Source organism: Rhinatrema bivittatum, chromosome 1 (genome assembly GCF_901001135.1).
Source record: "Rhinatrema bivittatum chromosome 1, aRhiBiv1.1, whole genome shotgun sequence".
Classification (NCBI taxonomy): Eukaryota; Metazoa; Chordata; class Amphibia; order Gymnophiona; family Rhinatrematidae; genus Rhinatrema; species Rhinatrema bivittatum.
The window spans coordinates 329,879,062-329,951,150 of record NC_042615.1 but is presented as its reverse complement, the minus strand read 5'-3'; positions in this window follow the sequence as shown (position 1 = coordinate 329,951,150).

The window sequence follows — 72,089 nt, the reverse complement described above, 5'->3', positions numbered from 1 at the left end:
ATGTGCTAAGGCATTTTCGCATGCGACTTGATGGACTCTCCACCTGGGTAACATCAAGCTAGGTAGAGAGAACATTGCACAAATCTCATCTTTGAGTGAGTTTCCTCACTCCGAAGGTCATCAAAACTTCACAAGAGACCACTGTTCTGTTCGTACGTCTCACTTTGAATGTCAGTGGCCCCTAACCCCCTACACCAATACCTAAACCTCACCTTGAGTTACTAAGTGGGCCTCCCATAGGGATATAAATACCTATCTAGGGAGAAGGCATTATGGCTAGTCTCTCTCTCTCTCATGAAAAAGTTATCACAATTTGTGCTAACTTAGCTCTTCACATAGGGCCCGATTTTAAAAAGCATTTACTCGAGTAAAAACCAGGTTTACTGGGGTAAATTCACTTTACTTGAGTAAGTGGGTTTTTGAAAATTGCTACAATATATGCCATTGACTTGTCTATAGGATTTACTCACATAAGTGCACTTTACTTGAGTAAATGGCTTTTGAAAATTGCTACAATAGTAGCTACATTTACGCATGTAACTCCTTTTGAAAATTACCCCCATAGGTATTAGAGAAAATTGTCTATTAGCATAAAACACACCCCTTTTGCTTTCACATGCAATACTTATCGCATTTTAATAAATTCAGGCCTAAGATTGATACATTTGTAATTAGAGTAAACTGCAGTAGCAATAAAATTTCCCATTTTTGACGGGATCATATTGACATGGACAAGGTTTGGGGTCTTGGATTTTAAGGCTGAATATTTATGTATTTACAACATTTATTGATACTTTCTATCAGCGTAACTAGATGGTTTACAATTTAACATTCACAATAATCCATTAATCTGAAACAACAAAAACATAAAATTCAAATTCATATACAATTAATAATAAAACCAAAAATAAACGAACACCTAAAAACATAAGATAAAACAGGAATAACAATAATAAAATGTATAAAAAAAAAAATAAAAGGAACCTGTGTTGTTATAAACTTGGGCCCTAAGCCACATCTTGCATTATACAGGCAATATGACTGATGGTCATGTCTATATTATCTACATGGCATAATTTTCTTCAAGAGACTTTAGATAAACTATCTCCATGTTGAATTAGTACCAATTTTTGAATCGATAAAGCCCCCTAGTTCACTTTAGGAATTAAATTAACCAGCATGTGTGGCCTAAATCTAAATCCACGTTTGACCATGTATGACATATTTCCACTACTGAGATCTATAAAGCCTTAATTGATAATGCTAAGAAGGCTTTTTACACCTTTCAGTTTAACCCATCTATTAACTGTTCTCTTGAATTGTTTCACGTTGTAAAAAAACTTGACATCTGAAGTGCATAAGAGTAGTAGCTCTCGGTTTAGCTATGAATACTTTGCATGAGACAAAGTCTCATGCATCTCCGCTGAGTTTGATAATATAGCCATATCATCCACCATGATGTCGTTTGAAGTACTGCCAAATAGGAAGAATTCCACCCTGTTTCCTCAAAGGAGGTTATTTGTCAGATTGCTGTTAAGAATGTTTCTTACTGTCCCATGGATGCATGTTCCATTGCCTAGTTGAAGGGTCTGTATAATGAGATTGGCAACTTTGTTACAAAGTTTGTCAATTCTTGTTAGACGGTTATGCTCTATCTCGATCGAAACAGGGCTTGGTGCATCCCATTCTTAAAAAAATAAATATAGATCCAGTTGATATTGCAAATTATCAACCCATTTCATTACTCCCTTTTTTGAATAGTTTAGTTGAAGTTCTCATTTCGCAACAATTTCAAGAGTTTTTAGATGCGCAAAATGTACTTGATCATTTCCAAGTTAGTTTTTGCTCATAACACTGAATTGTTGCTATTAATGAGCTTTGATGTATTTTGGAGTGGTGTTGAAGAAGTTTATTCTTGTATTGCTTGACATATCCTTTGCCTTGATATGATAGATTGTGATATTTTGACTAACCAATTTAGAAAGCTTGGAATTTCATCTACAGTACTTTGCATGGTTCTCTTCCTTTCTATCAGATCACAGTCAATAGATCATTTTAGGCTAGGATATGTTGTCACAATTTTCTGTCTCACAGGTTTCAGTGCTTTCCACCACACTATTTAATATCTGTATCTGTCCTATTTATAGACTGTTATCTGAACTTGGTATTAGTTAACACTTCTACACAGGTAAAATTTTACATTCCTGTCCTGGTGACAATTCGGGAATGCAGATATTCAAGTGGTACAGTGTTTAACAGTAATTAGCTATTGGATGGACAAGAATAAACTTGCTTTAAAATGGGAAAAATGGAAGTGATTATCGTGGCAAGGTTTTTACACCCTCTTTGAAATCTTTGTAAATAGTTGCTGTGCTGCTAACCCAGGAATAAAAGTTTCACTGCTTTGGAAGACTACCTGGTGTGGTGCTTAATGTCTGTGCGGGGGGCACTTTGATTGCCAGCAACCACCATAAAAGAGAGGTATTGGACTTCATAGAGAAGGGCAACCAAAATGATAAAGGGGATGGAACAGCTCCCCATTTGAGAAAAGGCTGAAGAGGTTAGGGCTGTTCAGCTTGGAAAAGAGATGGCTGAGGGGGGATATGATAGAGGTGTTTAAAATCATGAGAGGTCAAGAAAGGGTAAATATGAATCGTTATTTACTCTTTCGGATAATAGAAGGACTAGGGGGCACTCCATGAAGTTAGCATGTAGCACATTTAAAACTAATCAGAGAAAATTCTTTTTCACTCAATGCACAATTAAACTCTGGAATTTGTTGCCTGGGGATGTGGTTAGTGTAGTTAGTGTAGCTGGGTTTAATAAAAGGTTTGTTTAAGTTCTTGGAGCAGATGTCCATTTCCTGCTATTAATCAAGCTGACTTAGAAAATAGCCACTGCTATTACTGGCATCAGTAGCATGGGATATACTTCGTTTTTGGGTACTTGCCAGGTACTTGTAGGCTGGATTGACCACTGTTGGAAACAGGATGCTGGGCTTGATGGACCCTTGACTGACCCAGTATGGAAATTTGTTATGTTCTTATGAGTCCTGAATGAGAGGCTTCTCTGTTCAGCTCAAGGAAAAGTATACCATATCTGCCTCTTGCATGGGTCCACTACACCTTCTGCTTGACCCCTATAGCTGAACCCTAAAATCTGAGAGACTTACACTAGGCTCCCACCACTTCAGAGCCTCTCAAAATACATCCATGTCAGAGACACATGTAGAGGAGGAAGTGAAGAAGACAGAAGAGAAAAAATACCCCAGAAAATGGACAGAAGACTCTGGATAATGAGTTAGAAGAATATAGACAAGTGGAAAGCTGAGAACCAGGACCAACATGATTAAAAAAAATAGTGTCCAGACAACAAAAGGAGAAAAGATATTTTCACTTTAGTTGTTGGAATATGTTAGTTTTGGCAATGTGCAACTCTCATATCTTTGTACTTTGCTCAGTACAGGAGGAAATGCATTTCTGTTTGTGTTTCTCCAGTGTTGCGCTGCATGTAGAATCTAACTTCTTGGTGGTTGCATTTCATTTTTTGCCTGCACATTTCAAATTTATGCTCACTTATTCTGTATTTTCTGACGTTTTGTCCGTGTTCTGAATGTGTGACCAAAGTGAGGGATTCTATTAGCATGTAGTTCCTGTGTAGGGATCTATAGCAGTGGTTTGTTCTGTTTTCCCCATATTATTTATTTATTTATTTACGGGTTTTTTATATACCGGGGCACGTAAGTAACATCACCTCGGTTTACATTCAAACATTAATTCAGCATATTGCTTTACATTATAACATTAAAAACTGAAAGAATACAAATCCATGTAAAAAACTTTGCATAACGAAAATAAATATCAGAATATGAGTGACTGTGGGATTAAACTAGAACGCAAAGCAAAGGACCCAGTTCAAGCATAGTAGGCTTTTTTGTATAGCCAGGTTTTTAAGTTTTGTTTAAATTTTTTGTAGCAATCTTCCTGTCGTAATTCTGATGGCATGGTGTTCCATAGTCTGGATCCAGCAATGATGAAAGAACGTTCTTTTGTAGAGGACAGATTAGTCAGGTTGGGCGCAGGGATCTTCAGTTTAGCTAAATGCTGGAATCTGGTTGGGCGGATTGATGTTCTGAATTGAAGGTGATCAGAGAACCAGTTCATATCTCTGTTGTGGGTGGCTTTATGAATCAGCGTTAAGGATTTATATATTATTCTGGATGCCACGGGTAGCCAGTGTAATGATTGAAGCGCTGGAGTGATGATGCGGGCAGCTGCGTTTTGTAAAATTTGTAAGGGTTGAATTGTAGTTTTAGGAAGCCCAAGTAGCAAAGCATTGCAGTAATCAATCTTTGATAATATAGTCGCCTGTAGTACAGTGCGAAAGTCATATTGGTATAAAAGAGGTTTAATACGTTTTAGTGTATGTAGCTTAAAGAAACCACTTTTAACTGTATCAGCGATGAATTTTTTAAATGTGAAATTGCTGTCAAAGATGACGCCAAGGCTGCATACTTGCTGAGTAATAGTAGGCATGTCATTTGAAAGATTATCATAGCTCAGGGATGCATTTTTTGGAGGTGAAATAATGATAAGCTCGGTTTTATTGGTGTTAATAGCCAATTGGATGTCCATGAGAATTGTTTTAATTTCTAATAAGGTTGCATTCCAAGAGATCAAGGCATTTGTGATAGTACTGGTGATTGGTATGAGTATCTGAATATCATCCGCGTAGATGAAGTATTGAATACTCAGTTTTGATAGTAGCCGGCATAGTGGTGTAAGGTAAATATTAAATAATGTAGAGGAAAGAGATGATCCTTGGGGAACTCCTTGGGCGAGATTTCTTGACTTGGATTCACTTAGACCACTTTTGACACTGTATGTTCTGTTGCTCAAGAATGACTGAAACCATTGTAGTGCAGAGCCTGAAATACCTATTTCAGAGAGGCGACTTATGAGGATATTGTGATTAACCGTGTCGAAAGCTGCTGATATATCAAGTAAGGCGATGAGATATGATTTGCCAGTGTCTAGAGCTTTTAGAAGCACTTCAGAAAGTGAAATCAGAAGCGTTTCTGTGCTGTGGTACTTTCTGAACCCAAACTGGGAAGGGAAAAGTAGATGATGTTCATCTAGGTAGTCAGTTAGTTGTTTGTTGATGATTTTTTCCATAATTTTTGAGAGGAAGGGTAGGTTTGAGACTGGGCGATAGTTAGCTGGATCAGATGAATCAAGGTTTGGTTTTTTTAACATAGGAGTTATAATAGCATGTTTGAGTGCAGAAGGAACTATGCCTGTGGTGATTGATTTGTTGAGAATCTTTGCAATGGGTTTTGCAATTGTTGAACGTATTAAAAGAAGAAGAATCTTGGTGGGCATAATGTCTGTAGGGTGGAAAGCTGGTTTCATTTTCTTTAGAATTGACTCAACTTCAATACCAGTAGTAATCTCAAGATTGATAAGTTTAGATTCAGAATTATTATGCATGGTAGAAGTACCTTGGTTGGTGTGAGAATCGTCGGTATAGGTAGAGGAATTGTTGATGTGGTTAGAATTGAGGTTAATGCTTGAATTCGGTGTAAGATGAGATTTGAATCACATTAAAATCGATTGTATTTTGTTATAAAAGAATGAAGCTAGTTCTTCACATTTTGAATCATCGTTGTTGTTTTGGTTAGTGTGAACTGGAATAGTTACAAGGCTTTTGACATATTGGAATAACGCTTGAGGGTTGAATTGATATTGATGAATTCTAGCAGCGTAGAAATCTTTCTTCGTTTTATCAGTGGTTTGGCGATATTTGTGAAGCAATGATTTGAATTTTAATAGAGAAGTAGAATTTTGGTTTCTGCGCCATTCTTTTTCTGCTTTACGAAGCTCCATTTTCATAGATTTTAGTACAGGGGTGTACCAAGGTTTTTTTTATTAACTTATCAGTATTAATTACTTTAGATTGAATAGGACAGAAATTCTCTGCTATATTACTGGTAATTTTAAACCAAGATGATGTAGCTGTTACAGCATCTGTGAGATCTAAATTTTTAAGATCTTCTGACATCACTTTATTAATTTCATCTGTTTGCCCTTGTTTTCAGAAGTTAATAGTTGTTTTGCTGTTGGCAGTAGTTGGTGAGTGTTTTAATGTGCAGCAAGTATCAATACGGAAGTGGTCCGACCAGGGGATAGGGGTGCAGCGGGGTAGTTTAGTTTCAATAAGAAAGTTGGAAAAGATGACATCAAGGGTGTGACCAGCTTTGTGAGTCGGGTTAGTTACAGATTGCTGAAAGCCTAGGGCATTTAAGAAAGTCATTAATGCTTCGCAGGCTGAAGTTAAGGGGAGACGATCAAAATGTAAATTCTGATCCCCAAGAATAATAGTTGGGAGGTGTATATCAATGTTTTTGGTTAAAAATTCTATAAGGAGCGATGGGTTATTTTCAAGTACATTAGGGGGAGAGTAAATCAGGCATATTTGAAGTTCTTTGGATTTGAAAAGGCCAGTCTCCATTTTGTGAGAGGAGGAAGTGGGTTGAACTTTTAGGTTAAATTTCTTTTTGGCTGCCAGGAGAATACCTCCACCTTTCTTTTTGTTCCTTGGAATAGAGAAAACATTGTATATGTCAGTGGGAAGTTGATTAATTATGGCTGTGTCTGTGTCTTTTAGCCATGATTCGGTGATTGCGCATATGTCTGGCTTTTCTTCTACGAGAATATCACTTAGTAGTGTGATCTTTTTTAGTAGGGATTGATTATTTAAAAGAAAAATAGAGAATGTTATTAAACCTAACATTTGAGTGAATGGCATTACCATGATGGGAGTCAATGATCTGATTAATATGAGGTGCATTGATGTTTTAGGGTTGGGGTGACCAACTCCAGTCCCTGAGAGCCACAAACAGGACTGGTTTTCAGGATATCCACAATGAATATGAATGAAATATATTTACATTCAATAGAGGCAGTGCAAGCAAATCTATCTCATGCATATTCATAATGGATATCCTAAAAACTTGGCCAGTTTGTTGCTCTCACCAGTTGGGGTGGCCATCTCTGTTTCAGGGCCTGGTGTAATATTTGCTGTGCTGCTTTTTGTTGTTGTTTAAGTCCTAGAAGTTAATACTGTTGTGGAATGGCAGGACTGTATGTAGGTACTGAGTGATTTTTTTCAGGGTTTTGTATTTCACGGTTTCCCTGGCAGTGGAGGGAGCTGTGTTGCTGTTACTGAGGAATACTTGTGTTGTATGGTGAGTTGTAAGGGAAAATATCCTAGTCTGGTTCTGCACCCATTGTAGGATTAGGGAGGGGCTGAGGATTTGCTGTGGCTATGAGGTATTTGTTTTCAGAACTAGAGGTGCAGGATTTATATTGGGGTTCCCACCCTTGATTTACATTGGGGTTTTGTTCCACCCCAAACTTTACTAGCATTTAGGAGAATTGATTGAATGATGCATTCAAATAATTTTAATGGTAGTTTTACTGAGTGATTGAAACTGACCAGGGGTTTCTTTATTGCACAGAAGGCTCTTAGGACTTTTTCTTATAGTGTCTTTATTGCCAGTTCATGGATGGAAAAATGTTCCTGCCAGAAGCTGTCTGTCTGTTATTTTTCCTTATCTCATACTTTACAGAGAAGATGATGGAAACCCTCAGATTGACAGCTTGTCCTGTGCTCCAAAATCCCTTTTTGTGGCCTTGGCAACATATGAAGAGTACACACCAGTATTGCATGCAGAAAAGGCTGGAGGCCATGTCTTGGGGGTGTGCATAGTATGTTGAAATGTTGCTTTGTCTTGCCTTCTCTATACCTAATTTGCCCCCACCTGTTGCCTTCCCCAAATAATTCTGTCTAGAGACACCATTGATGTAGAACAGCCAAATGACTCCATATCAAAAGGGAGACATTTGGCATGCTTATTCATTATGGTACTGTATATTTTATCTGCGAACACCAGGCTACTACAAATTCCGACAATAAAATCAGCTCATATGATCACTGTACGAGAGAGAACTTTATCTATTGCCGGACCCAACTTATGGAATACTTTACCACCGCAGTTGAGGATGGAAACGGATATCAGAGTTTTTAAAAAAGGAGTCAAAACCTGTCTTTTTAACCAAGCTTTTAACAACAAGGATTGACTCTGTTGTATTTATCTCTTTTATCATAATTTTTAGTCCTTCACTGTGTATATTCTTTAGGATGTGTTTTGATCCATAGTTTTATTTTTATTTTAGCTTTTGGTGAGACAGATATGTTGTAGATTTTATATTTTAAATGAATTTGTTTTAGATGTTATTTCTCTTTTTATGCAGATGTAATAACCTTCATTTGACTTATGATGTAAACCGACGTGATATGTACTGACATGAATGCCAGTATACAAAAATCATTAAATAAATAAATATTTGAAATCAATACTACAGGTACCAAATTGCATAAGGAAATCAAGACTAGTCTGTAGTCTCGCTCTAGAAATTGGTTCACATGGTACCATTTCTCTGGACATGGGTAGCCAAGAGCAGTACGATTACTATCAATTAAATTACCCATACCATGATGTATACTGCCTATTGCTTTGTAGGGCTTAGTAGCGTATTCACTATTTAAGAGTATATGAAGTCAAGTTCAGCACAATTATTTCTCCCAAATACAAAATGCTTGCATCTCCATTAGCAATAATGAAAGCTGAGTTCTGTGTCTTATCACTTCTGTTCACCTCAGAAGATAAAAGCAGCAGGACAAGTAGATGACCTTTAGTGTTCTATAGATTGGTGTGTCCCTTTTAAGAATGGCAGCCCCTTAGGGTTGACTACAAACAGAAATCATTTTTGTGATAAAGTAATCTGCATAATTGTAATTGTTAATTGCTCCCTAACTGATGTTCACTGTAGTAATGATTTGAACAGTCCCTGATTTCCTTTGGCAAGAGTTAGCAAATTCTGAGGCACATTTGCATAATTTTGCATAAAGTTTCACATCTCGCAAAAAGTAACATTTTTTCTTGAAATCCTTTCACATTATTTTTAAACATTTATACTATATACAAATATAAAATTCATCATGTACAAAAATCAACTACAAAGCAATGACAAATAAGTTACAAACTTGTAACTGTGAGATACCACTTTTGTTTTGGATTAAATTACAGTGCAATCATCCGTTTTATATTTTCTTGAGAAAGTACTCATCATCTTTCCGAGTATATGAGTTTATGTATGCTGAAGCTGTACTCGGCATCAGCAGTTTGTCATGCTGTTAATTGAAATTAATACCATCTCTGCCAGCTCTGGGATAGAAGTAGCTGCAGTCTTTCACAATATACCAGACCCCTGCAACCCAGACAGATATATAGGGCAGGGCACAATATGTGTGTATAGGCAGATTCCAGCAGAAGGGGTGAAAAGGGAGAAAGGGAGGGGTGAGGAGTTTAGGGAAGGGAAGGTAGATTAGGAAGGTAGCCAAGTGGGAGAGGGGGGTGCGGCGATGAAAGGGGTAGGCAGGGACAGCAGTAGGGATAGTCCATGCTGCTTAAGAGCAGGGTTGTGGCAAGGTAACCCCCCTTTTCAAGTACATCATCCTACCCGCAAGTTCACTCTTTGCTCCAGGCCTCCAGATCCAATTTGTATGCCTGCTGCGTGGTGCCCCAGCAGCTGGAGCTTCACCCCTGACTCCTCGTTGTGGGCTTTGTGCCATTTTATGGCGGCTGCAGTCATACCATTTGAACCCCCCCCCCCCCCCCCTCTTGTCTGAGAGGTAAATAAAACAAACAAACAAATGGGAATGGAGCAGCAATGATGCAAATGTGCCCAGCTGCTGCAGGATGAATTGTACCCTCGATCACTCGGGCAAAGGGGCAGATACTGCAGAGGAGCCTGAGAGCTGTGGATAGAGGGTGAAGGCTATCTTGCAGGCCTCACATTCATCAGTGAGTGGTGATGTTGGGACACATGGGTGAGCGGTGGCAGGAGATTTGCACAGTGGTGATTCTGGAGTGAGGCAAAGCAGGAGCGATTGCCTGCCAGGATTCGAGTGGCAGTGTGGGTGGAGTTGCCTGGAGCACCGCTATGGTGGGGGGCAGCATACAGATGAGCATAGGTAGTGCCTCGAGATCTTGGATAACAATGTAGGCTGAACGGGATGAGACTCATGTAGCCATACATTTACAGAAATGGGGGTGTGTGGTACGGCATGCCCTGGGACCATGGCTGTTCACCCATTTGGCAACAGCGGTAGGGGAAAGGGACAAGAGAGACAGCAGGGGCAGGATTTCTCCATCTTAGCAATGGGTGAACCATATCAGGGAGGAAGGTCAACAGGTGCCACAACAGCACTAGAGGTGGTTGGTTATTTTGGGCAGGTCCTGAGGCCATGATAGCTTAAGAGTCAGATGACCATCTTGGGAAGGTGAGAGTAGGATATGCTGATTGGAGCCCGACAGCCATATTGGTGAGGCCAGATACAGGATACTATTGGCCATACTGGTTAGGTCATACAGGCAGCCACATTGCTGCATGACATGCAGGGCAGCCATCTTGGGAGATCAGCTTGTATATAGCCATCTTAAGTGGCTGGGTCATGTTGACTAAGATAAAAGTTAGTTCAGCATCCAAAATAGCATGCAGAATTTAGGCAAGCACCTTATTAAAAAAAACCCCAAAAAAACAAAGGTTAATCAGATCAATAGGGTGGTATTCAATCACAAGGCTGCCATGATCAATAGGGAGCATATGCAAAAAAAAAAAGGGAAATTACCCTTGAGAGCAATGGTCTACTGAACAGATTGTGGTGGTGAAGAATATAAAAGCCCATTTCAATATCCTCGCACATGCAATTTTCCCACAAACGCTTAATTCCATCTCTCCCACAGTACTGTCTTATAGATTGGCAGCTGGACTGCTGTCAATGTCCTCAAGAAATCAACACAGGGTGAAAAGCTCTGAGAAGGGCAAGACAAAAAGGGTGGCGAAGTGAGGAACAGCTAACAAAACTGATTCGTCATATGCTTGAAGTGCGTCAAGGAGATCCTCCACCGGCACTCCACTACATCACCTTATGCGAAGTCACATGCAATATGACAAGCAACAGGGAGACCTTGAAGATCTGATGCTCAAGCTGCTCCAGCAGTCACAGGAACATGGAAGTGAATGGCTTTGGCAATGTATGGCAGCAAGCAGGAAAAGATTGCCCAGTACTAGGGATGTAAATTGTGTGCCCGATCGTCTTAATGATCGAATTTGTCTGGCAGGAGAAGAAAATCGTGATTGGCAGTTTTTTTTCAGTAAAAAAAATCGGATTTTACGATTAGTGCGCACTAACGGGAGTTAGTGCGCACTAACAGGAAGTTAGTGCGCACTAACAGAAAATGATACAATTTGACACTTTTCAGGTCAGTTAAGGTCAGTTTAGGAATGAATATGTATTCCTATTGGCTGCCCTCTTATTTTTTGATCTTACCAAGGTTCCCACTGACGTGATGGTTTAATGCGATGGAAAAGGTACAGAGAAGGGCTACCAAAATGATAAGGGGAATGGAACAACTCCCCTATGAGGAAAGACTAAAGAGGTTAGGACTTTTCAGCTTGGAGAAGAGACGACTGAGGGGGGATATGATAGAGGTGTTTAAAATCATGAGAGGTCTAGAATGGGTAGATGTGAATCGGTTATTTACTCTTTCGGATAGTAGAAAGACTAGGGGACACTCCATGAAGTTAGCATGGGGCACATTTAAAACTAATTGGAGAAAGTTCTTTTTTACTCAACGCACAATTAAACTCTGGAATTTGTTGCCAGAGAATGTGGTTCATGCAGTTAGTATAGCTGTGTTTAAAAAAGGATTGGATAAGTTCTTGGAGGAGAAGTCCATTACCTGCTATTAAGTTCACTTAGAGCATATCCACTGCCATTAGCAATGGTTACATGGAATAGACTTAGTTTTTGGGTACTTGCCAGGTTCTTATGGCCTGGATTGGCCACTGTTGGAAACAGGATGCTGGGCTTGATGGACCCTTGGTCTGACCCAGTATGGCATTTTCTTAAGTTTTCTTATGTTCTTAATATGGGGATGGGAAATGGAAACGGTTGGTAGCTTGACAAAAAAAGTAATGTGATCAGTCAATGTGACTAGAACTTGTTTGTTTATTATTTTTGTTACCAGGCACTGGCATGTGAAATGCTAGTGCATGTTTTGAATTTGCCAATCCCTGTGCATTTTAGAAAGGTGGTCCTGGAATTATTATACACACTTCGAATATATGTATATGGTAATTGTTGGTAAGTGTATTTTTGAAGTGGCCAGTACGTTGTGATCTTCCTGCACACAGTGCCCTATCCCTGATACCGGGGGTGTTGTGATCTTCCTGCATGCAGTGCCCTATCCCTGATAACGGGGGTGTTGTGATCTTCCTGCACGCAGTGCCCTATCCCTGATACCGGGAGTGTTGTGATCTTCCTGCATGCAGTGCCGTATCCCTGATACCGGGAGTGTTGTGATCTTCCTGCATGCAGTGCCCTATCCCTGATACCGGGAGTGTTGTGATCTTCCTGCACACAGTGCCCTATCCCTGATACCGGGAGTGTTGTGATCTTCCTCTCTGCACTGCCCTGTGCAGGATCTCGAGAGCTGTGATCTTCTAACTTGCAGTGCCCTAGCCCTGATACCGGGAGTGTTGTGATCCTCCTGCACACAGTGCCCTATCCCTGATACCGGGAGTGTTGTGATCTTCCTGCACACAGTGCCCTATCCCGGTTACCGGGGGTGTTGTGATCTTCCTCTCTGCACTGCCCTGTGCAGGATCTCGAGAGCTGTGATCTTCTAACTTGCAGTGCCCTAGCCCTGATACCGGGAGTGTTGTGATCCTCCTGCACACAGTGCCCTATCCCTGATACCGGGAGTGTTGTGATCTTCCTGCACACAGTGCCCTATCCCGGTTACCGGGGGTGTTGTGATCTTCCTGCACACAGTGCCCTATCCCGGTTACTGGGGGTGTTGTGATCTTCCTGCATGCAGTGCCCTATCCCTGTTCCCGGGTGTGCTGTGATTTTCCTGCACGCAGTGCCCTATCCCTGATACCGGGCGTGTTGTGATCTTCCTGCACGCAGTGCCCTGTCCCTGATACCGGGAGTGTTGTGATCTTCCTCTCTGCACTGCCCTGTGCAGGATCTCGAGAGCTGTGATCTTCTACTTTGCAGTGCCCTATCCCTGATACTTGGAGTGTTTTGATCCTCCTGCACACAGTACCCTATCCCTGATACCGGGCGTGTTGTGATCTTCCTGCACGCATTGCCCTATCCCTGATACCGGGATGTGTGCAGGAAGATCACAACACACCCGGTAACCGGGATAGGGCACTGTGTGCAGGAAGATCACAACACTCCCGGTATTATGGATAGGGCACTGCATGCAGGAAGATCACAACACTCCCGGTATCAGGGATAGGGCACTGTGTGCAGGAGGATCACAACACTCCTGGTATCAGGGATAGGGCACTGCAAGGAAGAAGATCACAGCTCTCGAGATCCTGCACAGGTACTGCAGAGAGGAAGATCACAACACTCCTGGTATCAGGGATAGGGCACTGCATGCAGGAAGATCACAACATGCCTATTATCAGGGATAGGGCACTGCGTGCAGGAAGATCACAACACTCCCGGTATCAGGGATATGGCACTGTGTGCAGGAAGATCACAACACCCCTGGTATCAGGGATAGAGCACTGCATGCAGGAAGATCACCACATGCCCAAGTTAATTCACTGATATAATAAATCAATAAAAAATTGAGTAGGTTGATATAATAGATCTAGTAGATTGAATAAAGAGCTGATGTTTCTCCTCTCACCAAACAAAAGCAACACACAAGCAGAGAAGCCCTTCTTATAAAGCTTAGCTGGTGAGTAAAAGCAGGAGGGAAAGTAAACGTACTGGCCATTTCAAAAATACACTTACCAACAATTACCATATACATATATTCGAAGTGTGTATAATAATTCCAGGACCACCTTTCTAAAATGCACAGGGATTGGCAAATTCAAAACATGCACTAGCATTTCACGTGCCAGTGCCTGGTAACAAGAATAATAAACAAACAAGTTCTAGTCACATTGATCACATTACTTTTTTTGTCAAGCTACCAACCGTTTCCATTTCCCAACCCCATATATTAAACCATCACGTCAGTGGGAACCTTGGTAAGATCAAAAAATAAGAGGGCAGCCAATAGGAATACATATTCATTCCTAAACTGACCTTAACTGACTGAAAAGTGTCAAATTGTATCATTTTCTATTAGTGCGCACTAACAATGGATAGTGCGCACTAACTTCCTGTTAGTGCGCACTAACAAAAAAAATGATTTTTCACAATAAATCGGGGGAATTTCTATTGTATCGCACTCTTTACCAAATAATGATGATTTAAAAAATATCGGGCTATAATTTAAATCGTTAAAAAACGATTCACATCCCTACCCAGTACTTGAATCAGCACATTGAGCATGCTGGCATCGGTAATGAGCTCTAATGCATAGCCCAGTACCAGGACAAACAGAATAATTAATCACGGCTTGAGTTTGCAGCTAGATCTGGGAAAGTCAGCTAATGACACTTCACTCTATCCCTTTCCTCGGAGTTTGGTTCTGACGCCAGCGACAGCAACGAGGAATTAGCTGCAGCTACAGTTATGCAGAATGTATTAAAAGCATTTTAAAAAACGAGGGCTGCTAACAGAGGTACCTCGCTGATTACAGTCTGGGGTCAAAAAACACAGGGCAGCACCTCAGGGCAGGAAGGAGTAGACCCAGCAGTCAATACACTCCTCTCAGCTATTATTCAAAGAGGAATTCTGCATGAGGATCTCAAAGGAGACAGTGACAGGATGGAGGCAATTCAGAGAAGGGTGACCAAAATGGTGGGTGGTCTCCATCAAATGACTTATGAGGATAGGATGAAGAACCTGAATATGTATACCCTGGAGGAGAGGAGGAGCAGGGGTGATATGATAAGACCTTCAGATACTTGAAAGTTTTTAATGATCCATGGTTGTCAACAAACCTTTTCCATTGGAAACAATTTATTAGAACTAGAGGTCATTATTTGAAACTCCAGGGAGGAAGACTTAGAACCAATGTCAGGAAATATTTCTTCACTGAGAGGGTGGTGGATGCCTGGAATGCGCTTCCGGAGGAAGTGGTGAAGACTACTGTGAAAGATTTCAAAGGGGCATGGGCTAAACACTGTGGATCCCTAAAAAGCTAGAGGATGGGAATAAATAAAAAAGCTAAACCGGCACGGAGCGGCAGTTACTACCCTTAAAAGAAACATGGGGTTAACCTGCACGGAGCGGCATTTACTACCCTTAAGAGAAACATGGGGGTAACCTGCACAGAGCGGCAGTTACTACCCTTAAGAGAAACATGGGGGTAATCTGCATGGAGCGACAGTTACTACCTTGGGAAGCTTGCTGTGGCAGACTAGATGGACCATTTTGGTCTTTTTCTGCCGTCATTACTATGTTACCATCTCTGAGGAGTAAGAGCACACTAGCTCAAGGAGTATCCAAAAAAATGAAAAAGAGGATACGGAAGTGAATTTGTTGATATTTTCTTGTTGCTTATTTGTGTTCAAGATGAGGGCAACAATGGAAACAGAAAGACACAATAGGGGATAGAAAGGACAGAAAGCCTAAAATACCAAAAACTACAAATTAACTGGGTTTCAGCCTTCCATATATTTATGAGTGTGATAGTGGTGCAGTAGCTGGAACATTCAACTTATCTGATTCTCTATCTTGACACTATAATGGGAGCACAGCTTGATATCCTGGAGGCATTGAGTTGTAGATTTATAGCTTGTCGAGATGACCATGCAAATGTAATTTAGTCAAGAGTGTACCCCCTTTTCCTTATGGCACTACTAGGAACAGGAGCACAGGATGGGCATCAGGGAGGCATGACACATGCAGACAGCACAATGCTGGTGACTGCATATGGTCACATTGCAGATGTCAACTAACTGTGGATCTACCCACCCAGCAGCACACTGTAGGATCCACATGGACCAGCAGCAGTAGACCCACCAATTGCTATGGGGCAATGATGGACCTGGCCCCCATCCCAGTCAGCAATGAGGTCCTGGTTAGAGTGCTAGCCACATAAATCTCACACAGAAGCAATCGTTCTAGGTTTCACTCAAGTTTGCATTATTCCGTGCTCCCAGAACCCTCTCCCACCATGAAGCCATCCAAAACGCCTTCTCTTAGGTGCCTACGAGGTGGTAGTGTAACAAAAGATTAATCATGAGATGGCTCTTGGCAGGGCTGATGTTAATACCGGATTTTAATCAATAAAGCAAAAAAAGAATACTATGCGAAACAGATTCATAGAGTAATTTTCAACTCCAAACTTCTATTTGATGTCATTAAACACCTAATCAAAGACCCATCTTCCTCAATTTCGAACAACAAGTGATTCTCAAAGAATGCCTGAAATGAATATGCCAGTTATTTGTTAGAAAAAATAGAGGCTAAAAATACAATCCCCTTCCAGTTTATGAAAGATAGATCTAGAAGAAAAACATGAACTAGCTAAAATAGTCCACATTTAACAGAGTATCCAAACTTCAAATCAGTCAAATCATCTCTAAAATAAAACTGCAAGTCACCCATTTGACCCAATTCCAGCTAGCTCCTTAAAATAAATTCCCAACGTTATTGTTACGCCCGTCCGTCGCAGATGGCTGCGAACACTCATGCTCACCTCTTTTTTTCCTGCACCGTCAATCCTAGGAAGAATGGCGGCCTCTGCAATCCACCGCTGAGCTCTCCAGTGTCCCCAGGACGGCATGGGTGCTGCCATCCACCATTTTGTCTCCGGAATCACCTAAGGTGCGCGCACGCGTAAGGGCCTCCTTTGTACACGTCATGGCGAGAACCTCGAGGACGTCCCCTCCGGATGATGTCAACTCGCTGCTGTACTTAAGCCAACTGGCTCTTTGCTCAAACGAGTTAGCAAGGAGTTTCCTCATTGCTGAATCCACTCCATTTCTTCAACTTCCAGTTCCAGATTCCTCTCTTAGCATGTGGACGCTCTGGGTACCCGCTCCTCGGGGGCCCTTCCACATTCCTGGCTATCCGCTCCTCGGAGGGCCTTCCTGCCTTGGACTTCTACCTGACCCGCTTCTTGGGACACTCTCCTGGGACTACCTCTTGTGAGTACTTTACTACAGACTTCAACGATACTAGCTTTACTGAAGGTTCTCTGTGATGTACCCCGTTCCTCAGGCCACTACTATTCCTCTTCAGTAGAAGTTGTTCCAGTATACCCTATGCTGCAGGGTATTGCTGTTCCAGCTACAGGATCCACTTCCATGTTCCTGCACCTCAGACCATCTCTTCATCATCTACAGAAAAGACATCCTCGGCGTACCCCGCTCTGCAGGCCACTACCGGATCTGGATTTCTGAGGTAATCTATACCTGTCTGAAGGGACTTCTTGGCATATCCCGCTCTGCAGGCCACTACTGGATCTGCACTTCTGAGGTAATCTATACCTGTCTGAAGGGACTTCTTGGCATACCCCACTCTGCGGGCCACTACCGGATCTTCACATCAGTGATATCACCCTGGGTATACTCCACTGCTCAGAACTGTACTTATTTGCATCTCCTGCTCTGCAGGCTCTGCTTTTCCTTCCTTCATAATAAAATCTCTATCATTCAGCTGTGTCCTATGCCCCTGAGGCCGTAGGACACAAAACTTAACAGATATCTAACTCCATGGACTCGGCTCAGGTCTCAGCCATTCAGGCCATCCCTGGCCTGGCCCAACATCTTGTCGAGCAACAAAGGACATTAGAGACTTTGGCTAACACCTTCAATCAGCTAAACTCTCGGCTGAATTCTACATCGACGCCTGACAAGGCCACTTCCTCTCCACTTGTGTTGCCTGTATGACTCTCCGTGCCCTTGTCAGCACCCATTTGTTTTACAGGTGATCCCCTGTTATGTAGGGGCTTTCTGAATTAGTGCTGTATGCACTTTTCACTACAACCTATTTCCAGACATAGTGTCCAAAACTACGTACATACTGTCATCATTAAAAATGGCGCGGGCCATCCAGTGCTCCTACCATGTGACAGGGGCCGGCCAATGGCACGGATACCCTGTCACATGGTAAGGGCAAAGGGCCATCGGCGCCATTTTGATTAGTGGCAGCCGACGGCCCTGGAGCAGGAGATCGCTCCCGGGACCCCCACTGGACCACCAGGTACCTATAAAATGTTTTTTGGGGGGGTCGGGAGAGTGGGGGAAGCAAAGGGATTAGTTTTAAAGGGTCGGGGTGGGTTTAAGGGATTATTTTTGTGTGCCATTTTTCCCGCCCTCCCCCAAAATGATAAGAGAACCCCCACGATCAATATCATGGGGTTTTCCTATCGTTTCGGGGGAGCCCCCGATTTCTGACGATTTTGAAAATATCGACAATATTTTCAATCGTCCGAAGCCCGATTCACATCCTTATTAAATGGTCTGTTTTCACAGTGGAAAAAGGTAAACAGTGGAGTGCCTCAGGGATCTGTACTTGGACCAGTGCTTTCTAATATATTTATAAATGATCTGGAAAGGGGTACGATGAGTGAGGTGATCAAATTTGTGGATGACACAAAATTATGGAGAGTAATTAATTCTCAAGCAGATTGTGATACATTGAGGGAGGACTTTGCGGCCTCGGAGGGAACGGGCAGCATGTGCAGGGCTCGGCGCGCGCAATTTCCACAAATGTACACCCCCTTGTGCGCGCCAACCCCAGATTTTATAAGATATGCGTAGCTGCGTGTATCTTATAAAATCCGGCGTACTTTTGTTCGCGCCTGGTGCGCAAACAAAAGTATGCGCGCGCGCTGTTTTTTAAAATGTACCCATATGTGTACAGTGTACACACAGACTTTACCACTATGTGGTGCCCTCTTAGAGGGTAATTTTTATCAGCTCGAGTATGGCTAAAGTCTGTGGATACAAGGTACACACATACTTTAGCTTGAATTTTCAAAGTATGTATGTCTGCTTTGAAATTTCTTGTGTGCTTCCTTCATGCATATAGACATATGTGCATGTATATTTTAGAGATGTGCAATGGGTGCCCGATCGTTTTCACTTTCGGGTTCGTGTGGCTGCAGGAAAATCTCGTTTTCCTGCGGATTGCCATTTTTTTTCATCAAAAATCGTTTTTCAGCTTAGTATGCCCTAACTCCCGTTAGTGTGCGCTAACAAAAAAATGTTAATTTTTGTTACTTTTTCAATTTTTGTTAGTGCTCGCTAACCCCGTTAGTGTGCACTAAGCCGAAAAACGATTTTTGAACAAAAATTCGGGGAAAATGGGATCGTTTTATCGGTTTCCCGATCCATCACCATTTAGGAAATATCGTACGAATTTCCTAATTGTCAAAAAACGATTGCACATCCCTAGAATATTTACACAATATTTTAAAAAAATCAAAATTATGTAAGTAAATGCTTTCACTGCCCCAACTCCACCCCTGAAATGCTTACTGAATGTGCAAGGAAAAGTACACATGTAATCAAGTTATGCATAAAATTTTCCTATTCAATTCCCTGATAATTTTCAAAAACCAATTAAAACAGCCCTCTTAAAAACTGCAAATTGTTTCTGAATATGCCTCATATTAAAAAATGATGGACAAAACTTGGCCTCTGTCCTGCACAGAAAAGCATCTTACTTTGTCTTCATCAACAGTTATCTCCCACGTACAATTTTCATTGTTGCCATAGTTGTTTAGGCATTTTAAACTAGAGAAGCTTCCAGATGGTCCAGTTAGCTGTTGTACATTTTGACAACCTGAGAATAAACAAGAAGACAAACTGTTAAAAAGAATAAAAAAGATCCTTGCGGCGGAACAAGAATTGTGCAAAGATACTTTTTTATGACATATATAACACCAGAGAAAAGCTTTAAAAATTATGCATCAAGCAAGTTTTTGTATAGCCTTGTAAGGTTAGAGATCTTCTGGCTTTTGGCCTGAGTTGCAGAGTTAGGAGCTTTAATACTGTGTGGATTGAAGATTTGGGTAATTCTACCTCATTTTTGCATTAGATAAGAAGGTGTAGCTCTTTGTTGTTGTTGTTGTTTTGTTGTTGTTGTAGTTTTTTAAATTTCATTTTTATGTAAATTTTGTGGTCTATTAGGCAGTGGGGGAAATGGAGGTGGTGGTGGGTAGGGAAAGGAGGTTGGTTGGGAGAGGTTTAAAGTATAATTTGAGGTTGTGAGGATAGGGTGGAGTGGTTGGAGTATATTTTATATTTTTGGGATGGAATTTATAATGCTTTTTTGTACAGGATGTTAACTATTGTGGTTTTATTGTAATTTTCTTTGGGGTTTATGATGTAAAGGAGGGTAATCAAATATAAAATATCTTACTAGATAAATGAAGCTTGACCGACGTGCCGCAAATGCGCAGTAGAGACCAGCTCTACCGCGCATGTGCGGGCGAGCACGTCAGTCTGAGCCAGCGTCAGAAAGAAAAAAAATGACGGCGTCCAGTGGCAGCAGCGGGCAGCGGCGGCGGTACCGGCAGCGGGCGGCGGCGGCGGTACTGGCAGCGGGCGGCGACGGCGGTAGCGAGCGGCGGCGGTACCGGCAGCGGGCGGCGACGGCGGTAGCGGGCGGCGGCGGTAGCGAGCGGCGGCGACGGTGGTAGCGGCCAGTAGCGAGGGAGGGAGAAGAGAGAGAGAGGGAGGGACGGACTGAGTGGGAGGGAGGGACGGAGAGAGAGAGTGGGAGGGAGTGACTGAGTGAGAGGGAGGGACTGAGTGGGAGGGAGGGACGGAGAGAGAGAGTGGGAGGGAGTGACTGAGTGAGAGGGAGGGACTGAGTGGGAGGGAGGGATTGAGTGAGGGGAGGGACTGAGGGGGAGGGACTGAGTGAGAGGGAGGGAGTGGGACTGAGTGAGAGGGAGAGGGGGGACTGAGTGAGAGTGAGTGGGACTGAGGGAGGGAGTGGGACTGGGAGAGAGAGGGAGGGAGTGGGACTGAGGGAGAGTGAGTGGGACTGAGTGAGTGAGAGGGAGGGAGAGAGGGGGGAGGGAGTGACTGAGTGGGAGGGAGGGAGTGACTGAGTGGGAGGGAGGGACTGAGTGGGAGGGACTGAGTGAGAGGGAGTGAGTGGGACTGAGGGAGGGAGTGGGACTGAGGGAGGGAGAGGGAGGGAGTGGGACTGAGGGAGAGGACGGAGGGAGTGGGACTGAGTGAGAGTGAGTGGGACTGAGTGAGTGAGAGGGAGGGAGAGAGGGGGGAGGGAGTGAGTGAGACTGAGTGGGAGGGAGGGACTGAGTGAGAGGAGAGGGAGGGTGGGGAGGAGTGGGTGAGGGAGGGAGGTAGGGGGTGGTGAAGAGTGAGGGGAGAGAGAATGAGGGGGAGGTGAGAGACAGAGGGATGTAGCCCGTTTTAACGGGCTTAACGGCTTGTACATAAATAAATGAATAAATATCAGGAGAATTCTTCCAATATCAGTAGCAAGTGAGGACCTTTTCATGCCTACATTGGGCATACCCTACATTTTGGGTATGCCCAATGCTGCAGAGGTTTTGTTGTCAGACAGGGCCAATGAAGGCATGATTGGGAATTAAGGTGTATATAGAGAAGTATAGTGGAGAAAAGTTAATTAAACATATTTTATTGCACTTGCAATGCTATTAGTCTGTAAAACAATAATTGGCAGCTTGAAGGGGACACAAAAAAGCATGCCCCAATTGTGGAGGTATTTCAACATTATGTATCCCTAGATAAAATATATTATTTTGTTACACTTGAGAAAATTTGGGTGTCTTGTATTTTTTAATTTGTGATTGTGTATTGTTAGATTGTGTGGGTCTAAAGGACAAGTATCCAACAATGTTGTAAATAATGTTAATGGTTGAGTTTGGACAGAAATCTTTTCTAAGTTTAGCAAGCTAAATTTTATTTTGAGGTAGTTTTTCAATTTTTAATTTATTAAAGGGAGGTTTTTACTGAATGTAATAATGAATTTGGCTAGACTTAAATGATATTTAGCTGCCTATGGCGCTCCTGTTCACGGACTTTAGCTAACAGCAGGTCCTTCACCAATATGAGACAATCGTACTGTAGGGCGAGTTTCCCTTTCACACGGGGATCACAGACTGTGGCGAGCATGTATGTGTTCTGTTCTGCTAAAGGCCTTAATCTCTCTTTCACCTGCTGCTGCAAAACGTCCAGACAATGCAGCACCTCAACTGTCATTCCCTCTTCCTGTTTAAAGGCCTCCAAAAGTTCATCCAGGAGATTAACTCTAGGGATGATGTCAGCCAAGGTGGCACTTCTGGAACTCAGCTCCTCCGTGACATCCTTGAAGGGCTGCAGGATTTTTACCAGCTGACTCATGACTAACCAATCATGATGCCCTAGGGTTTTGAAATGGATTTGGAGCTGGAATTCCAGGTTATAGGAATGCTTTTTATTGGATTAAATGTATCTGTGACTAGCTTTTGAGGGCTCTGCCCCTTTCATTAGGGCAGTAAAGAAACAGTGCATTTATACTGGGGTTAAACAATACAGAATCACTCAGGCCTGAGGTGTTTGCATATGCTCAGGAAAGGTGGGGTGGTGCGGGGGGGGGGGAGGGGGGGATGAGGGAGAAGGGTTTGACTGAGGTGATAGTGAAGGTAAAACTTTACAGTTCAAAGGGCCTATATCTGAGCGGGGATAAGAAAGCCACCAATGTTCTTATTCAGTTCTTTAATGTATGTTTCAAAGTATTTATCCACCTTGAGGTCCATATGCAATATACTGGCAAGTAACAAAGTTATCTGGGAAAAGTAATCTGGATAACTTTAGCTGAATATTCAGTGGGGATAGTGTCCTGCTAAATATGCTAAGCTGAAGTTATTTGGGAAACTGTACTCGGATAACATTAAACCTAACTTGCTATATGCTGAAAATAGCTGGTTAAGGGAAAATAAACCTAGCCAAGTACACAGGCCCAATCTTCACCCCCTCCCCTCAATAATGAAAAAATAATGACAGTACGTTAAGGAAAAAAAACCTAGCTGGTAAACAGACCCAATAAAACCCCAGTAGAACCTGAAATGTAGGTCACATTGGTGTAGGAGCCCTCAATAACGCTCTCTGCTTCCATCAAATCATTCTGGTGGGAGCAGGCTAGGGTCTGGTAGTTCCTCTGAATCACAGCCTTGAGCTGATGACGTCTCTGAGACAGAGTTTCTATTGCCTGTACTGGGGCCTGGTAGCTCTCATTCTGCTGTGTCTGCAGGAGCGGATTCCCTTGCACCTGCTGCTGTAGCTCTTCCAGTGTAGGCATTGTAGGGAACTAAGTACACAGGCACACAATACCTCATGAGAACATAAAACATTTCCATGCTGGGTCAGACCAAGGGTCCATCGAGCCCAGCATCCTGTTTCCAACAGAGGCCAAACCAGGCCACAAGGACCTGGCAAGTACCCAAACACCAAGAAGATCCCATGCTACTGATGCAATTAATAGCAGTGGCTATTCCCTAAGTAAACTTGATTAATAGCAGTTAATGGACTTCTCCTCCAAGAACTTATCCAAACCTTTTTTGAACTCAGCTGCACTAACTGCACTAACCACATCCTCTGGCCACAAATTCCAGAGCTTAATTGTGCACTGAGTGAAAAATAATTTTCTCAGATTAGTCTTAAATGTGCTATTTGCTAACTTCATGGATTGCCCCCCTAGTCCTTCTATTATCTGAAAGTGTAAATAACCGATTCATATCTACTCGTTCAAGACCTCTCATGATCTTAAAGACCTCTAATATCCCCCCCTCAGCCGTCTCTTCTCCAAGCTGAACAGCCCTAACCTCTTCAGCCTTTCCTCATAGGGGAGCTGTTCTATCTTCAAGGATAGACTTAACTGTACATGCTGGCTTTGTGCAGTTTACTAGGAAGAAAACATTATCTTCTCCTTCCTAGTAAGGTGCAAAACCAGGATTCAGGACTGGGTTACACAGCAGGTGTATGCGAGTTTGGAGTGAAAACAGATTGCAGGGCCTGGCAACCTGGCAGTGCAGAAAGTTGTAGCCAGGTTGCTGCTTGTTCTCTGCACCTGGTGAACTCCCCTCCTCTTTTTCCAAATAAAATAAAATAAAAACATGCTCCTTTTTTTGGCATGCTGAATAACTTAGGGCAAAGTCTGACTAACAGAGGCAAAAGCAAGACCCTTTAACTCAAAAATCCCCTTCCATATACAAGAGTTTTACTCATCCTCTTTTGTTGCTTCCTGCAGCAATTTTAGCCAGTGTGAGTTTGGAAGCAGATTAGAGGGGCTTTAACAGTCAGATTAGTACTGGACAAATATTTCTCCTCAGTATTTAAATGCAAGAGTTTTATTTAAAAGACACCAGTTTCTTTATCAGTGGTGTTGAACCCAGGCTTCCAACTGGGTGGACCCTGGTTCAAAGCCCATCAAACAACCTTTTGCCCTGATAACTGAGAATTATTTTTAGAAAATTAAAGTAGGTTTTGGGGTCAATTTTCAAATAGCCTGCATGGTTGCAAACTACACAAGACAGAAAGTCTGTCGGCATTGTTGAGCCTCGGAAAAAGCAGTAGGAGCTTTGGCAAGTTCAAAGGGTTTGACCCCCGTACTTAGAAGTGATCATAATGAATCCAGAAGGCAGTATTCTATTCATCTCCTAGCTTAGTCCTAATAAAATTGTACGTACCTTGCAAGTTTAACTTTGTAAAAACATGAGACCAGTTACAGTCTAGTAGTTATAGGAGCAAGGGCAATGGATATGGATTCTGAATCATAATGCCAGTCATCCACATACAATCACAGAATTATATCCTTCATCTTCACAAACAATGCTAGTATCCTGGCTGCAGAGGCTGACCATTGAATCAAGCCTTTTTTTCAATGTCTTCAGGATGTATTCCTTCAGTGCTATGAATTTGGATTCCAAAATTGCATATATCTTCCCATAAGGCGGGGTCACACTGGGTTGTAAATCTATAGGGCAAGTCATATTCCTGATCGGGTGGTAGTGAATCTGCATTCTTTTTTTTTTGAAGACAGCTACATAAATCCAGTATTTCTCAGGTACTTGGTTCTCGAATGGAAGTGGGATTCTGTTGCCTGGCCTTCTCCAGAGGCCATGGCACTCCCCAGTCCTCAGCCCTTCGCTTAACCATATATAACTGGGGTGGCACTGCTTAGTGCAGAACTCACAAACAACCTTGCTGTACCAGGAGATCACGGTTCACCAAGCCCAATAAACTGAGGGTTGTGCTTGGTGAACCACATGATCTCCAATCCAATATTTATTTTGCCATGTAATCATTGTCTCACACCCAGCATGTTTGCATGTACTCACTGCCAAATATCCTTACATTGTCATATTTTCACTCAAACCCAGAATGTTCTATACTAAAGGCTTTCTCCCATTTTGCAGAAAATATACTTTAGTACATAGTGCTCCCAGTGTGCAGCATTCAATTTATTTTGATAATGCCGAATTACCACAGGAAAAAGAGGATGAATCACTGACTTCCACAATGAACAAGAAGACAATTATCTTCTTTTCCCAGGACTGTTTGAAATAAAAAGAAAAGGGAAAAACAAAGCTGTCTTGAAAATCTCTGTAAAATAACAAAGCAACAAGCAATACAAACTGGGCAGAAAAGATCTGACTGATTTCTGTTTTTATCTCCTTATTACATGCTTTGGATCAAAGTGCAAATTGAAGATTTCCTCTGAAATGAGCCAGCACTGCAGGAGGTTTCTCACTGCGCCAGCTCATTTAAATATGGAATTAGCTTAGTGGGTATAAATTTTAGAGATGTGAATCGGAACCAGAATCGGTTCGGTTCCGGTTCCGATTCAAATCTTATAATTTTTATCGTCCGGCCCGATTGGTTTTTTGTTTATCGGCTGCGCCCGATCCAATAAACAAAAAACACACCCTGACCCTTTAAAACTGACCCTTTAGCCTCCCCCACCCACCTGACCCCCCCAAAATGTTTTAAAATTACCTGGTGGTCCAGTGTGGGCACGGGGAGCAATCTCCCGCTCTCGGGCTGTCGGCTGTGCTAATAAAAATGGCACCGATGGCTCTTTGCCCTTACCATGTGACAGGGTATCCGTGCCATTGGCTGGCCCCTGTCACATGGTAGGAGCACTGGATGGCCGGCGCCATCTTTAAAAATGGCACGGGCATGGCCTGAGCAGTCCTCTTTTCTCATTCGGTACATCGATACCATAATAAAAGCCCAGAAGCAGGGCGGTTGGACTTGGCTAAATTATTACATCAGATTTAGAAAACGTATGGCACAGGATCGCTCAGTTTCTTGGAAGCATAGATTATTGGATCTATGGTTAGACGAAATGACACTCCATAAGTCCACTTGGCAGGATAGATCCCTATCGTTCCCAGACAATACTCGATAGGAGTTTTTTTCAAGGCAGTGGGAGTCGTGATTTGTGCAGACAGTTCAATGCTGGCCACTGCACATGGGCAAGCTGCAAATTTAAGCACCTCTGCTCCACCTGTGGTTTAGGATCCCACCCCGCGACACAATGCTGGAATGCAAGAGATCACAGACTGATACAACAGACTCCCAGCGGCCGCCCAAATGAGTTCGCTGGCCCCACCGCCGGGCAGCGTTAGTGCCATGCTCCCTTGACTTCAATGCTATCCTTTCCCCAACAAAGCTGTGGAAATTTCTAATGGATTCACTTACGGCTTTAGAATTCCATGTCAATACGTCCCCCCCTAACCCCCCTCACCCCCCACCACGCAACTCTCATTTCCTATCCTTACATAAAGAGGAGGCAGCAAAGAAAATTCACTCAGAATTGGTTTTAGGGCGGGTAGTGGGCCCTTTCACCTACCCCCCATTTCCAAACATGGTGATTTCCCCTCTGGGCATGGTACCCAAAAAAGAGTCGGGCCGCTACCGCCTGATACACAATCTTTCCTTCCCCCCTGGTAATTCGGTGAATGATCAAATAGACCCTCACCTATGCTTGGTGTCTTATACCTCTTTTGACTCAGCCATTAGTATCATCAAAAATGCAGGATGCCACACACAAATGGCAAAAGTGGACATCGAGTCTGCATTCTGCCTTTTGCCAGTGCACCTGGAGTCCTTCCACTTACTGGGTTTCCATTTTAAAGGGCAATTCTATTACGACCGTTGTATCCCTATGGGCTGCTCAATCTCCTGTGCATACTTTGAACTTTTTAGTTCCTTTTTGCAGTGGGTCATCGAACAACAGTCTGGCTCTCGACAGTTGGTTCACTACCTAGATGATTTCCTACTGGTGGGGCGAGATGGTGCTGATTGCAACAACCTGTTGTTCGCAGCGCAAGCGGTGGCTAGAACATTTGGCGCCCCTTTAGCAGAGGACAAAACCGAAGGCCCAGCTAGAAGAATATCATTCCTAGGGATTGAGTTAGATGCGGAAGCTCAGATCTCTCAAATCCCCTCCGAAAAAGTTAGCAAGCTGCACGAGGCTATTGTTGAGATGCACTGCGTCAAAAAAGCCACCCTGCGGCAATTTCAGTCCCTCATTGGTTTGCTGTGCTTTGCATCCAGAGTTATACCGATGGGAAGGGCTTTCCTGCGCAGGTTTTCCTTAGCTACCGCTGGTGTTTGTAAGAAGTATTACTAGCGCAATCAAGCAGGATTTAATTGTTTGGGAAATATTCTTGAAGGAGTTTAATGGTATCACCTTTTTGCAGTATCCTCCTAGGCAGAATAATGAACTAGAGCTATTCACGGATGCTGCAGGAGGCGTTGGTTTCGGCATATATTTCAGAGGAGCTTGGTGCGCTGACCGCTGGCTGCTCCATTGATTGCAACACAAGATTGCCAAGACCTTACCTTCCTTGAGTTGTTTCCAATCGTAGTAGCCCTCAAGATCTGGGGGGAGTCAATTGTCAGGTCCCATACTGTTTTTAGATCAGACAACATGGCTGCCGTTCAAGTTATTAATGCGCTTTCTGCTCGCACATTTGAATCTAATGCGCTCATAAGGCAGTTAGTGCTAATTTGCTTACAATTTAATATAACTTGCCGTGCTGCGCACATTCCTGGTGTACATAATTACATTGCATGACTCTCTCTCATGATTACAGTTTACAACGTTCCGATGCCTCGCTCCGATGGCAGATCGTCTACCAACCCCCATACCCAAGGAGGTCTGGCAACTTGGCCCCCCAAGTTTTGAGACTTAATTTTGGGATCCCTATCGGAAAACACACGACCAAGTTATAAACAGGCCTTGCTAGACTTCCAGAGCTTCCTGATAACCAAAACACAAGAAATCACAAAGTGGCCAATCTCGATGTACTCCCTATCAAGATACATACTATAGTGCAAGACCCAGGGAAAATCCAGAACCGCAGTGGCAAACCGCCTAGCTGGCCTGTCTTTCTTTTCCAGAATACTAGGGTTCCCCAGCTGCACATCACTATTCCCAATAAAGAGGGCTATGTTATTTATTTCTTTATTTAAATTCTTTTAATATACCGATACTCAAGACCACGTCTTATCATACCAGTTTACATCAAAACCAGGGGAAACCATAAATTATAAGAATGAAAGTTACAATGAACAGAGAGAGTAATTCAGGACAATTGCAAGAAGAAGAAATTAGATTAACATAATGCTTCTGAAGAAATGCGAACAGGCAACTAAAAACAATTGATTTGCAAGGAAGCTAATTTAGCGGGTAACATTAGCTAAGTTGTTCGATATTAACGTTTCCTTAAGGTAGATGGTGGAGTAGGGAGGGCTGGAGGTGGGGTAATGGCAGGCGGAGGTTGTATAGGGAGGCTAGTAAGACACAAGATGCCAGGAGGCCCATAGCTTTGGATATTCTGAGAGAAATCTTTCGATCCCTGGACGTCGTCTGCTCAGATAACTTCGAGTCTCAGTTAAAGTGTGCATTCTCCTTGTCATTTTATGCGGCCCTCCGCACTAGTGAGCTGACTGCACACTCTGGAAATAGGCCTTCCTCTGCATGTTTACTGTGGGAAGATACGGTGCTCAAATGTAAAAAACTTACCCTATGCATCCGCAGGTCAAAGACTGACCAATTGGGTGTTGATTCCAATATCATCCTTCGAGAATGGTCTGGGGAGACCACTTGCCCTGTGTGGTCCACCACTTTATACCTACATCACCGCCCGCCTTGTGGCGGGCAACTGCTGGTACACAAGGGTGATAACGCTCTTACCCGATACCAGTTTAGTTGGGTCCTCCACAAAGCACTACATGCAGTGGGTATTGTAGTAGCAAGTTACTCATTTCACTCTTTCCGTATAGGGACGGCAACCACGGCTGCAAGTTTAGGATTGCAAAACAAGAAGATAATGGCAATAGGCAGATAGTGATCAGGAAGCGTTAGCCGTTATGTAAGACCGAATAATTATTTTGCAATTGCATATAACATGACTTATCATATCTGCCTTTATCTGCCGACAGATCGGAGGCCACACGTCGCATGGATTATAGGGCAATCTTTCATGCAGTGGGCACATAGAAGGGCCCTTGAACGACCTCTGGGTGAACAGCTTGGTATGGTGCGCATCAAGTTTCGTTGCTTTGGAAAGGGATCCCAGGAATGAGGTGGAACCGGTTGATGCCGACTGTCCTTGAACTAATAAAAAACAACCCCCCTCCATCTGCTATAATCTTACATCTGGGGAGGTTCTGACCTGCCTCTCACTACGAGTGTTGCTCACACACAAAAAATACAAAAAGATTTGGTTACTTTATATAACATGTTCCCACAGTCGGTAATCGTCTGGTCTTATATCACCCCCCGTAGGATCTGGAGAGGTGAGCGATCACACCGTGCTATGGAAAAGGTTCGGAAGAAAATTAATAAGTGGATTGCAAAGTTCATGCCTACAATTAATGGTTTATCATTGAAGCATGATTTGCTGGATGAAAGCCCAGGTTTATTTAGATCAGATGGTGTACATCTCTCCAATATGGGGTGGGATATCTTTAACAGTGATCTCCAAGATGGTTTTGAGGCTATCTTGCCTCTAATGTCCGCAGCCGATTGAGGGGTTGGGGGGTTTCCCGGTAAGCAGATTCGCTACCAGGGAACCTTGGCGTGGTGACCAGCAAAGCAACACCCCCGCCTTTAGGTTATGTAGGTCACGGCCCGGGGCCGGTGGCCCTCGGACCACTGGAGCAGGCGGCTCCGACTGGGCCAGCGGCCCAACACAGACCCTCGATGCTTCAACAGCCAAGAGGGGTGAGGGACAATATGAGTACTGAGGTGATTGGACCAAATGACCCTGACTTCTATGGTCGGGTCACCGGAAATGATGCCTTGGCTTCCATGGCCAAGGGGTCAGTGGCAGCTCTCCAGCTTCTATAGCCGGGGGGGGGGGGGGGTGCATGCTCCTCAGCGAATTATATGATTAACACTTGTTAGCGGGGGGAGCGCTGGCCACTAAGAGTTAATCTTTAGCTAAGTTAACAGAGTTTCAGGATGGTTTCTGATTGATAATGTTCCTTGATGCTGTATTGAATTATTATTATCTATTATTTGTTAATGTAATACATATGGGCTGCGGCCATTAATTTGTCCAATATAATAAAACTCTCATTATCAAATATTAAGCTGCGTGAGTCTTTGGAGATCAACTTCCGGGGGGGGGGGAGGAGGTTATAGATGTAGCCTTTCCACTGCCCACATTGTGACAGGGTGAGGGGTGTAGGTAAACTGGGGGGAGTGCAAGCTGATCTTGATGACCTACAAATAGTAGGGGTGTGCATTCGTTCCCTACGAATTGGGAATCCACAACATATAGGGCCATATTTGTTGTATTTGTGGGGAAGCAAAACGTATCACGATTCCCCATGAATACAACAAATCTTCACCGAATTATTCGGCCGCCTAAAGGAGCCAAATTAAACAAACCCCCCACCCTCCTGACCCCCCCCAAGACTTACCAAAACTCCCTGGTGGTCCAGCGGGGGTCCGGGAGTCATCCCCTGCATTCACACCCTCGGCTGCCGTATTCAAAATGGTGCCGATAGCCTTTGACCTACTATGTCACAAGGGCTACTGGTGCCATTAGTCAGCCCCTGTCACATGGCCATCGGCACCATCTTGTCCTCCTACTATGTGACAGGGGCTGACCAATGGCACCGTCGGCCCCTGTGACATAGTGAGGGCAAAGGCTATTGGCGCCATTTTGAATACTGGCAGCCGACGGCCGGAGTGCAGGAGGTCGCTCCCGGACCCCCACTGGACTTTTGGCAAGTCTTGTCAGGGTCAGGAGGGTCCCCCAAGAATTGTCAAAAGTCCCTGGTGGTCCAGCAGGAGTCCGGGAGCAATCTCCTGCACTCGGGCCGTCGGCTGCCAGTAATCAAAATGGCGCCGATAGCCTTTGCCTTTACTATGTCACAGGGGCTACCGGTGCCATTGGTCATCACCTGTCACATGGTAGGAGCACAAGATGGCGCTGATGGCCATGTGACAGGGGCTGACCAATGGCACCGGTAGCCCCTGTGACATAGTAGGTCAAAGGCTATCAGCGCCATTTTGAATACGGCAGCAGAGGGTGTGAGTGCAGGAGATGGCTCCCAGACCCCCTGCTGGACCACCAGGGAGTTTTGGTAAGTCTTGGGAGGGTCAGGAGGGTGGGGGGTTGTAGTTAATTTAATTTTAGCGGGGAAACAAATAGGAATTAACGTATAAACCCCCTTGCATTCGGCCCCCTTGCCGAATGCAACGTATCTGCCCCCCGACAAATACGAATCTCGAATGCAACATATGGTGTCCCTCTGCACACCCTCAGTTTGCCCAGTCTAACAAATAGACTGGGCAAACTGGTGGACTAATTGGTTAAACATGTGCATATTATAAAATATGCTCACTTGCACATGTAAAAGTGACAAGTTCTAAGGAAAATACGCAATTAACCTTTCCTCATATAACTGCTTAAAATTAAGAGCACACATATACGTGAATAGGCATATTTTATATAAAGCGCGCACACTTGTGTAGACAATATAAAATTCATGAACATATGGGTGTGCTCATTTTAAAGTGAGCTGATTTGCTAATTAGAGATTTAGCATACACTTTGCTAATGGCTTCAGAATTGCAAAATTACATGCATAAAAACAGAAAACTGCATGCAAAGAATTTCACAAACGCAATTGCACAAGCAATTTTCCATTTTTACTCATGTAATCACACTTGTGAAGCTGTTCACAGCTTAATACATTGTCCCTATGGTGTGGTAACATGTTATTTCTTCAATTAATATTCCGCCTTTCGGTTAAAACAACTAGAGCCAGCGGTTAGAATAAGGAATTGTAAAAAATACACTATCTGGCCTTAACCAGATCTCACTGGTTATTAGAAAACCCCTAATGAAAAAAATAAAATCACTTACCACTATTGATGTTTGGCATGCCAGAAGTGTCAACAAAACGGATCACCACCAGGCCAATACAGACAGCAGCAGTTAGGGTCTTTTCTAAAGTGGTTAGCCCTTTGGGCTTCATCGTTTTATCTGTCCTCTCTCCTGGGGGTTCTTGAAGGGGAAGAACTAATAAGTAGTAGCTTCAGGGCTCACAGGGTCAGGATGTTACCACACAAAACAAAAACATCTACCATTCACACCAGAATTATTGTTGTTCCAAAAATAAAATTTACAGAGGCACTTGATTAGAGGTGATAACTTGACAAAACAATTTACTGAATCCAAATCATATCCAGAAAAAAAAAAATCCAGTCACATACAAAATTATAAAACATAATCCAGTGGGGGCTTCCTCCGACTTCTAAAACCCATATCAGGATACTCTCCAGGAATCTGCCAAGAATAAGAACTCCCTTTCTGGTGTCTGAATCAAACTGGTGGTTTGTTTTTCTTTGGATACACCAGACAGGTTTCCTGAACAAGACTGAGATCCTCCTTAATCTTATGGTGCTCCACTGAGAATTCCTCTGGTAATTCACTCTGATATGAGCTCCTGCTGCCACTCTTTGGGTGCAGAACCTCTCTTGCTGCAGACATACACCCTGAAGCTTGTCCTGCTGCTGGGCGAATCGTCAGTCTTCTAAAATCAACTGGCGAGCAACCAGAACAAGGATTGTGGAAAATGCTCCCTGTTACTTGGAATCTACACCAGATTCCATCTTCATGGCCGTTTCAAGTACCCACTCCCTCTCCTGCGGCACCAGGAACTCTAACCTTGAGTCCTGGAGGGAATCCAGAAAGTTCTCAGTTTAATTCAATCTCCCAGTCCTGTCAGGCACCTCCCACTGAGGAATGTCTGAAGAACATCACACCTAACCTCACTGGAAGGCAACATATGCCTCCTCACTAGAAAGGCAGTTTTATACTTCCCTAAATAGAACCTTAGAAAGATGAACTTTGCTCAGCTCTATAAATCAAGAAAGGCTTTATTGGTGCAATTTTCTTGCCATCTTTAAAGCCTCGTTTTAAAAACTGCATTTACAGATCAGTTTATTCAGTATATACAACATTTTTTTTAAAGTCTGTTTTCAGATTTGCAAGATCCTAAAGTACAGCTTTACATGCTATTTCAGCTTTCCAAGAATGGAAAGAAAAAAAAATCAATCACTAGACACTGTGTTCATGGACAATGGTTTTTGATTTTTCCTTCCCCTATGTGGAATGTAGACAGAAAATTTCACAGTTAAGAAGTGGCTGAAAAGTAAAGACAAAAGGTTTACTTTCAGGAGATCAATTAAGGGGAGGAGGATATAGAAGCATATCCAGACAAGAAAGGGAATCAAGAAAGGTACTCAGGAGAGCAAAAGCACAAATTGAGAAGAATATAGCACGGGTCACTCGAGTGGAGGAGTAAGATGCTGATAGAATGAGTTGCTGAGAGTTGAAATGCAATGAGAGTTAGGTTACAGGTGAATGAGACTCAGGACACCAGGTACTAGGCTATTCAAAACAACCAGTATTAAACCATTAAGAAGCTAGTTGAATTAAATCCTTATTAATAAATTCCTAACCTCTAAGACCACAGGTTAGAATTTTAAAGAGCTTAAATTTAGTAAGCATTCCCCATTCCCTTTTATAACTTAGTCTATATCTTGAACGGTTTTTACTGGGTCTGTGGAATAGAGATTTGGTAAATAAATATCTATATCTCTATCTTCTTTTACTGCCATACATAGATGTATAGCTATATAGAAATATATAAAAGTTGAACAGACATTCAGCAGTGGGATGAGGGCTATTTGATCTTTTACACTAAATACCACATATACAATTATTAGGGATATGCATAACAAATTAATCTTAATTTTGATTTGTTTTTTCATTTCAGGGTTTTTCTTCATTATTCATTTTGTTTTATATTAGTTTTAATTTAATTTATTTAATTTTAATGAAATAAACATAACATAGAAAGAAAAAAAATAAACAAACCCCCCCCCCCCAAAAAAAATAATTCTGCCAACCCCTGCAACCCCTCCCCCAGTGTTGATACAATTAAAAACAAAAAATAAATAAATAAAAGAACCCAATCCCAGACTTTTCCCATCCTCCCTCACTCCTACCCATAGGCAGTAAGATACCCCATCCTTGGGTCATAGGAAGTCAAATGGGGGCAGGAGTGATCCTCAGTCACTTCTGTTCTGCTGGATCTCATTTTGAAAATGGCACTGGCCGGCCCTGAGGTCTACATCATTCTGTTATGACCATATGCTGTACTGCCATGTACCAAAATGGCAGTGGCCTCAGGGCTGGCCAGCACCATTTTGCAACTGGGGCCTAACAGAGTAGGAGCAATTGGGGGTCCCTCCTGCCCTCCTGGGTTTCCTACATCCCTATGACTCCATGGATGGGGTAACTTACTGCCTTGGGTGGATAGGGAGTTAGGTGAAGGCCAGGGGTGGGGGGCTGTGTGGCAGATCTTGCAGGTTTTAATTTTGCTGACTTTCCAAAATGAAAGTCAATGGAAACCCCCTCAAATTTTGATGTTGTGTGTTTTTGGTTTGTTTTCATATTTATGGAAACATTAATTTTTTTTATCACATTTTTCATTTCATTTGAAAAGAAATGCATAATCCTAATGATTATATTCCTGCTAGGAAGAGATCATATGTATGCACTTGGTGCACAGAGTTCCTATTTATTTATTTAAAACTTTTATTATTTGTTTTATCATTGAAACAAGTCAAGGCATCCTGAAACAGGTACAGTAAATAATAGGGATGTGCAGAGCAAAATTTTATGTTCATATTTTTTATGTCCGAAAGGGGGTCCCACTTGCGGCCAATATGGACATAAAAAAAATCCAATGAGTTGGGTATATGTACATATGTGCAAAAAAAAAATTTAAACCCCCTCACCCTCCTTAATCCCCCCCCCAGACTTACCACAACTCCCTGGTGATCGAGCGAGGAGTGAGGACGTCATTTCTGCAATCCTTGGCGAGAAGCATGTGACGTCGGTGGCACGTCGAGTGACGCGGCGTCACGTGATTCCCGGCAAGTTCGCGCCGGACGGCTCGTTCGGCCCAAAAAGAACTTTTGGCCAGCTTGGGGGGGCCTCCTGACCCCCCCAAGCTGGCCAAAAGTTCTTTTTGGGCTGAACGAGCCGTCCGGCGCGAACGAGCCGGGAATCACGTGACGCCGACGTCACGTGATTCCCGGCAAGTTCGCGCCGGACGGCTCGTTCGGCCCAAAAAGAACTTTTGGCCAGCTTGGGGGGGCCTCCTGACCCCCTCAAGCTGGCCAAAAGTTCTTTTTGGGCCGAACGAGCCGTCCGGCGCGAACTTGCCGGGAATCACGTGACGTCGCGTCTGAGTGACGCGGCGCCACGTGATTCCCGGCTCGTTTGCGCCGGACGGCTCGTTCGGCCCAAAAAGAACTTTTGGCCAGCTTGGGGGGGGCTCCTGACCCCCCCAAGCTGGCCAAAAGTTCTTTTTGGGCCGAACGAGCCGTCCGGCGCGAACGAGCCGGGAATCACGTGACGCCGGCGTCACTCGACGTGCCGCCGACGTCACATGCTTCTCGCCAAGGATTGCAGAAATGGCGTCCTCACTCCTCGCTCCATCACCAGGGAGTTGTGGTAAGTCGGGGGGGGGGATTAAGGAGGGTGAGGGGGTTTATATTTTTATTTTGGCTCAACAATCGCGATTTCCCACATATCGAACATATCTATGTTCGATATGTGGGAAATCCGATCGTTTATGTCGAATCAATTTTTTAAGTAAAAAAAAAATATGAGTTGCGTTTTACTAATGCGGTCAATCCGAATGCACACCCCTAGTAAATAAAACAAAACCAATAACAAGAACATAGCTCTATAAAAAACATCATAATAGTAAAGGTCACAATCTACAAAAAAAAAATACAAAAACAAGTAAAATCACTCTTGAAAATGAAATAGTACAATACATTGGAATACAATACTATTATACAATCAAAAGGAAAACTGAAAACTTTGCAGCATCAATAGACAGACATAACCAGCTTTTAAGCTGTTTCCAAAAGGAAGATACTGCTTCATAGACTGAAGTGAACAAGGCAATCTATTCCAGCCAAATGGAACTATACTAAAAAAAAAGCCCTACTGCAAACAGAGAAATATCTGACCTCCTGAACTAAAAGGACCACCAACAAAAAGGCTTCCTTTGATTGCAGAGGTCGAGCAGGGATATATGGATGCAGTTGCTCCTACAAATAAAGAGAACTGATGCCATTTATGGCCTCAAAGTCCTGATATAGGATTTTAAATTTGGCCTGACTCTGAATAGGGAGCCAATGTAAATTTTTTAGAAACTGTATCATATGTCTGTGAAAAACATACTTCACTTAAAGTTGGGGCCGCTGCATTCTGGACTTTGTGGGAAGATTCACATAATTGGCACTGCAGAGAATGAGTCCAGTTTCTGGAGGTATGTGTGGAAGACCTGTAGGAGATAGGTTGGACAGATAGGTGTATAGAGGAGATATTCAGGGACAGAGAGCCATACCATCTCCACTCTAGCAGCTCCTGTGCTGCTTTGGAGGAGCAATATTACCAGAAAGAAGAGTTTCATCTTTGAATGGGAGGAAGTGATCCTGTAGCTGGGTCCTGCCTTCCAGGCCATATATTGGCCTCTTGCTCTGAGGATGAATCTCCAAAGCATGTGCTCTGACATGGGTAGGCATAGCATGCTGTTCGGTCATTAAAAATGTAGATGTCTGGGTATCTGGTGGCCCATCTTAGGGCACATAAAATGATGGGGGGGGGGGTGTTCTTTATTGAAGGAAGGGTCCATCTCCCAAATGTATTTAGTGGATGCAAATTTATGGGTCATGCAGATGGCAAAGTGGACCTAACTGAGACAGCAAGGGTAAATTTCTATCTCTGGATTGGTCAGGGAGAACATCCATCCTCTTCCACTCCATGAACTCTATATATGTGTATGTGAAATATGATGTATGTTTTACTGTTAAACTACTTAGTACAATATTTGAATCAAGTCGTCTATAAATATTTTAAATAAATAAAATAAATAATATCCCTTAGTGCGGGTATTATTAAAGCATTAAGTGGAGTCACACCACTCTTAGATAAACACAACTCTCTTTTTTATTTACCTTTAACAAGCATATTCATCAAGCAAAACATTACTTCAGTAGAAATACAAGTGGTACAAAGGAAGTAAAATTTTTTCATATTACAGGAAATTACATTATTATCATACCTAACAAGCCCTCAATTGAGATCCAAGATTACACAACTTCAGGAAATATAATATATATTTAACCAAGTAATTTAACTATAAGACAGTTACATTATTCTTGGGAGATCTAATTCCCACCATAGGAGCGTGCTTATTCAGGGCCTGGTGAAGAGCTAAGCAATGGTCTACCTTTACTTACTAAGAATTCTGTTAAATAAGGGGGTCATTTATCAAAGACTTAATGCACGCAATACAGCCATATCGCATGCGATAGAATGCAAATTAGGGGGAGGGGAGGAGTCGGGGTGGGGAGGGGAGGAGTTGGGACGGGGAGGTGGTGGAGTCGGCAGTGTCTTCGCTGCCAGTGATAATGTTACTAACATTATCGTCGGCAGTAGCGCGCTGAATAGCACCACCTTTCACGGTGGCACTATTCGGTGTGAAAGCCGGCAGACTGCCGTGGTGCGAAGGCTGCGGGCTTTCGCAGGCCCACCCCCCGTTTTCGCAGGATTTGTTATTCTGCAAGGAATGATGAATCCCGGCCTAAGATGGTTGAGTAAATATGTATGTATTACCTCTATGCTTTACTAAACATTTACATGGAAATTTCAATATGAAAAACATCCTTAATTGTACTAATTGAGGTTTTAACAATAAGAATTGTCTTCTACATTTTTGGGATTATCGAGACAAATCCGGAAACATCAGAACTTTGGTGGCTCAGCAATTCAATCTTGGATCTGGCGAAATATCTACCAGAGCGGCAGGAGCAGGGCCTGGAGAGAGCTTTGTAGATATTCCTGCACTGCAACTCAAAACTCTGGTAAGGCCACAAACCTTTACATTGGAGCATCCCACAGGTTCCAGCAGGGCATCGTGCCTCGTAGGAGGTTCCATCGGGCTGGCATCTTCAGACAGCCCCAGGTCTCCTTGCTCCTGTAGGAGCCTTACGGCTGGGTTTGCTGGCGGTGATCTCTCCCCAGGGGAGAGTGATGTCATCAGTTCTGGAGCATAGGAGGGCTCCTCTTCCCCTCTCCTATCATTCAGCGAACTCTCTGCCCCTAACTCCATCCTATGGCGGAGATGGGCGTCTATTGGATCCACAATTGAGGTGGCCACCATCGCGTCCGAGGCCTGACGCTCCTTGGTCCTTCTTTTGCGGGCAGAATGAGGCATTTTTTCAGCGGAAACTTTCCAGCAGTAAGGAGGACGCTCAGACCCATCACGCTACCGATGCCATCTTGGATCGATAAACACAACTCTTAACTTTATTCTGGTTTTAATCCACTATGTACAAGAATAGTATAGGGTGGGTATATAAATACAATATAAACAGAATTCATGGGATACATAGAGTCCAAGCAAATCTTCACAAAGTACCCCATATGGTACTTCACAAGATAAGAATATCAATCTCTCAGTCTTCACTTAAACATCAGCTATATCTTCTAACTCCACATTCAAAACATTTTACAGGAATATAAGGATTACATTCCTCACAGTACAGTTTTCCTATTTCTACACTATTAGATACTCTTTTCTCTTCATATCTCAACCCCCCCCCCCCTCACCACACTAGATTGGTACCTTATTTCCAGATTCCTCTTCATTTTAAACACCATTCTCAAATCCTTATGGGAAATGAGGTTCACCCCCTTCTTAGGCTTTACTCGTGTCTCCCTCTCCACTCGCCCTTCCAATCTGATCTCTTCAGTTCTCTCCATCCCAACATGCAGGTCTCCCCAGTATCCTTCATATTCTGGGTCCTTAAAGTGAGGACCACCTCACTCTTTCTTCTTGGCTATTTCCTCAAGGGAAGGAAGTGCCTCTTCTCTACCCTTAGCTCCTGGACATTTTCTCAGGGGGATGAAAGCCTTCTTTCACTCCACTGCCTTAGGCCTCTTCCCTTGAGTGGAATAATTCCTACAAGGCCCCACTCCATACTGGGGTGGTCTATGGGCCCACTTGCCCACAGGCTGGCAACTCCAGGCTACTACAGCTTACAAGTCCCTCTCACACAGACTCCAACCAAGAAAAGTGCAAACTCCTGAAAAATTCTCCCAGATTTATACCTCCTGCAAAACCGTCTTCTAGGGATGTGCAGACAAAAAGTTTATGTTCATAAGTCCATAAGTCGAAAGGGGGGGTCAATTTCGGTCAATAAGGACATATGTAGAATTCCATAAGTTGAGTCTATGTCCATACGTGCACCGATTCCCTAAATAAAAATTTAAACCCCTCACCCTCCTTAATCCCCCCCAAGACTTACCAAAACTCCTTGGTGGTCCAGCGGAGAGTCAGGACGCCATTTCTATATTCCTTTGCGAGGAGCACGTGACGTCGGCGTCACATCGGAGTGACGTGGACATCACGTGATTCGCCGCGCGTTCGCTCTGGGACACAACCGGACACCCCCCAAGCTGGCCAAAAGTTCCGGTTGTGTCCAACGAGGGTCCCGGAGCGAACGCGCGGGGAATCACGTGACGTCCGCGTCACATCGGAGTGACGCGGACGTCACGTGATTCGCCGCGCGTTCGCTCCGGGACACAACCGGACACAACCAAAACTTTTGGCCAGCTTGGGGGGGTCAGGAGGCCCCCCCAAGCTGGCCAAAAGTTCCGGTTGTGTCCAGCGAGGGTCCCGGAGCGAACGCACGGGGAATCACGTGACGTCCGCGTCACTCCGACGTGACGCCGACGTCACGTGCTCCTCGCAAAGGAATATAGAAATGGCGTCCTGACTCTCCGTGGACCACCAGGGAGTTTTGGTAAGTCTTGGGGGGGATTAAGGAGGGTGAGGGGTTTAAATTTTTATTTAGGATCAACAATCACGATTTCCAACGTATTCAACATAGCTATGTTGAATAAGTTGGAAATCCGATCGTTTTCGCCTCATCTCTTTTTTAAGTTAAAAAAAAAATTACGTTGCGTTTTACATATGCGTTGAAAACGAATGCACACCCCTACCGTCTTCCACCAATCACGTAGACCCACAATCTTAAAGGGGACCAATACACAATCCTTAAATCGAACCTCACCAACACATCACACTGCTCAGATTTCACAAAATGCTATTCACTGGCCATTCAACATTATTACATATGTAACATAAATATGTTATATAAGAACATTAAACCATAAAATTCCCTGGGTTCCCCCCCCCCCCCTCCCAGACTGTTGTGCTGTTAAAGTGGAGCAGGTCACACTTTAAAGGTGGTTCCCCTACAGTCTCCACTACCCAAAGGTAATCATGGTCCTCCATTTCGTCAGGTTCAGGATCAGGTAATAAACATTCTTGATCAACCACTATCTTATTAACATGGTAACACTAATTTTAACTAGTAGTTTGGCCATAGGTGTCCAGTTTGAAATACATAAATTAGCACACTCATGGGACTGGGCATCCTTTTAGGGCAACTCAGCAGCATTTCTTTCTTATGCCTCCTCTTCTTCAGTGCCTCATGCTGACTTCAGTAACTACTCCGGACCTGAAAAACACCAATAAGAACACACACTTCCTTTTCTCCAACATCTCCTAAGGCATACAACATCACTTCCATGTCTCTTAACAGCACTTACCCAAATTATATAAATACACTTCCATATTAGGAAGGTACAAAGATATCCTATATTTCTTTAACTCTGTGGGTACTTGCCAGGTTCTTATGGCCTGGATTGACCACTGTTGGAAACAGGATGCTGGGCTTGATGGACCCTTGGTCTGACCCAGTATGGCATGTTCTTATGTTCTTATGAGACTAGGCCATAGGCTCAGTTCAAAACACGTCCTGCAGCAGATTCAGTCCAGAAGTGTCTTCAAAAAGATCTTGAAGTTTAAATGAACCTGAAAAACAAACACGGGTTGGCATCACTCATATTTCTTCCATCAAGATCCACAAAACACATAATCCTCAGTCTCCATCCAGAGCAAAATCCCAGGCCGCATACAGATCTCACAAAAGGGTAACCTAACTTGGATAAAACATTACTCAATCCTGTTAATCCAGTCAGTCATAATGATCTGGGTTGGGTTTCTGCATCAGATCACCCAATGCTGGATGTTGGCTTGGATGTAGTTCATTCTTATATTCTTCCCTTAAGTCCACTTGTTCCCCACCTCCTGCACTGTCAAATGCAAGACTAGGTCCTTGGGGGGTCCAAGCGCTTGTACCTTGAGTTCTTCCTCAGCATGGCCAAGGCTTGTTCTTTAAGCCAGTCATCTCAATACCGCTCTACGATTTCCATGACTCAAGTTGGGACATGTGGATACTGCTCATTCCAAATGTTTCTAACTTGCTGCCTTCACAAGTCTCGCCACCTTGCTGAGCTTTATCATGGGGTTTTTTCTGTCCCATTATCCAGGTAAGACCCATAGGGTCTCATCCCAAATATTAGATAGATATTCTTTACATATTTCATATTTATTTTATATACTATCATTATGAATTAATAATCATGGTTGTTTACAATAAAAACACTAAAACACAAAATCAAATACATTCAAAAACAAAATAAATCACATTTCAGTACCATTTATACCAAGCATTTGTGTTTAATATGCGTATGCTAATCTGAATAACCATGTTTTTAGATCTTTTTTAAACTGCTTTCTGTCTTTCTGTGTGCGCACGCAGCCGGCATTTTGTTCTACAGTTTTGGGCCAGCGATTGAAAATGCCCTTTCTCTGACTTCGTTCAAGGGTGTGGAATGCAATGTTAGAACTTGGAGTAAGCCTTTGTTAGCAGATCTTAGGTTTCTTGAAGGGATGTACAGATGTAATGATGCATTTAACCATTCTGTGCATTATTGTTAATCATATTGTGAAGGATCGTAAGTACTTTGTAATGCGTTATGAATTTAATTGGTAACTAGTGTAGAGATTTTAGAACTGGTGTTATACGATTGTATTTTGTATTACCTGATAATATTCTGGCTGTTGTGTTTTGTAAGAGTTGAAGTGGATGAATTGTGTTGGCTGGTAGACCCCAAAATAGTGCATTACAGTAATTGAATTCACTGAAAATTAGAGTTGATAATATTGTTCTAAAATCCTATTTTTTGACCATGTTTTTTCATTAACAGGTTATTATTTATTAAGACACCAAGATCATGACCATGATCAGTTAGTTCTATTTTTCTCTGATCACTCATTATTGCTAATTTGCTATTGGGGATGTACTTGGGATTTTTCTATTTAGTAATGTAATTTCTGTTTTTTTGTGTGTTTATAGCTAACCTCATGTGGTTCAATAGTTGTTTAATTGATGAGAACACATTTTTAATGACCTGGTCATCTGCACTCACAGACTCCTCTTCAGGAGTTTTCCCCACCAATTTCTGCACTACCACCATGCTGAAACAAGGTAGGTTCCTATAAGCTTGAGGCTCCTTTGGATGACCCATACTTTCCAACATGTGCATCACTGTTACCACCCCAGATGGCACTTCGGGCAAACTTCTCCTTTCTTTAGGGACCCCAGGTGGAGGGGGAGGGGGGAGGGGAAGAGGTCAGGTTCTCCCATATACAAAGTTGGCTGGCTTGGGCTCATGCAAAATCATCAGGAGCAAACAAAGATGGTGAACCTTCAATATTCCCACTAGCCATTCCCAGATGGAGGTCTATTCTATAAAAGTATATGCCCCATAAAAGTCCATGACCTTTGGCACATTGATCACCAGCACTGCATGCACCCCTGCAGGTGGTATCCCAATCTCTACTGATTCTCCTGCTCTTGTGACAACTGAGTCCCATGCCATACACTTGGTCAATTTTCCCACGGCAACCATAGGCAATGCCCTAGCTCTAGGCTTCACCACAATCTCTCTTTCGATTTGCTCTGCTGACTCCTCGGTCTGTACCCTGACTCCAGTCATTTCACTTGGGGTACTCACCATTTTCAAGGTAGGCCTCAACTCCACCAATACCAATTTGGCCTTCGATTTCTGCTCCGCAGGGGCTCCACATACCTCTTCATAAGGAGGGGCTCCTCTGCCACTCTTCTCACCAGCACATCTCCAGCACTCTTCAATCGGTGCACCTCTGCTGCTTTCAGTGAGTTTTGTTGCTCAACTTCCTAGATGTTTGCTTCACCGCACTGGCTGCAAGCAAACCCCATGCTGGGAGGGGCACTGCACACACCGCAGTGCTTGCACTGTAGTCAGATGTTTATCTACCCTCATGCAATTCCAAGCCCCAGCTTACTCCACTGCTCCAGATTCATTTTCCACTCTTCTTCAACTCAATCATAGTCTGTTTAGGAATCTGGGCTTTGGATTCCTCTCACACTCTGTACTTCATGCGGGAACTCTCCACGGAATGGGAAACCTAAAACATCTTTACTCACTTCTGTAACCCCAGAGGTTTGTGATGCCTTTATTAAAATGTAATTTCTTATTGAATTTCTCCTGTTTGCAGTTACCCCCCCCCCCCCATTTTAGAGGTCTAATGGGTGTCACATTTGGAGAATATATGACATAATATTGTTTTCCTAAAGTTATTTCGTCTTTATGTAATGCCATATTGTGTTTCAAAGTGGATACTTTGTAAGATTTTGTTGAAAAATTAATAAAGAAATAATAATTAAAAAAAAAAAAAGAAATTCTAGCCGGGAGGACAGAAGCTCCGTTCTCCTGGCTTCACATCCCTCATTGCGCTGCCAATAATACTCATGTTCTACACTATCAGCATTTTTGTCTTTTTGTCAGAGTAAAGCTAGATGCTGGGCAGACAGCCCTCCCAGTATTTAGCTTTACTCTGACAGCAGTGCTGCAAGCTATCAACTTTGCTGGCAGAGCAAATAGTGATGCTTAGCCAGGAGGATGGAGCTTATGTCCTCCTGGCTAAGATTTCACCTCTATTAAAATAAGCCTGCTTGTGAGTGGAGGTAGAGGGATTGGGAGGTGGGCTGGGGGGTTGTGGCAATGTTGTGACATTGAGTGGGTGGGTATTGTCGTTGCATAATTTTGCCTACTGACTGGATGAATGTGGGGATGCAACCTTGTCATTTTTCAAAGCAAGAGGGCAAGAGAGATGCCATGGGCCTGGCAGTTACCCCCGTACATAACTTTTCATATGATGGGAAGAGGTTACAGTTTTACCACCTCCTGTGGGGTTCATGGTAGGGAGGTGATGTAATGTGCTAAATTTTGCGATGGTCAAGGGGATGATAGGTCCAACATATTTAAAAATGTGTATGTGTTTGTGTTTGGTGGAGGAGGAGCTGGATGAGGCTGCTGCTAGCCCAAGACATTATTTTAAATGACCTGGTTGGATAGGTTTAAAATTATCTGGGTATAATAAACAGAAAACTTTGGAATAGCTCTCAGATATGCCCAGACATAGCTGGATAACTGAATATTGCCAGGCTTGGGCCATGTCGATGGGATCCAGCCTTGGTGACCTGACCTGGCAATGGCCTGGTCACAGTGTTGGATCTGGGCTTAGGCCTTAGTGACCGGGACCTGGCTTGGGCTTGGTCTAGGCCCAGGCTCGGGCTTCTGGCCTCAGGTTGGGCCCCAGGGTTTGAACTAGGTCAAACCCTGGTTCCACTGGGGACCCTTTTTTTTTTTTTTAGGAATGAATATGAATATATATGAACTGAAAATAGGCCTCGGACAAATGTACATGAAAAGTTTTGTATATTTTTGTCCGAGGCCTATTTTCAGTTTATATCATTCATAATACCAAAATGGCCTAAATTTGTTCAAAACAAATGCATATTTCTAATCTACTGATAGATTGTAAATGGGACCAAAAAGAATAAATTTAGATGTCTAGATGAAAATGCAAGAAATCTAAAAAATAACACTTATAATGTATGGAACTAAATCAAAGTAAAGATATTTTAGGCGTAATTTTCAACATTTTGAATGAATTAGCAGGCAAAAATGAACATAAGTTACGGTAGTTTTCAGAGCCTACTTCTAATCATAAGTCTGCTTTGAAAATTATCCCACCCAATTGTTATAATTGTTGGCTTGCAGGCTGTCCCCACAAGCTAGCTCACTCACCCCTCATTGACTAATCCCAAAGTCTTGCCGCTCCAAGCATCCAAAAAACGCCACAAGCCCACGCCACCTGAACTGCTGCTACCTACCATCGGGACCCCTTCTAGGCATGCGTGCACAGCATTTAAAGGAGGGAACAGTGCAGGCCGGTGCCTTCTGATGATATCACATTGCCGGGTATTTAAATGCCAGCCATGCATTGCTCTACTGCCTCTCTATTGAGAGTGAGAGTTGCTGCTCTTGTGTCTCCAGCCTTGTCCTTGTCTTTAGCCTTGTCCAGTCCTGTCCTTGTCTTCAGCCTCATCCAGCCTTGTCCTTGTCTCCATCTTCAGCCTGCTTGCTCTTGCCCTTGGTTTGATTCTTGGAACTGATCTTAGCCTGTGACCTGACCATCATTACCTGCTGCCTGCCCCGACAATAGCCTGTGACTACAGACCATCTTTGCTTGCAGCCTGCCTTGACCACAGCCTGACATTGCAGCCTCTCCAGTATACCTCAGAGTGTCTTTTTGCCGGCCCCCCGGAACCCAAAGGCTCAACCCGAAGGGAAAGGAGCTGGTAAAGATGAAGCTCCTCCAGTTGGCAGTGAGAACCTACAAGCTCCTCCAGTTGGCAGTGAGAAACTACAAGGCCTTGCATCAACCTCACCCCAACACAAGGATCCACAATCCTAACACCAATTTATCCACAGACAACTACCCTTGCTAATAATTTGAACAAAACATTTTCTGGGAAATTTGACATGCATACTTTCAAAAATGGAAAAACATACATGGAAGTCCAAGCTTCCATCAAGTCTTTTCCTGAACACTCAGTCTGGGTGAGTTTACCAGCATATTAGGTGGACAAACTGGTACATAAGAACATAAGAACATGCCATACTGGGTCAGACCAAGGGTCCATCAAGCCCAGCATCCTGTTTCCAACAGTGGCCAATCCAAGCCATAAGAACCTGGCAAGTACCCAAAAACTAAGTCTATTCCATGCTACTGTTGCTAGTAATAGCGGTGGTTATTATCTAAGTCAACTTAATTAATAGCAGGTAATGGACTTCTCCTCCAAGAACTTATCCAATCTTTTTTTAAACACAGCTATACTAACTGCACTAACCACATCTTCTGGCAACAAATTCCAGAGTTTAATTGTGCATTGAGTGAAAAAGAACTTTCTCCGATTAGTTTTAAATGTGCCACATGCTAACTTCATGGAGTGCCTCCTAGTCTTTCTATTATCCAAATGAGTAAAACACCGATTCACATCTACCCGTTCTAGACCTCTCATGATTTTAAACACCTCAATCATATCCCCCATCAGCCGTCTCTTCTCCAAGCTGAAAAGTCCTAACCTCTTTAGTCTTTCCTCATAGGGGAGCTGTTCCATTCCCTTTATTATTTTGGTCGCCCTTCTCTGTACCTTCTCCATCGCAATTATATCTTTTTTGAGATGCGGCGACTAGAATTGTACACAGTATTCAAGGTGCGGTCTCACCATGGAGCGATACAGAGGCATGACATTTTCCGTTTTATTCACCATTCCCTTTCTAATAATTCCCAACATTCTGTTTGCTTTTTTGACTGCCGCAGCACACTGAACTGACGATTTCAATGTGTTACCTTCAGAAATGCTTTTAAAAATTACCTCAATAGGAGCAATATTGAAAAACTGTATTTCAGCTTGCAAGTCTGCAGGTACTTCGTATCTAGAGACCCACAGGATCATTTTAAAAGGGAAATTCCCTGCAAAGTTCTGATTCTGCTGCAAGCTAGCTGTGTGAGCGAGCAGAGCTGGGGGCTTTACCACAGAGAGCAGTTTTGGGTTTGGCTGGTTTGCCTGTCTTAGCTGGAGAGGCTGGCATTTCATCCCAGCATAGTGCTGGTAGAGCAAAGGATTCTGCTGGAACAGCCTGAATTAATCCTCCTAAAATTAATATGGACAGCTATTACTGCTTTACAGAAGTCTCTAAGCAATAGTGTTAGATTTTTTTTTTTTTTAAATTTGAGCTCCAGCAGAGGAGACAGAGCAAACGGGGACTTTGAATTTAGTCAGAAAATTTGAATGTGATGGACCAACAAATTAATGGCTGCTAATGCTTCAATGGCTAAGGACAGCTTGATTACACATATTAATTTAGAGACTCTTAAAAAGCAGGCCAGGTGGCTTAGTCTAAGATTTCTAAATTTTTCAAAAGTACCTTCACTATCGCCTGGTGAGATATATAAAAATAAATAAATAAATAAATACATACATTTCCCTGAAGTGTTAAAAATGCCTGCTGGATCAATTTCTTATACCAGCAAAGCTTTACCTGCCTGGGAAAAGTCAGGGTAGGCCAGAAGATGAGTTGTGACCACATAATAGTGGCAATTTCATTCAGTCTCAATCTCTCTCAGAGGAGAGGAGATTCTACGAGTGCCACCTTATTCTATGTGCCTGAGCTGGACCATGGCTGGACATCCACAGAGGTTGCTATTCTATTACTACTTAACACTGGTAGACCTTACCCATTAAAATTTCCCCTCCTTTACCCGGTTACATTTGTGCAGGTAAAATTACTACATGCACACATTTAGTTGGATCATAAAGGGGCCAGTCGGGGTGTTTTTGGGGCAGGCTTTCTAAATTTAGCCGAGTAGCACAATGCTCAGGGCTAACTAGCTAAATTTGGCTGGACAGACCTAGGCCCTGCAAGAACAGTCCTAAATCTAGCTGACATCCATATTCCTTCTGACTGAAAAAAAAAAAAAAGAGTGCACACTCCCCAATCCCCACTCCCTGCTCCCTCCCTCCCGACAGACAAAACTGCCACATGCACTGTAGGGTGCCCAATCCCCCTCCCACCCACCCACCCAATATTTGAACAAAAATGGATGTGTTAGCAAACCCCCCTCCAGCTGGCTCCTCAGATCCATATAAAATAGTTTCCTGTCGTAGTCTCCTCTCTCAATCTCCCCCGTCTGATATTTAAACAAACAAAATCCAGGTGCCTCTGGGCCCCATCCTGCCTTCTATCAGAATAATGCTGGGCAATGCAGGAAGGCAGTAAATCTGAATTTCTTCTTAGCTTGGCTTGGGGAACTATGAGGGGTTTGGCAGGGGATTGGGGGTTCACAAGGTGGGGCCCAGAGACACCTGGGCTTTTGTTTAAAATTCTGGGTGGGCAGAATTGATAAATGGACCATGGCAGGACATTGTTTTAAATACTGGAGAGGTGGGCACAGAAAGTGTGGAAGCCTGCACCATACATTGGTTTATATTGGACAAATGGGGGTGTGGGGCAAGTGGAATTGGCCACCATATGCTTTTTTTTCCATTGTTACCACTGATTTTCATTGTTAACTGGTTACCACTGATTTTCAGCATTAACTGGGGAACCCAGCTTCACTAGATCCAGGAGGCCAAATTCTGATCATCTAGATTTAGGGGAATTTTCAACAGAAATCCTAGCCAGCTAGGTTCAGCTGAAAATTCACCTAAATAGCCGGCTAAAATTAGCCTGTTATCTTGTCTGCACAGTGGGTCTTAAAATAGATCTCGTTGAATTTTTTCTATAAGGAGAATCTTTTCTTAGGTCACAGAATATAGCTATTTCCAGACGTACTTCAAATAATAAAGTTTCTTTCAAAGCTCTAGGAGGCTTTAGCTGAGCTCTTCACATATAATTGTTCCAATAATTTACATGTAAATGTTTAATTAAATTTGCTGGTATTAGAGGTACATTAAGTGATCCCAAACAGTCTAGATTGTTTATTGATTGGAAGGTTCCTCTTGATCGAGTGGTAGATAATGCATTGTAAAGCATTATGTTCCCAGTTTGTTTAAGCAGAACAGCACAGCCCAGGAGGAGGTTGTAAGCCAAGGAGGATGTTAGAGGAGGTCAGCAAATCTTACAGGCAGGGTTGATTTTATATAATCTCTTGCATCCTTTGGTGCTTCCCATCTCTGGAATAATCCTTTCTTCTCGAGCATGAGCCTAACCTCCACCACTGGAGGAGAGCATTGCTTCTTACCTGTTTCTGTCTCTTCCTCTGCTGGCTTCAGTATGAAGTCTGGACGTCAGATTGAAGTCAGCAGACGTTGAGGCAGATGCATATAAGTAGTGCTGCTTTCTTTCTGCCAGATTGGTAGGGAGAGGAGGGAAGATTGCATTTGGATAGGGGGGAGGGGGAGGATCATACGAGTGCGGGCCTGGCACTCATAGAAATGTGCCTAATGTACCTAATTGGAAATCCTGCCCTGCTTGTGGGGAAGACATCAGAGTACTCAGCACTAAAAGGATCGACAAGCACACCTGACCCTGCTGAAAGAAGCAGGGCAATTTCCAGGGAGCCAACAGATGCTAGAGTAGCTGCACCCCTCTGATTTTGGCTAGAACACGAGGCTGGCATGAATGGAGGTGCAAATACCAGTAGTGAGGGATGTTGATGCTGGCAGGTTCTGATCAAAGCTCTAAGAAGAGCAGAATAGCGCTGATTCCATTCAAAAAGATGGCCCTTGCTGGATTATCTGCCACAAGGACATTTCAGGGAGATTTCCCTGAGGAGCAGGCTTAGATCATCAAAGGAGAGACAGCAAATTAGTGGACCTGTGACTACTTACGGGAAGACATAGCAACAGGACCACCACAAACTCTGGGGGGCCTTGAAAAAGCTCCTGGATAGTGTGGGGCCCCTCAGTTTCCTCTACTCAGGAAAGAGGTTATTAATGAAGGCTGTAGAAGCCCCCTACCAACAGGAACCATCCCTGTGCCTGCCTCCCTGTATTTCCTCCCCCATAAATAGATCATATAGACAATTTAATCAATGGAAGCCTTTCATAGTTATCTGTGGTAGTAAGTTAGTTAATATTTCTTTTTTATTAATCCTCATTTACAATGTTTAATCTCCTGCATATTACCTCAATGATGAAAAGTGCTGAATATGTGTAGAAAAATTTCAAAAGAAAAGTTACAATTTTCTTTTGTTATCTGTTTAGATTATGATAACACATGTTCAGCCTATTATTGCATTTGCAAAGTTTATTTCTTTGTAATTTTTGATAAAAAGTAATAAAGATAAAATTAAAAAAAAAATCAATGGAAGATTGTATCAAACTAATTTGACCTATTGTATTTCTTAGATTATGTGACTAGAGGAGTAGATCAAAGGTGTGTGCTGAATGTGGTATATTTAGATTTCAGCAAACTTCTTTATACTGTCCTAAATAGGAAGCTTATAAATAAAATGAGCAACCTAGGGGAGGGCCCCAATTGCAAATTAGTTGAGAGATTGATAGAGGATAAAGTTACATAAATAGAGTTCACTCAGGAAATAAAGGCTGATTACTTAGTAGAGTGCCTCGGGGATTGGTCCTGTGATTGGTTCTGTTCAACAGTTTTATGAGTGGAATTGTGTAAAGATTAGTGTTGTGTTCGGCCCTCCGTGGGCTAACCCTGTGAACTGCCACCCTCAACTCTCCGGCCGGGCCCCAGATGTGACGACATGTCTTTGCGGCAGGGTGCCGCTTCTCTTCATGGCAACATGTCGCTGGCATACCTTGAGGCCAGATGCAGCCAACTCCCTACCCCTGCGCTCTTTCTTAGTCACATGTGCGCCTGATCCTGCAGAACGGAAAAGTCCCGCAGCAGGAAAAGCCCCGTAGCGAGTCCCAATGCCCTCACACAGTCAGGTCTATAAAAGTCCCTCCTGACCTCCGCTTCTTTGCCTCAGCAACAGGTCCCACTTCTCTGAGTTAAGCGTGTTGCTTCCGGTGTCCGTATCTTCAGTTCCAGAGTGCTTGTTTTCAGTTCTCCTGCCTCTTTCTCATTGCCTGCCTGTTCTTCTCTTCACCTTCCTGCCCTGCCTATCTGTCCCTCCTTTTCCATTGGATGGATACCTGGTTTGACCTCAGCCTGATCTCGGATACGCTTGATAGCTGCCTGCCACTGATCAGTGCTTGCCTACAGATATGTCAGACCTCTGTTTGCCTACCCAGCTACTCTACAATGATCTCGTATCCCATCAGCAGAGGCTCCCACTTATGACCTGAGGGACCCAGCACCCAAAGGATCAACCCAAAGGTAACAAGGGCTGTTATAGGGGAAGCTCCAGGTGGGCCTCTGCTTCATCCAGGTCTGCCTGCCGACAGTGGGAACCTTCAGGGATCCTCTCTGCAGGTTATGCCAATCCTGCCTCAGCCCAATCCTGCCTCAGCCCAAGGGTTCACAAATGCAACAGGTTGTTGAGGCCTTGGATCCAGAGGATTGACATCCTTGCAGGCCATTCTTGGTCTAGCTTACAGGTGTTACGATTGTGGACCCTTGGGCCGGCTGAGACAGTTGGTGGTATGCCATGGGGGCCCACGGCGAAGGTCACAGCCGGGAGGTGGCTTGGAGGAGACTCAGAAGAGGCTTCACCACTGGAAGTCTGAGGTCCCGCCAGGAGGAGCCCATAGGGACCTGGACCTCGGACTTAGGTGGGACCCTATGCGACCAAGGATCCAGGCGGTGGCCGAAGAGATGGACGAAGGACTGCTGGGCCCAGGAAGCTGGAGAGTCTTCACCCTCGGAAGCCCGCGGCTCCCCTGGGAGGAGCCCGTGAGAGCCCGAGCCGCTGGGACTTAGGAGAATCCTCTGGGCCAGCACGTACCGGATACCTGAGATGGTGGAAGAGTCCGAAGTTGGAGTCCAAGAGCGAAGTCGGGTCAGAAGCCAGAAGTCAGAGATGCAAACCAAAGCCAGGGACGAAAGCTGAAGATGGAGTCATGGGACGGAGCCGGGTCAAAAGTCAATGCTAAAACCAGGAGTGGAAGCTGAGAACGTAGTCAGAAGACGAAGCCGAGTCAGATGCCAGAAGTCAAAAGACAATACCAGAACCAGGAGCGGAAGCCAAAAACGTAGTCAGGAGCAAGCCAGGTCAGGAGCCAGGATGATCAGGATACACTGCAGCAACTAAAGACACAGAAGACTGTGGAACCTCGTTGCAAGGCGAGGTATTGGTGCAGCTGCCGGGTTTAAATAACCCGACAGCATCTGACGTCAGCAAGGAGCTGTCCACAGTTTCCCGCGCTGGCCCCTTTAAATCAGCAGCCCAGGTGTGCGCGCGCGTGCCTAGGGGGCGGGGCCAGCCGTGGATCGGCATCGGCGTCTCCCTCGCAGGGAGAATGCCGCGGAGGGCCACGTCTCGGGCCTAGGAGGCCGAGGGGAAGGCGTACTTGCAGCCGGGCCGGGCCGCCTGGTGAGTGCCGGTCCCAGGGCACGGCCTGGGACCGTAACAACAGGCTGCAGGACCAACAACGAATTCTGGAACCCCTGACCACTTCCATGGATCGGCTGTCCACTTGGCTGGAGACCTTGACCCACCCCAGTGGTGTCACCTCCTCCTACACTGGTACCACTATCTCCCACAGCCTCCAGTCATCTGATTCCTTAGTAGCCAGCTCCACCCCAATACACCGGGCACCCCAAAGTGATGTCAGGGATTTTTTAAATTAGTCTCATATTTACTTTCAACTGCAAGCACCATTGTTCCCCGATGACCAGACAAAGACTACATATATTCTCTCCCTGTTGGACAGAACAGTTCTAGCTTGGGCCTCTCCCCTCTGGGAGCAAGGGGACCCCATCTTGCACAACTTGCAACAATTCACCAAGCAGTTCAGAATCCTCTTTCAGGTAGTATGGCCACCATGGCTGCTGATTTACTTCATCTCTGCCAAGGCTCCAGAGCTCTGGTAGAGTATGCAATAGAATCCCAGACTCTGGCTACAGAGCTCCACATGCGAAAGGACAGCCTATTCACAATTTTTCTCGATAGTATCTCCTCTAAAATCAAGGGTGAACTCACTGCTAGGGATCTCCCTGCCTCTTTAGAAGAACTCATAGCTTTAACTGGTAAAATTGACCACCGTCTCCAGCAAAGGGCATGAGAGGTCCACGGAACTGGAGTGCCAATGTGAAGGAATATCACATTGGCACTCCAGTTCCAACATCCACTGTTGTCTTTGGCTCCTGCTCCTTTGACCTCTACCCTTCCCAAAAAGCCTATTGGCTCATAGCTGAGCTATTTAGCATGCAAATGCATGCTAAGGAGTTCATTAGTACCCTAAACTAACCTAAACAATGCAAATCAAATAATGCAGCTTGCCGATAAAAATCGCAAGCATGTTATCTGATTAGACATTAGCTACAACTTGAGAGCTGTAGCTAGCTTCCCCTGGGAATCTCAGGACATTACAACACGTCCCAGGCTGATGGCCCCAATTAAGCCCCCCTCCTTAAAGTAGTGCCAAACCCCAGGGTCTGCATAGACACCCTGTCCCACCCTTCTCCTGCCATCCTAGGAGATGGCCATTGTGTAAATTTTAAAAAAGTAACGTTTTATCATTGGGTCAAGCCCTGCCCCAACCCAAAAACCCTCCCCTTCACTGAAAACATCTGACTTCCGGAGGCCAAAACTTCCCAGACCCCCATCTTTATCAGGAAAGAACCCGATCTTAGCCCCCCTGAACTCTCTCCCTCACTCACAGAGAAGTCCCTGGTAGTCTAGTGGAGGCCCAAAGTGCCCACTAGGCTCTGGGCTTGGTGGAAGGGCAAAGGCCAGGTTGCACCATTTTATAAAATGGCTACTGCTGGGCCCATAGCCTAGAGGCACTCCAAACCCAGCATCCCAGATTAAGTCCTACTTTACTTTCACATAATAACATAAGAAATTGCCATGCTGGGTCAGACCAAGGGTCCATCAAGCCCAGCATCCTGTTTCCAACAGAGGCCAAACCAGGCCACAAGAACCTGGCAATTATCCAAACACTAAGAAGATCCCAAGCTACTGATGCAATTAATAGCAGTGGCTATTCCCTACGTAAACTTGATTAATAGCAGTTAATGGACTTCTCCAAGAATTTATCCAAAACTTTTTTGAACCCAGCTACACTATCTGCACTAACCACATCCTCTGGCAACAAATTCCAGAGCTTTATTGTGCTTTGAGTGAAAAAGAATTTTCTCCGATCAGTCTTAAATGTGCTACTTGCTAACTTCATGGAATGCCCTTTAGTCCTTCTATTATCTGAAAGTGTAAATAACCGATTCACATCTACTCGTTCAAGACCTCTCGTGATCTTTTTTTTTATTATTATTTTATTTTTATATAATTTTACACAACTAACACAAATACATACTTGTGACAGAAATAAGAGGACTTCTCAAAGGATATACAAGATACAACTTAAACATCTCAATTTGTACATCAAATGAGCAATTCCTCCTAGTTTAAGGAAAATTTAGGAGAGAGACAAGAGGCCAGTAACATACCTGAAGCAAAATTATTATGAAATAAAACAAAAATAAGGTGTTAGAGATTCAACTCCTAATCATATGCCCTCCGAGAGAGTATACAGCTGTTTATCTAGGGTGAGCCTCCAGAAATGCCCTTAATTGTGCTGGTTCAAAAAAACAAATGTAGAATTCTGATATTTTAGTACACATTTACAAGGATAACGGAGAGTGAATTTAAAGCATATTCCCAAAGCTTCTAACCTCATTGAGAGGAATTTCTTCCTCCTTTTCTGAGTTATGCGCACTATATCAGGAAAGAGCCATAATTTTTGGCCATAATACAAAAGATTTCTGTTCCAAAAAAAAAATATAAGTACAGTATTCTTATCTTGTAGAAATGCAAAACTCACGAGGAGTATCCCTCTCACAGATATTTCATCTTCCTGAGATAGCTCTAACATTTCTGTGATATTTAATTGAGATTCTTTTTTTCTTTATCTGAGCCTTTATCTGTAATATTCTGATATAGGAAATGTGCTTTAGTTATAACAGGCATGATTTCATTTGACATTTTTAACACTTCAGTCAGATATTTTTTAAACAAATCTACTGGAGGCATTATTTTTACCACAGGAAAATTCAGAACACGAATGTTCAAATTTCTCAAAGAATTCTCCATATATTCCATTTTCTTTGCTTGTATTTGCTCTGATATTATCAGTTTTTGCTGTATCTTCTCTACATTTTCAAGCCTGTCTTCAATTTACTTAAACTTCAAATCTTGTTCCACAATCTTCTTTTCCGTAATCATACATCGTTTATTTGTATCCATAACAATGTTTGTTAAGGTTAGTATTGTGGTTTCAATTGAAGCTGAAGCTTACCATAGGGATTCAAGAGTTATTATTGCTGGTTTAACAAGAAAAGACTTTAAATTCATTTCCTGCTCACCCAAGTATTCAGCTTCTCTGTCGGCGTCCCGAATCTGCTCCACTAAGGCGGCCTCCACGGCTAGATGTTGAGATGGAACCTGTTTTTCTTCTCCCTGAAGAACCAGGCTCTCTCCCGCAGTTCCCTGCATCTTAGTGGACACTCCTCTGGCAAATTTTGAAGAGGTAACTTTTCCTTGTTCCCCTTTCGAACCGTCGGGGGAGTTGATAATCTGTAAGAAATCTGCGGTAATATGTCCATGAGGAGGGGACGGAGTCTTAGGCGTCCCGGGGCTGAGCGATATCTCGGCCTGTGAAGGTGGCGTTCGCGGCCCTCGCTCCCGGCATTAGGGGTGTGCATTCGTTTCCAATGTATTGGTAATCTGCAATGTATCGGCGCCATTCTGATTACTCGCAGACGACGGCCCGAGTGCAGGAGATCGCTCCTGGACCCCCGCTGGACCACCAGGGACTTTTGGCAAGTCTTGGAGGACCCTCCTGATCCCCACAAGACTTGCCAAAAGTCCCTAGTGGTCAGGAGGGGGTCTCCAAAGACTTGCCAAAAGTCCCTGGTGGTCCAGCGGGGGTCCGGGAGCGATCTCCTGCACTCGGGCCGTCGTCTGCCAATAATCATAATGGCGCCGATAGCTTTTGCCCTCACTATGTCACAGGGGCCAACAATGGCACCGGTAGCCCCTGTGACATAGAAAGGTCAAAGGCAAACGGCGCCATTTTGAATACCGGCAGGCAATGGCGTGAGTGAAGGAGATGGCTCCCGGACTACCCGCTGGACCACCAAGGAGTTTTGCTAAGTCTTGGTGGGTAAGGAGGGTGGGGTTATAGTTAATTCAATTTTAGCTGGAAATGAATAAGAATGAACACATGAATGTATTGGGGGCCCCCCTTGCTGAATGCAACATATCTGCCCCCGACGAATACGAATACCGAATGCAACGTATGCTGTCCTTCTGCACATCCCTACTCGGCATAACTGGAGTTGAAGCAAAGAAGCTCGGTATTACTGACTGTCCCAAAGAAGTTGCTTCTGAAATTGCCAAGCTCTCCCGGAGCTTGGCCTTCCTTTTAGTGTGTGGCATTCTAACCGGTAAGCAAAAAGAAATTAAAATTTCAGGCAGGAAACTAGAGCGTTCCTCGAACTCTCTTTCAAACAAACGCCATCCCTCTCATGATCTTAAAGACCTCTATCATATCCCCCCTCAGCCGTCTCTTCTCCAAGCTGAACAGCCCTAACCTCTTCAGCCTTTCCTCATAGGGGAGCTCTTCCATCCCCTTTATCATTTTGGTTGCCCTTCTCTGTACCTTCTCCATCGCAACTATATCTTTTTTGAGATGCGGCGACCAGAATTGTACACAGTATTCAAGGTGCGGTCTCACCATGGAGCAATACAGAGGCATTATGACATTTTCCATTTTATTAACCATTCCCTTCCTAATAATTCCCAACATTCTGTTTGCTTTTTTGACTGCTGCAGCACACTGAGCCGAAGATTTTAAAGTATTATCCACTATGATGCCTAGATCTTTTTCCTGGGTGGTAGCTCCTAATATGGAACCTAACATCGTGTAACTACAGCAAGGATTATTTTTCCTATTTGCATCACCTTGCACTTGCCCACATTAAATTTCATCTGCCATTTGGATGCTCAATCTTCCAGTCTTGCAAGGTCCTCCTGTAATGTATCACAATCCACTTGCAATTTAACTACTCTGAATAATTTTGCATCATCTGCAAATTTGATAACCTCATTCATCGTATTCCTTTCCAGATCATTTATAAATATATTGAAAAGTACCGGTCCAAGCACAGATCCCTGAGGCACTCCACTGTTTACCCTTTTCCACTGAGAAAATTGGCCATTTAATCCTACTCTCTGTTTCCTGTCTTTTAACCAGTTTGTAATCCACAAAAGGACATATCCCATGACTTTTTAGTTTTCTTAGAAGCCTCTCATGAGGGTCTTTGTCAAATGCCTTCTGAATCCAAATACACTACATCTACCAGTTCACCTTTATCCACATGTTTATTAACCCCTTCAAAAAATGAAGCAGATTTGTTAGGCAAGACTTCCCTTGGGTAAATCCATGTTGACTGTATTCCATTAAATCATGTCTTTCTATAAGCTCTAAGCAAAATCCACTAAGGAGTGCAAGAAGACTCAAGGTCCAATAATTTCATATTCAACTTTATTTATAATTGTAAATGTTTCAAGGAGCCACTCCTGATTTAAAATCATGCACAAATAAATGACTGCTTCAGGGTCCCCCGACACGGACCCCGTGTTTCGCCCGAAGGCTGCGTCGGGAGGGACAGTCTATAATTTCAACAAAAGCTAAAAAGAACAAAACATCAGTATTAGAGATAATGGACCAATTTAAGGGTACAGAGTATATATAGTACCGCCGAGACACGTACCTTAAAGACAGCTGAGGAGTTCACACAGCTCAAAATGGCAAGGAGGGCGGGCGGCTAGGCTAAACTCAGCGTTTTTAAAAGGATTTGTTTTGGCGCGTTTTTTACCACCAATCAGAGGAACGGATCAGCTAACCAATCAGGGCTGGACAACCTGCGCGCTACAAAATGAATAATGTCATTCAACACTAACTAATATAGGGGAACATACAAATGAGAAGATTTCTTTGGGAATGCATACAAAGTAAAAATGTGTACAGAGGAAAATTTGTATACAGAGGAAAAAATATATATATGCAGAGGGAAAAATATATATATACAGAGGAAAAAATATTTGTTACTACACCAATTAATATTGAGAGAGCATGTAAATAAAAATAAAAATAAAAATAAAAAATAAAAAATGTTGCCAATCAGAAGATTATTTGTAAAAAGTGATTATGAGGAAAATCTGCCACTACATCTCATGCAGAGGAAAATTGTACAGAAAAATTATTACGGAAAAATTATAAGAATTGCTTATAAGAAATATTTATAAGAAATATTGCCACTCAATCTCATTATTTAATCCTGCCGGATGTAGGCTGTTAAGAATAAAAATCCATTTCTGCTCTCTGCGAATAAGCATGTCAGAAAAGTTTCCTCCCCGACTAGGAGGATGAAGCAGATCAATGACCAAAAACTTTAAGTCATCTTCAGAGTGCCCTGCTGTTTGCCAATGAGAGACAAGGGGAGCAGTGTCACGGCCAGTGCGAATATTAGACCGGTGCTCGATAATACGAGTACGTATTTGTCTGGTGGTTTTGCCCACATATAGTTTTGGGCAGGGGCACAAGATCACGTAGATTACTCCTCGTGAATGACAGCTGGAAGAAAATTTCAAAACAAATTTTCTATGTGTAATCGGGTGTTCAAAATTATCGGTGGAGAGGACTAAAGGACATACTGAGCATTGTCCGCAGGATTGATGGCCAGAAAAAATATCTGGAGTGATATTGAGATTAGGTTGAAAATGCGAGTGTACAAGCATGTTCCTCAAATTTTTACCACGGCAAAAAGAAAAACGTAATGGATAATTAAAGACCTCATGCAGAGATAATAATGCCCAATGACGCTTTAAAATGGAGGTAATAGTGTACACATGAGTAGAAAACGGCAAAATACAGTTGATACATGAGTCCTCTGTACGGGTTTGTGGAAGGAAAAGAAAATCTCGGTTTACATATAGTGCTCTTTTAAAAGCTTTACAAAGTACCCAGTGAGGGTACCCCCTTTCCTTGAACCGGAGGATCATCTGCTTAGCTTGTATTGTAAAGTCATCCTTAGATGAACAGAGGCGTCGAAGCCGTAATAGCTGTCCGGCGGGGATATTCATTTTTAAAGGAGTGGGATGGTGACTTTCAAATTGTAACAAAGTGTTACGGTCTGTGCTCTTGCGGTAAATGGACGTACTGAATATCCCTTCATTTAGCTGTACCTGCACATCTAAGAATGGAATGGTGACAGGATCAATGCAATGGTTAAATTTTAAATGAGGATTGCTCTGGTTAAGCCAGTCCAAAAAATAATAAAACTGCATGTCTGTCCCTGTCCAAATCAAAAAAATGTCGTCAATATAACGGTACCATGCACTAATGAATTGAAAAAATGGAGAAATGTATACTACTTCTTCCTCAAACTTGCTGACATACAGGCATGCCAAACTGGGGGCCATGGTGGCCCCCATGGCAGTGCCTTTAACTTGTTGGTATAAGGTTTGCTGGAATTGGAAATAATTTCTAGTTAAAGCCAATCGTGTGATGGAAACTAAAAACTGAGTAGATATACGATTTGGAGGAATACGGGAACTCAAAATATTTTCAACCAATGTCAACGCCTCATCCTGGGGGATATTGGAATAGAGAGATACTATATCCAAACTGACTAAAAAGCATGTCTCTGCAGGTGGAGGGAGGTTTTCAATAATAGTAATAAAATGGCTTGAGTCACGGACATAGGATCGACTTAAGGGAACATTAGGTTTCAAAAAAAGATCTACAAATTGCGACAAAGGTTCCAAGATAGATCCTATGCCCGCGACTATAGGACGTCCCGGAGGATGCACAAGGGATTTATGGATTTTAGGGAGGATGTAGAATGTGGGAATAATTGGATGTTCTGTTTGTAAAAAATTAGCTTCACGAGAAGTAAGCTGATGTGAATCTAAAGCATCCTGAACAATATCTTTAATTAATTCTTTTAATTCCTGAGTGGGATCCATAGTCAATGGCATATAAAAATCAGTATCTGATAATTGTCGGAGTATCTCTTCCTTATAATCAGTAGTATTTAATACCACTGTTCCCCCACCCTTGTCTGCTGGTTTAACAATGATATTTGGGTCAGATTTCAAAGATGAGATGGCTAATTTCTCGTTTTTAGAGATATTGAAATGCTTCACCTTTGGCTTAGAGGGTAACTTTTGAATATCATGCTGCACTAATTTTTCAAATGTAATCAGTACCGGATCAATCGGTCCAGGAGGAAGCCATTTTGATTTTTTCTTGATTATAGACATATCACCTGCTGATGGAGAATTAGCAAAAAAATGTTTGATACGTAACGTACGAAAAAATCGAAACAAAAACACTTGTAAATTAAAGGCATCAAAAGGTATGGTAGGAACAAAAGACAGTCCTTTTTCCAAGATGGACAGTTCATGTTGAGATAATGAACGACAGGATAAATTAAATACTGATGCAGAGGATGGTACTATCATTGCCAAGGATCCTGGGGTGGCGGCTGCTTCGTGTTGCGAGTGATTCGAGAGTTCTGTGGACCTTGAGAACGCCCCCGGTATCTGGGGTTCCGGGATGGTTTCCCGGAAGGTTGAGGGTCTAAAAAAGCCTGTGAGAATGCTTGTGCTGACTGTAACTGTGGCTGTGGTAAGGATAATTGTGAGAAAAATGATGAGGCTGCTGGTTGTTGGACAGATGAGGTAGAGGGGTAGATGGGAGCTGATTCTTCTTGATGAGTGGCAACTGCTGAGTCTTCCCCCGAAGAGTCGTCCGAAGAGTTTGCAAAAGTCACTTTTCTTCGCGGTATGTTGGTGTTCGTCCATGAGTAGACGTATCCTTTTGAATAGTCAGTCTCGTCGCGTTGGAATTTCTTGTATTTAGCAACTTTTAATTCGTTTCTGAATTTCTCCAAATTTTTATTAAATTCAGTTAACTGGTGTTCAAAGGTATCCACAGGTGTAGAATTTTTTATACTGTCCAGTTGTTCATTCAACTCCTCACGCAAAGATGTTAACAATGGTTTAGTGGTCTCAATAATGAGCACCATTAGATCAAACGAACACTTGTTCAGAATCTGTGTCCATCTGGTCAAAAATTCCTTATTCTCAGTATGTAGCCGTGGTGCCTTCTGAACTCTTAATCCTCTTGGTATACGTTTGACTCTGCAGTATTCAATGAGTGTCAGGCCGTGCAATTCGGCACGGGTCAATCGCTTCTGCAAATTGATAACATCAGTCCAAGAGGCACTAGGAGCAGGTGAGTTGTTTCCGAAAAGAAGGGGGTGCCAGTCAAAACGGCCTGAAAAGCCTCTTCTGAGTAGCTAAAGGTACCGTCGTCGGCTGAGGTACCCATTCACAAATCCCCAGTAATCACCGGAGATATCCAAATATAAAGAAGGAGCAGTACTGCACTCCACAAATCGTAAGCAAAATCCACTAAGGAGTGCAAGAAGACTCAAGGTCCAATAATTTCATATTCAACTTTATTTATAGTTGTAAATGTTTCAAGGAGCCACTCCTGATTTAAAATCATGCACAAATAAATGACTGCTTCAGGGTCCCCCGACACGGACCCCGTGTTTCGCCCGAAGGCTGCGTCGGGAGGGACAGTCTATAATTTCAACAAAAGCTAAAAAGAACAAAACATCAGTATTAGAGATAATGGACCAATTTAAGGGTACAGAGTATATATAGTACCGCCGAGACACGTACCTTAAAGACAGCTGAGGAGTTCACACAGCTCAAAATGGCAAGGAGGGCGGGCGGCTAGGCTAAACTCAGCGTTTTTAAAAGGATTTGCATATATATATTTTTTCCTCTGTATACAAATTTTCCTCTGTACACATTTTTCCTTTGTATGCATTCCCAAAGAAATCTTCTCATTTGTATGTTCCCCTATATTAGTTAGCGTTGAATGACATTATTCATTTTGTAGCGCGCAGGTTGTCCAGCCCTGATTGGTTAGCTGATCCGTTCCTCTGATTGGTGGTAAAAAACGCGCCAAAACAAATCCTTTTAAAAACGCTGAGTTTAGCCTAGCCGCCCGCCCTCCTTGCCATTTTGAGCTGTGTGAACTCCTCAGCTGTCTTTAAGGTACGTGTCTCGGCGGTACTATATATTACTCTGTACCCTTAAATTGGTCCATTATCTCTAATACTGATGTTTTGTTCTTTTTAGCTTTTGTTGAAATTATAGACTGTCCCTCCCGACGCAGCCTTCGGGCGAAACACGGGGTCCGTGTCGGGGGACCCTGAAGCAGTCATTTATTTGTGCATGATTTTAAATCAGGAGTGGCTCCTTGAAACATTTACAATTATAAATAAAGTTGAATATGAAATTATTGGACCTTGAGTCTTCTTGCACTCCTTAGTGGATTTTGCTTACGATTTGTGGAGTGCAGTACTGCTCCTTCTTTATATTTGGATTTCTATAAGCTCTACAATTTTGATCTTTAAAAAAGTTTCCATTATTTTTCTCCGGCACTGAATTCAGGCTCATATTACCCATCCTGGGTATTAAAAGCAATCTTCCATTCATCACTCTCTTGAATCCTAATCAGGTTGTACACCTCATGGAGGTCAAGCTTTGTAAATATCTGTGCCCCTCTGAGGCAGTTAAAGAGTTCTGTGATCAGTGGGAGAAGATATCAGTTCTTCTTGGTAATTGCATTGAGCCCATGGTAATCAATGCAAGGGCATAGCAAGCCATTTTTTTAAATTCTAGGTTCTCTGTGATATACTTTGACATTGCCTCCATCTTTGGCGTAGAGGGAGGGCAGACGCTACCCCTGAGAGTCACCTTTCCTGGAGCTAAGCCAATGGGGCAGTCATAGGAACAATGTGGTGGAAGGGTCTCCTCCTGCTGTTTCGTGAAGACATTTATTTATTTTTTTATTTATAATCTTTTCTATACCGTCGCTAAGTTTTACACCATTGCAACGGTTTACAAATAGGCACATAGACTAAGGTAAGTAAATGTAGGATATCGTACATTCTAACAGGTGCCAATAAAGTTTGGTTACAATTTCATAAATAAATTCATTATTTGATTAATGTTGGTCAAGTCCAGGTATATTATTGAGTTACTATCTCTTTGAGATATTACTTCTTAAATGTAGGATTGAGTAAATTCATTCTCATCTGCATTACCCTGTACTTTCATTCTCTACCCTCCACACTCTTTAGTGAAGGCTTTTTTAAAGAGCCATGTTTTTAAATTTTTCTTAAAAGTTTAGAGATTATTCTGTAATCTGAGTTCAGGGGGAATCGTGTTCCATAGTATGGGCCCAGCCAATGATAAAGCCCTTTCTCTCACTTGGGTTAATTTTGCTGACTTTACTGAAGGGATTGTTAGTAGTGCTTTGTTTGCTGAATGGAGATTTTTTTGTGGAACGTGTACTCGTAAGGCTATAAGACATCCATATAGGTTGCAAATTAAGGCAGCATACTCAGGCAAGACCTTAGAAAGGCATTGTCCATGTCAATAGGAACTCCATTTGGAGATCTGAAAGATTCCCCAATCTATGCAGGGTTGATGGAGCATGAACCAAGGTAGGCCCAAGATAATGGTGCTGACTGCCTTGAGAAGCATATGTAAGCTGATCTGTTCTCTGTGAAGGAGGCTGGTCTGCACAGAGAGTGGGGCAGTGGCCCATCATCTCATATCTAGGTAGAGGTTCTCCATGAACCAAAGAGATGATGAGTGCTGTGTCCAGTGGAATACCGTACTGATTACCAAAGACTCATGGATGAAATTTTCACCAGCACCGGTATTGAGAAAGGCTTGAGTATCTACCTGGGTTTCCCTGAAGGAAAGTTGTATTGGTATTAGGATTTGCAAAGAGGAACATGATTGACCTAGGGTGACCTCTTCCACCAGTCCTAGATCCTGGAGTTTCCCAGCTTGGCTGGTCATCAGTTCACAAAGTGCCAAGGGGTGGCACAGTACAGGCCCAGGTTGAGGCATTTGTGCCTCTGCTTCTCTTCTGGAGATAACTTCAGGTGGTAAATCTGCATGGACTATTGCTGTGAAGGCCTCAGTTCAGGAGGTGATCTGGTAGCTACTGGGCTCTGAAAGCTAGAGGTGAGATGAATGAGATGACGAGCCAAGCCTCTCTCTTGAGCTTGTTCCTAGAATCTGAGGTCCAGGCAGATTGCCAGATTTTTTAATCCCTCTAAGGATGCATTTGGACAGCCCTTACCTGAAGATAGCGGTTAAACTGTCATTGCCCCATTAGAACTCAGATGCCAGCATGCAGAAAAGAGCCACATATTCTCCTACAGACTGGGAGCCTTGTCGGATCTGGAGAAGCTCCATCGCCATGGAAGATGCACAACTGTGTTCATCAAATATCATGCAAAATTCTCACAAGAAGTTCCCCAGATCTCCTAGAAGTGGATCATCTCTCTCCCAGAGGGGTGAAGCCCAGGCTAAGGTAGATATGCTCCAACAGAGACAGAATATAAGTAACCTTGACTCGGTCAGATAGGAAGAGGAGTGCTTGCAATTCAAATTGCATCTTGCATTGGTTCAAGAAGCCTCTACACATTGTGGGATCCCCATTATATCTTGGAGGAGAACACAGAGGAAGCATAGGAGTTGCAGGCCATGCAAGGGGTGCCAGAGAAGGTGCTGTGGGAGCTGGATGAGTAGCCAGACCTTGAAGACAATTGATCATCATGTTTAGTTGATCCTGCTGTTGTTTCAGCTGGTGAGCTATCCCAGTGATGGCAGAGACCTGGGATGAGTTCGCTGAGCTCATGGCCTCAGCAAACTGTGATAAGTGGCATGGGAGTGAGCCCTTAGTGCTGTGGCATAATTGATGCAGCCTCATAGGTGAACCTATGAGGCCTAAACAGACAGCTGGCAAACGCACCCACTGGCAAACACACCCATTGGCAAACGCGCCCTGAAGTGAAACAGACCAGAGTTTCACCTATACCAGCCTCCTCCCATGGAGGTTGAGCTCTTGGATTCTGGTGGTAGGATGAGCAAGAGTCCAGGTACTCGCTGGAGTCAGGGTAGGCAGCAGATTGGAGATACCAGAACAAGAAAGTGGTCAGGGCAGGCAGCAAGCAAGCAAGGTCTGGACCAGGCACAGGCAGGCATGGTCAGGTCCAAGACAATGGTTAGCACCAGGAGATCAGGTCAAGGATGGACAAAGAGAGGAAGAGACACTGGATAAGTTTAACAGGGCAAGGCTGGATGAGGCAGGCTGGGCAAGGCAAGGCTGGACAAAACACTGAAGGCACAAGGCTTAAAAGGAGACCCAGCCGTGTGATGTCATCAGAGGCACCAGCAACTCGGATTTCTACCACTGGGCCTTTAAGTGGTGGCATGCTGTGCACGCATGCATGTCTATGAAGGACCCACAGGGAAGAGTGAGAGGCATGGTGGTGGCGTCTTGCTGCAAGATGGAGCATAGTGGCCTGCAGGCTGCACCAGAAGCTGTGGGGCATCTTGGGGGGTGAGTGATAACAGTTGCAGTTGAACTCCATGATTGGCAAATGTAACAGTGGTCTAACCTACTTAATTAATCTACTGGCAATTAAAGATGAGGGTACATTTGTCTTGACTTTTGGGGAAACCGCTGGAGAAAAACTTACTTTTGGCAGTTTATATGCTTCTAAGCAACAGAGTTATGACTTTTACTCAAAATTATATAAAGAACTATATTAATATCGTGACTGCAAAATCATCTTACATCTGGTTGCTAGTGAATTTTACATTAGGAAGAGGAATAACTGAAGAGGCTGGATGGCTGAATGATGGCTGAGTCAAGACCAATAAAATCACTCCTAGTTTGTAAAATGTCTTGGTATGTAGCCCTAGAGCAGGCTCAAGATCAAGAACCCCGGGGAAAGGTGAGAAGCAGGAATGCTAGAGCAGGACTGGATGCAGTCAGAATCAAGGCCAGATAAGCAAAGGTTCTGGAGGATGTATTCCAGATGTCTGTTGTACCTGCAAAGATGTGTCTCTGTTGCTCTCCTAATATATTATCACCAGTCAGGACACACGCTGTCCTGAACCAATGGAACTTTCTGAGGACATATCTAACTACCTGCCAAACAATGGTAAATGCCCCTCCTGGGCTTTTCCTTCCTCTGTAGTTCCTTTGCAGCTTCTTGCCCTCTACCTTCTAGGGTCATTGGTCCAAGCCCCATTGATTCTGACATCTTGGCAGGAGACTACAGTTCAATGAAATATCCCTGATTTGATAAATCACCCACTGGGGTATAAAGCAATACAATACAGTAAGGAATTTAATTGATTTCTAATCTGAATTTAAGAAATGTCTGGAGAATTATTAATCTCGACGAGAGGGAAAACATTTTTACTTTCTATTCTAAGCCACATAAATCATTCTCCAGGATAGATTACATATTAACATCCCAGGACATTCTGAGTAGAGCAGCTAAACCTGACATAGGTGTTACGCCCTTCTCTGATCATTCCCCAGTGTGCAAGTTTACTACTGGATAAGACAGAATTGCAGGGCTATAACTGGATGTTAAAATCAACTCTTACCCCAGAAAAGACATTTAAAATATATTTGTTGGATATGTAGGAAAGTTATGAAAAGGACAGCATTGCTCATAAAAAAATATACACCTTGAGACTGGAAGATCCGGAGAAGTGGCAGAAGAGTTAGCCCCAGAAATATATTCTTTTGAGCCCCCTCAGGAAATAGTGAAATCCCTTTAAAGAATGCCACTTTTAGCATAAAGCTTCTATTTCTAGGTATAATAGAGTAGAAGTGTTTTGCTACTTGAATGGCACTGCAGTGTGAGAGATGCAATTTTTAAACTACTGAATTCTCAGCTCCCTTTCTCCTATTGCAAATTAACCTCTCACACGATCTTTGAAACAAAGCAAAGGTGCTTTCAAATTGATGGTTTTCAAATGTCTCCTTTGTTCCCGGAACTGGCAATTTTGGCTTGAAGTAGAGAAGGGTCCAATTGTTTCCAAAAACATCAGGCGTGACATCAAGAACAGAAGGTTTTATTCTGTGGAAATTGAAAATGTATCAAGTATTATATGCATTTACCTTCCACAGGAGGTATAATGAATATATACACTTGTATCTATAGTCTAAATAGCTTGTTCAGCTTTAATATTTGGTTGGATTGAAACAAAAATAAATGGAAAAATATGGTTGTCACATATCCCAGGCAAATATACATTCTCCAGAGAATTCAAACAAGTAATCAATCCATTTAAACTACTTGTATAATATCTTATTTTACTACTTGAACTTTCTTTAAAGTCAATAGCTGCAGACTGAGTTTATTTATCAAACTGAACCATGAGAAAAACAGAGTTGCTAAATTACCCAGTTCCAGACATGGGATTTTAAGCCAGTCCTGGTTTTTAAACTTACCTTTCAAAGCAGTGTGATTTTCGCAGCTCCTGACTCTACCCATTGAAATCAGGGCTGCAGATCCCATAATGCAGCAGGATAGGGTTGTCAGTAATCCAGAACTGGCCTATAATCTGATGTGGTTAATCATTAAAAATTCTATAAGATGGCTCCATTGTCTTTTCCATAGGACTGCATAATCCAGCATTGGGAGCCTGAGTTCAGTTGATGTGTCTGTTGAGGCTGCCAGGGGCTGGGTATGTCACTGTGGGGATTGTTCTCAGGCTTCTGGAGAAGGGGTAGAGAGGAGAAAGTAGGATGGTTGCCTAGGCACAAATTGACTTTAGTGTATGAATGATGCTGAAAAGATTTAGCCTGATAAGATACCTGACTTCTAGCCTTCTGTCAGCAAGGAGATCTTTATAGAAGCAAGCTGGAAAATCATTCTGGAAAGGTACATAATCCCCTTTAGGGGCATATAAAACGATAGAATATCTGATGCTGGTTTTTGATCCTCACATCAGTCTCTGTGGATTAAAAAAACAAAAATTGTCGAGCAGATGGTGTAGTAGACTTAACATAGTGGCAAGAGTCATATCTCTTATGGTGGACAGGGACAGAGCTGTAGTCAGGCAATTTGGCGCCTATGGCCAAGTGAAAACCTGCGCCCTCACCCATTACACAACACATAATACCATGAGTTAGGAAACTTTGTTAAATATTTGTGCAGTAATGCCCAAGGCCAGTGAGGGGTATTAGGTGCCCTAGGAAAGCTTTACAGCCTTGTACCCCCCCCCCCCCACTCCATCGCACCCTCCTCACACACAATTGAAAATTATGCATTTATAATAACAGATTTTACATGAAAGAGAACATTCAAAATACAGTCTTCTGAGGTAAAAATATCACAATATGTATATTATATTTACTAGAGATGTGAATCGGAACCAGAATCGGATCCGATTTCAGTTCCGATTCACATCTCTATAGATGTGAATCGGAACCAGAATCGGATCCGATTTCAGTTCCGATTCACATCTCTAATATTTACATGCACTGCTGAGGTGCCAACCAGAAAACCCTGCAAAAAAGCAAGAGATGCTTGGAACCTATATGGTATTAGGCCTAATGTAATGCATCTTGGGCATGGGCATGACCCTCAGAGAGCCTCGGCTCTCTGAGGGTCATGCCCATGCCCATGCCCATGCCAATGCCAAGATACGGCTACGCGCGTATCTTATAAAATCCAGCATACTTTTGTTCGCGCCTGGTGCACGAACAAAAGTACGCCCACGCGTACATTTATAAAATCTACCCCTTAATGAATACAATAACATTCAATAATTACAAACTCATATAAAAATCTTCCAAACATCAATAAAATATTTCAAAACAGACATTAAATAACATCCAACAATTAAAATATGGATTTAAAAAAATTCCCTGTTATCCATACCTTGGAACTTTTGATTTCCAGATGCCCTGAAATTGCTATGGATTAGCAGGCAGAGAGTAACTGGGGTAGTTGTGCACACACATGCTCCCTCTCGTACACACACATGCTATCACTCACACACACATGCTTTCTCTCACACTCCCACACACAAGCACACATGCTCTCACACTTCCACGCACAAACACATATGTTCTCTCTCACTCTTACACACACAATCACACATGCTCTCTCTCACTCTCCCACACACAAACACACATGCTGTCTCTCAATCTCCCACACACAAGCACATGTTGTCTCTCACTCTCCCACACACATGCTCTCTCATTTCCTGTACACATGCACCCTCTCACTCACTTCCTCCTGGACTTAGCAGGCAGCAGTAGTCTCCTTCAGTCACTGTGGCCAAGGGAATGACTTCCAGCCACGGGGTATTGGACTACTTCCGGTAGGGCATGCTCCACCTCTTGCTCAGTAGTGTGGCCCCACTGAAATCAATGGCGTGGTAAGCGTGGCCTTAGTAAGTTAGTTTCTAAAATTTAAAAGATCAATTTGATCTAGCCCAGGTTTTTTCAAAGATGATCAAACAGCAGCTAATTTCAGAGAACCAGGAAAAAGGACCTTCAACAGGGAGAGTTTAACCAATGACTAATTGATGGATATATATCCCTAGATATTTTTAAAGCATTGACACTACAAATATTTAGTGGGCAGCTTGAAGCGTTCATAGTGCCTGTAATCTAAGAAATTTCTCCAACAGATGAGAGCTCAAAAGAGTCCTGTTTAGGCACAATCTCAATGATGTAATCATTGATCATCTTTGTGCAGCCATTAAATGACACTGAGATCGTTGCTAGTTTTAAAGCTAAGGATTGCATAAATGTATCGCCATCAATGTTGCTGGAAGTACTAGAGGGATTTTCAGGACAGGATGAGATGGAAGTTGTCAATTGCTTTACAATATTAAACAAAATTTTAGGGTTATTCCCTGTTATTTGGATCAAAGCAGAATAATATTTCCTAGCATCACAGCTTTGCAATTTAAAGCAATCTTTTAAAGAGGACTAAATTCTCCACAGATCATTGTTTGTGCCATTTTTGTTCTAATTTCCTAAGTTGTTGCCTCATAAATGGATGTTTTCCATTTTTGGGAAGTTTTGGATTTAATCCTAACAGTCGAAGTGGTGAAAGAATGCCAAGAATACTCCGTAATGCCCAATTCCAGGCAGTATCTGCAGACTAGCAATCCAAACAAGAAGTTAGATCTAATTTCTCCTGCAGCATTAGAATAAAAGCATCTGTGCCAATCTGTCCTTGCACAGTGAACTGTTTATCTTCTTGTGAGCATGCGCCAACCTTATTGTTGTGATGAAGCGATGTTTCAATTGAAAAATTGTCAGACCATCATACTAGTTTGGAGGACCGCTTGCAGGACTGTGACCCTACTATTGAGAAGTTAAAAACTAAATCCAAGGTGTTTCCATAAGAATGAGTAAGACAGGTAGAAACCTGGTCCCATCCAAGATTCCTCATAATATAAAGGAATACATTGAACCTTGCAGAAAGAGTTGATTTGTTAACATACAAATTAAAATCTCCTAAAATCATTGTATAATTCAAGTTGGCATTTGGTTTTAGCAATTGCTCTATTCCATAAGGCCAGGAGAAACATATGCTAAACACACACTGAACAAATTAGAGGACATAAACATCTTGTACTGGGTGTCAAGACTAAGATTTTCATATTAGAGCTTCCAGTTTGATTTATGGAGTATTAATACATCCCCTCCACGCTTGGTTTAATCTTGGCTGTGAAACAGCAGTGTAACCCACAGGGCAAATTTGATTTTAAATGGCCACATTGGAGAACAATAGCCAGGACTGTATAATACACAGCATGTCAGGGGAGTCAAATAAAAATAGATCATGTAATAGCACTATCTTTCTCCTGACAAGCTGAGCATTAATATGAAAAATACACATTGTGGTATTTAAAGGAGCCTTCTGCTAGCTGTATTGAGAGACAGAGGTAAAAAAAGATGGCCACTGCATAGAGCAGCCACATCGGCTGCTAGCAAGCTCACCATATCTGCCTTGACCGGTAATCACTGGAATAGGACCATACAAAGCTTTGGGAGAGCTAACGATCCTTTGAGAAAGCATTGAATGGAGCCAATGAAATTGTCTGCATTTATAGCACACAAATGAGCTCCTTTGTCTCACTCCTTTGTGTGCGTGATGAAGTGCAAGCGCCAGAAGTCCACAGTGCCTCTGGCATCTCACTCAGGCTCTACACCCACCACCCCTGGTGATATCATCAGGGGGGTGAGGCTTCGGCCCCTCACTGACAGCCAGGCTGGCGGGGAGAGTTTTGGCAAGGCATTGAACTCGGGTTCTAGCAGTCAGAGTCCAAATTTGTAAACATCAGATTTCTCGGGGCTTGCAGATTTCATACGGCATTAATAGCAGCAGCAACAACAAGAAAACACATTTTCTCTAATGATTTTCCACTTTAAATGGCATTACTTCTTATAGTACTTCTTCTTCCTCTTACTACCAATAATAGGTCTTTGTATTCATTTAAAAATGACATTCAGCAATCACATCCTCCCACACAATTCTTCTGCTTTCCTTTGAGATTTCTACAAGGATATTGTGGTCCATAAATTTATTGGGC